Below are 72089 nucleotides of genomic sequence, written 5' to 3'. Positions count from 1 at the left end.
GATACTCATTTGGATTTTCTTCCACCCGTCCACAAAACACGAGAATGTCAGCCATGCTTGGAAGATGGAAAAGAGAGAGGCAAGATGAGGCTTATCTATGGACAAACAATAGAAAGAGGAACCTATTCTTCCATCTCATCTCATTAATTTCGATGAGTTATCAAAGGATTTAAACAAATATAAGATCTCTCAAGTACTTATAGGTGCAGACTTGCTATAACAATACTCCTTACCACCTGGTGAAGTGAGCTTCACACCCATGCCAGCAGCCTTGGTCGAAGGTTTGTAAGCTCCATCAAATTGAAGGATCCAAGATGTCATCACACCAAGACTAAAATTCAAACATCCCAAGTTTCTCGGTAGTCCAAGATAGGTAGAAGAAGAGGGTGGGGAGAATTCAACACTTGAGCCAAACGTTCAGCACCAAATAAACTTGCAATCCTTTATTGATAGTTTATCTTTAGACCAAAAAGAATTACAACTTGAAGCTCGAAATCAGGCATAAAAGGTTGATTAGGTACAAATGGATTCCTTGGTCGAAACATTACCAACCATAGATGAGGCTTAGAAACATTTGTAGTGAGATTGAGAATAAACCATTCAAGATGAGCTTATCCACAGGAATTAACAAGCAGATGCGCCAAATCTCTCCCTAAGCTTGGGGAGCATCCCACCCTCTGATGAAGGACACTCTTTTAATTACCTCCAAAGCAGCAAGTAGCTCGATCACCGCACAATGAGTAGAATTAAAATCAAAGTTCTCCCAGTGTATCAATAGTTCTTCACCTTGAACCAACCACAGTGTATCATCCCACCCGTCGTCTCCTTGAACAATGCACTGGACAATCAGCCGTTGAAGGTCGACATGAAGATCAAAAAAGAGATCTCGCCAATTGGTAACCGTAATGAGCGGAGGACCAGGCACCAAATCCTTAAACTCGTCGAGAAGTGACATAAATATCCACCCTCCTCGTGTGGCGTGCGTTCGTGAAGTGGACTTGGAAAAGTTCCGAATTGACAATCTAGCAGGAGATGTGAATAGAGCACATGAAATGAAGTACTTTTTCTTTTTATAGCAAGAGTAAACTCCCCACGGTTAGAGACTTACAGTTCCCGAGATTTCAATATATAAATAAAAATCATTACATTTTCATCACTTCCAACTTGTTGGCCCAATGATAAGTCTCCCTTTTGTGAAGGGGGAGATCTTGGGTTCAAATCCTACTCTTTAATAAAAAGAGAGGAGAGGAGAGGAGAAGGAGAAGAGAAAGAGATAGAGAAGGAGAAGGAGAAGGAGAGAAGAGAGAGGGGGGGCGTAGGATCTGCTATTACAGTTTTGTAAAAACTCACAAAAACTGTCCGCGACCAGAAGACGTAGGAGCCCTAAAAACTGTCGTGCGGTTAAGTGCGGTTAAACACAGTAGACGTGCGAAGTGAGAAAACTGTCCGCGACCAGAAGACGCAGGAGCCCAAAAAACTATCGCACGGGTGAACACAGTAGACGCGTGAATCGAATGCATGCGCAGGAACTCAGAAGGAGCACAGATGTTACAGTTCTGCAGATGCGATCAGTATGAGCAGAAGATTTGCCAACTAGAATACACGTAGGAACCGTGAGCAGAAAGTAGGCAAACTAAAAGTGCAGAAGCAGGGAGGTTTTGCAACTGTAGGGACAGGGAAGGTACACAGTTTAGAGGTGCAAAAGTAGAGAACTGTGCACGAAAGAGGCTACAGAGCCGCACCCAATCATAGGAGTAACAGGTTTTACACCACTAGCCATGGAGATTTCGATCCCAGCAACCACACCATTTCTATTAATCGGAAAAGAAATCAGGACCAGAGGCTAGAGGGTATGGGTCCTCTTACGTGGAAGGGTGGCACATGGTCATGCCCTGCCACCTCAACCTTGGGCCCTATGCACACCATATTTTATTATCCTATTGCCACACATACAAACACACACACATATTAATGCCTTTTTCCTTAGACAATTTTATCCATAACACCACCTCCAAGCTCTTGGGTTGCATCTTTAATATATTTCGAGACTAATAAACTTAGCATCCTTCATTCAACATAGCCGAATTAGCGAGCAATATGTATGAAGACATCTTCTCTTCAAAGGAATGCTTCTTGTGGTTATCTTCAAATGGGAAGGTCTCCATATGATTCAACCCTCTAGCTTGCATGTTCCAATGTACCACCTACTGGTGGATCCTTTTTTACCAACACAGGTTTATGAGGAGGTTGTTCTTTCTCAACTGATTTTGATGCATGCTCCTTAGGTTGGATAACCTTCAACACACCTTCAACTTGCACTGCCTCTTTTTTACCTCTATGATGAACAATATTCCACCATCATCCTCGCATTAACTTTAACATGCTTTTCCATCACCAAGCAAATCCAAAGTCTAGTTTGCATCTATTGTCCAGCTAGAGACGCTTTTTCATCCTATAGAGCCAACCATTCCTTAATCTCCAAATTAATAGACTGGCTTTGCTCTTCTGACTGATGCTACTAATAGTTCTCATGAATGATACATGTGGCACACTACCATGTCATTTGTGCCACCTTGTGCCATGTCAGCATATCATCATCATCAGTGGCCACACAGTTCCACATCATCAATCCACGTAAGCCCCACATCAACCTTGCTAGGTCACCAAATCCACATCATCACTCTGTCTTACCCCTGCCACATTAGTAAGACACGTGGCAATATGCCACATTAGCACCTTGTTTAGTGCCACATCATTGGAGACATGTCAAGTGCCACATCATCAGTTGGTACCATGCCATGTCATCACTATAGTGCTAAGTCAGCATGCCATGTCATCACAATGCCACCTAAGCAAATAGGGCCACACGGGCACATTGTTGTAACCTACATGTGACCCACATAACCCAAGATTAGCGGACTCAGATTATCCCTCCTCTGTTTCCAGTCAAAGATGAGACAAACATTTGATTTCCTTTTGCTGAAGCTGGTACTCTTTTCCTTGATTATGCAAGGTACTTCTCCCTCCACAAGATGTGTTAGAGCAGTTTACCCCATGACAACAGAGCAGAGCAGGTGCTCTAAATTTTTGGGGATGGTCACTGATCATTGGAATCTTTTGTCTCTAGATAGCTATTCCTCCTCATAGGAGAAATTTTTGTTCAACATGGACCATTTTGTAAAAATCTTATGAATATAATATAACATCAACTTCTTTTGCCCAAAAAAAACAACAAATTTCAAATGCCCATAGCTTTTGTTCTAGGTAGAATGTGGAGGTGATCTTCAAAAAAAAAAAATCGCCAAATCATGCTCTATGTGATGAGCACCCCAGATCTACATTTTGACTTATGAACAGGTAAAAAACATCCAATCCTCATCAAGGGAACCACCTCCTTATCGCACACATAGGCAGGGTAGGGTGTGACTGGTGTATTGTGAAATACTACACGGAAAGAATCTTCAGCATAGAATAGCACATAGACAATCTTAAAAGGACCGACCCTCATGATATCACATCCATCTTTACAAGCGAGGGTTAGAGACACGGCGCTGCATGAGGTTGTTCATCAAGGCAAACAAGAATGCCATGACAAATGTCAACAGTTGGAGAGCTTGCACATCACCTTCAGCTTCTTCCAGTTCTTGTAGTCACCATGCTATTTCTTCAAGGGGTGTGCGGTCTAGCATCCTTCTTTTGAGCAATGTCCTTGAGGACCTTTCTGATGATCTTCCGAAGTCGGTAAACTCGTATCAAGTATGCTCAACACTTAGTTTCATGATGACCACAACCTTTGCATTCCTTACAAATGATCACCCTCCTTTGTGGCTTGTAGCTTTGTTGGGGTGGTGCTTCCAATAGCGTCATGCGTGATTGAAGTACAAGCTTCACGTGCCAAGAAATCAGCAACTAGATTTCGAATTCGAGGGATATGCTGAATTTTTACCTCTTCAAATTGGTTGTAAAGTTCCAATGCTTGTTGATATCGTGGAACCAAGCCTTTGCTCTGCACCTTCCACCTTCCACTAACTTGTTCACACACTAGTTGAGAATCTCCTTGAACCTCAAGTTGCTTGATGTGATGTTCTTATGCCTTTTGTAGCCCAAAAATGAGCACCGAGTACTCAGCTTGATTAGCCATCAATAGGTATATCACATTCATATTCCAAAATCTCTTGCAACTCTTTGAATCATGGGAACTTGGCCTCTAAAGAATAGGTACAAATCCCTGTTATAAAGCTTTGAAGTTGGCGCTTGACCCTATCGAATCCCACATGGAACAGTATGCATCTATGCCAAGCCTTGGACTTAGATTCACGATTGTGGCTAGCTGTAACATCTACCAAGCTTGCTCTTTAGAAACATTTGAAAAACACTCACCAAAGCTTCTGGCGACAACTTCAACATATGGGGGCAATTTTCCCTAGTCAACAATAGAGATTCCACATACAAAGGCATTTAATGGGGAATGGTTCTTTACTTGAATTTGATTGGTTGGGCAATGGGTGCCCAAGCTTGGACCTTGCCTGCCCAAGAAATATCTTGTGATGAGCAAGAGGTAGCAACTAACTCAGCTTTTCAAATCACCCCAATTTTGGTTTTGTTAAAAGGGGGGTGCGCCCATCCACCCCTCTTGATTAGCTCCACCCATCAATGATGGGCAGACAACCTTTGTTGTGTAAAGGGCCTAACATTTGCTTAGAGTTCTATTAATTGTCATTTGCTCAGAGTTCTATCAATCGTCATTTCTTAATTCTTATATACCATGATATCCCACACTAATATCATAATCACATTATTTATCACATTAAGCCAAACACCAGTATGTCCCCTATGAATGAAAAGTCAAAAACAATCATTTAGCTCTCTCTCTCCTATTGAAAATTAGCTTAATTAACCTAAGCTAGGATACCTCCCTCATAATGAGCCGAATTAACTATTAGTATGGCCCCCCCTTACAGTTAGACCCACCCAAAAAAACAAAATCAACCCCCACCCCTCATCGCTACCCTCTCTCTGCCCTCTCCCTCCTCTCCCCAGCCCTACCCCTACCCTTGGCATCACCCACCATCTCGCTCTCTCCTCATGCTCTTCGACTCCACTCACCCTCCATCTTGCTTTTGTACTTGTTTTAGTAGTCGTGCAAATTCTGGTGCTAGTCTTGTTGAGCGAGTCACTGCCTTTAGTTGTAACTTGTACCCTTGTTCATTATTGATGCTTTGCTCCTCCTACGCTTTTAGGATTCCTTCCACCAGGACTTTAGGATTCCTTCCACCAGGACTTTAGTGATGTAAACAATGAGTCATGTGTACACTAATTCTACTCACTTTTGGTTACTGCAGATTTTGATTGAGTAGATTGCATATTTTGATTTCAACCATCATGGCAACTCTATCCTATAATATGCTTTTGATTTGATTGCACAAATTGTACGTTAACTGCACATCTCAATCTTAAGTGAGAAACTTTCTTATTGTGTACTCTTAGATTGTAGTGTAGCCCCACATGTGAGGCTTAGATTCATTTGAGGACAACTCTCATTGCAATAAGCTGCTACAATCAATGCATATTTTAAGCCCATTGCTGGAGTGTAGGCTCAAGCAATAATATTTTCAAATTTCTACTATTTGCAAATTGCTATCGGGAGTGACAGTGCTTACTCCATTCCTATGGGCTCTTCTCCCACAGCATGATCTCAATAGAAAACTGGAGATCCTCAGTAGTCCCACAATGTTGAATACTCTTGATCAAGAAATGCTTCTTTCCAGCCTCGATAGTCTCTTTGCCCTCCCAGCCCCCCTTGCCATCTCCCCCCTTCTCTCTCATTCTTCCCCTTTCTGCCTCCTTCTCTTCCATTCTCCCCTACACCCTTGCTTCCCCACGTGCCCATCCTCCCCTCCTTCCCTACTACCTTCCCTCCCCTTAGAACTACTTCTCTCAATGATCATGGAAGGCGATGGCCTCTCTCCATTAGTTAATGTTAAGTGATGGTTTAGTTATTAAGCTAAGTGCCAAGTATTACACTTAGCTTACCTTGGATTAATGTGAATTTTCAAGTTATAGATTGAATAGGTTTTTTATCATAGCATTTTTCTATGCAAAAATAGAAAAATGTTGACTTTGGTATTATGCTCATCTAGAATTTTACAAGAAAGTGTACCCATCATTTATATGACTAGACCATTCAAGATTTGGCCAATTTGCCAAAGCAAGCCCTAAATATGCCAAATGTTCACCAATATAAACTTGCATGTCCTCAAGTGCAACAATGTGCACGACATATTAGGAGCCTTAAGATGGCCAAGAACAGGTATGACTCTATGAGACTTTCTAATGGACAATCGATCGGCTAATGGGGGATAGCTAGGGTGGTAGACATTGAACCCCAAATTACAACTGAAGGACTAACCAGCTTGAAGGTTGAAGGCAGAAGCGGGAATAACTGTCACACCAAAAAGCCATGGCAAGAAGACACAAGGCGAGAGACATGGGATACGGAGATGATTCTTCATCATTCAGAGCATTCCTTGGGAGTCAGATGCATTCACAAATAGGGGTGTGTGGAGTGGTAGCAAGAGTCTCAAGAGAGGAGCTCTCCATCTATGGCGTCGGTGCTCTGGATATTATCATTGATAAAGGTGGCAGAAAGAGCAGTCTCAAGAGCCGAAGTCTTGACATCATCATGGACAACGGTGGCAGAAGGACGGCTCAACACTCGTTGAAGATTGTGATGAGAAGCATAAGGTTTCAAGGAACTAAGCAGGGATGAGAAGAGACCATGTAAGGAGATGCAGATACACAAAGAACTCGATTATTGTATTGCATGAGGCAGTTACATCTTATAGAAGAAGGAGTGGTTATGATCGGTTATGAAGGGTGAGTTTACACCCGGAAGTGTATGTGAAGGTGAGTGAAGACATTAGTCTTATCTATATCCTAACACTCCCCAGTAAGACTAAACGTCTGAACGAGTAATGAAGCATGTGAGTGCACATGTGCTCAAGATTTGGTTGATAACATTTATGATTACAACTATCTAGCCAGGGTCTAGCATGGTGTGGAGCATAAATATTACAATTAATTTAAATTTCATTAAAGCTCTTTTCTTTTGAGCTACTGTGAGAATGAGCTTCACTCGAACTTGAACCTGATCATTGCTCCCCCGCAAATGAGAGAGGAGCGAAAACTTGATAGTATAATCATCAATGTGGACTCGAAGCCAAACCACCAAGAACTCCATAAGTGCAGGAGCAGCTGCTGCAAAAGCTCTAGCGATGTCTACATGATCATCTGCATAATATATTGAGGGCATGGAGGTATTCACATGCATAAGGCAAGTTGCAGCTTGAACTGTGTTATCACAGCATATCTTCTCATATGTATGCAAAGGAGTTGCAAAGAAAACTGCCATCTTCAGGAAACATTTATGTCATGTAGGAAGCAGTTTTGTTTGTGACAAAGAAATTGTCAAAATTTTCACTGTTGAAGGGAGATCTGCTTATCACGGGAACTCCGTTCAAAGGAGAGTTGCCAAAAATGTCGGAGCAATCCATCAAGGCCGAGAGCATTGCCATCAGATCCGTCGAAGGAGAGAATGTCTTTGCTATTGGAAACACTTGCAGTGGAAATTTGATCCAATAAGCCTTCGATGGACTTACTTTACACTCGTCCAACAAGGTCGATCCACCAAGATTATGGCTGTCATTTTGCAGACTGGCCCATGAGGGTTGATCCCAGGATATTTGTCGAGCAAGAAATTATTGTATCCGTTGTCTGTCGAGCAAGGGAGGAGCAACTCAACAGGAGAAGACAGCTTGACCGATAGCATGGAGGCAGAACTTAAGGCCAATAATAGACCATCGAACATGATAATTTTCCACACAAGCAGGAAGTGGTCGACAGCCAGAGTGCCTGTGTCATTGGAGAGGCTACTTAAGTTGTTGAAAGCAGCATATGCAATTCCGAAATAGTTGGGGAGGGAATTGCCTTGACAGGTGGTGAAGGCAGCGCATGTCTGAAGTATTTCATGAGCTAGGTCACCAGCCAGGAAAAGATCATCTGGTGTATGCCCAAAATAGCTAGATGCAAGAAAGTGAGCCTGTGGAGAGAGACGTCGTGGTCTTTGGAGGATGCTATGACGGGAAGTGCATGGCTGGCATGGGGTGCAAGTGCAGGCAGGCTGTCGAAGGATGTGCCTTGCAGAATTGTGTTGCCTCCAAAGGCTTGCTATAGAGGCAATTCAGCAAGAATGTCCATCTTGGCAGGCTGAAAGGGCGATGGAAGTAAAGAAGGAAGGCTACAGAGGTGGTTGAAGCAAGACCTATATGAAACGTCGTGCAGCAGGGAGGGCTAGAAAACTTACACCGGGGACTCGCATGAACAAGTAGTGAGTTACGTGTGAAAGAGCGCAGTGCATCAGTGAGGGAGGGTATAGCCAGAAGCCTGTCAGGAACAACAGGAGAGATGGGCTAGGCATAGGCCTAAGGAAAGGCTACCGAATGACCATCAAATGGGTCGCTTTCATGGGAAGGAACCTCGAATTGGGATGTACATGTCTCAAATGGCCTGCATAATTGTGCGAGGGACATAGAGGCGTGAAGCTTGGAAGTAGCAGGATTAGTGTAGAATTGGGCAGCAGCGGTCCGGGTTGGAGAGGTCCAAGAATCTGGGACGTCAACGTCGACAGTCATTTGCGCTAGAGCAAGCTGCGGAGAAGCTTCATGCATGGCTTGAGAGGCTCTAAAATCTGGCACTGTTGATTCAGTCAGGGGCCGTGTGCTTGCTTCAGGCACAGGATGTTCTTCAATGTCCCGAGACAGAGATGCGATGAAATTCGCGACAATGTAGTAATTTTGCTAGTGCTCATCAAGAGTGGCACCTAAATCAAAATCAAAGGCAGTTTGTGGAAGGGTGGGGGTTGCCACAGGGAGGATCTTTTGTTGGACATCTAATACCATGTGAGAAGCATAAGGCTTCAAGGAACTAAGCAGGAACGACATGACGAGAAGAGACCATGCAAGGAGACGCAGATACACAAAGAACTCGATTATTGTATTGCATGAGGCAGTTACATCTTATAGAAGAAGGAGTGGTTATGATCGGTTATGAAGGGTGAGTTTACACTCGGAAGTGTATGTGAAGGTGAGTGAAGACATTAGTCTTATCTATATCACATTCTTGCGAAAGTTATAATACTACTTGATGAAGGAGAGGCCTTCCTCCAATCCCTACATCGAGTCTTCTCCCACCAAAGTCTCCGTCCAGTCTTCTCCAAGCTTGTCGATCAATAATTTATTCGGCAGGCGATAGATCAATCACATATTCATGCCAATCACGTAATGCAAAGACGACAAAGTCAAATTGCTAATGATGTATATACTAGTAATGAATGTAAAGCCTCGAAGATTCATATCTAATCCTTCAGTCTTGATATCCCAACCCACAAGAAAACCCACAAAGCCAAGAATGTGGGCCTGGACACACAGGCTCACAACCATGTAATGCATGCGCGTGCAAGCGCACACACACAAGACTACACCAATAGCCAGTAGCACATACAACTAAGGGTGAGGAGGGGAGGGGGGAGGAGTTGAGGTTAAGGAGAGGGAAGAGGGGTTGCAAGGCTAAATGCTAATTAAGGCTAGGTAGATGGGATAAGAAGAAATGAGCACACACAAAGTCAAAGGGTCGTAGTTGTTGCTTGAAACACTTCTTCTGTCGACAAACTTGTTACGCGGGAAGACCGCTCCTGCGAGCCCTCCTCCTCCTCGCCATCGTGACTACCTCCCCTTGATTCCCTCTTCCGCCCGTTGCCTCGCCATCGCCTCTTCTCTCCCCCCCCACCCCCCACTCCTTGCACGTCTGTCTCTCCCTCTCTGTCGCCTACCTCCTGCTCGAGCTCGCACAAGCTGTCCTCTCCCTCCCATTCAGAGCTTCGCCACGCTCAAAGTCTGCCCATTCAACTCGTCGCTACCGCCGCCTGCCCGTACCTCAGGTGTCTCCCCGTCCAGCTGCTCGAAGCTTCACCCAGTTGCTCGAAGATCCCTGCTCGCTGCAGATCGTGTGGCAGCCCGCCTGTTGCCTCAAAGACCTCTCCCCCTGGCTTAGCCTTGTTCGGTTGAAGGAGTCGCCCCTGTGTGTGCCTCGTTCCCTCATCCACCCCAGGCTCCACCTCTCTTCTATCTCTCCATCTCGGTGGTAGCCTCTTCCTTCTTTGGAGTTCTCGCAGTTTGACTTTGCGGTATGGCAGCTCCCTGCCCAGAACCGGAGGCCCAGCCAGACCCCCCCTCTCCATTAGCCTACCGCGTGATTTTGACAGAGCAGCAGTCATCCCTGGTGAAACAGGCTGCCAATGACTTTGCCCACACTTCCGTTTATGGCAGAGTCATTGGGCACTCTCCCTCTAGGGCAGCCATCAGGGATTGGCTACAATCCACCCTTGTGCTAGAGGATAGCCACATTGAGGAGGTGGCCCTTATGGGAAGGGGCATCTTCTGGCTCAAGCTCTCCACTGCGAGAGCTGCGAGCAACCTGATTGCTTGTTCCCCCACATCAGTGGATGGGAAGATCATCATGATAGTCCCTTGGTACCGAGGCTTCAGCACAGCGGACTTTGATGCTCATTTCCACATACCTCGCCACCCAGTGATGCTAGTATTTCTAGGCCTTGCTGCTGAGTTGCGGCCGATAGTCAGGGACCTAGGTGCCCACTTTGGTTGGGTGATGCATGACACTTTTATCGACGCGGTTGCTACAGCAGGAGCTCCCAGAGTCCGCGTGGCTATGGTAGATCCTGCATCCCTCCCTGTAGAGATCGAGGTTGTGATAGATGCTAGCATCATTACTCAGAGCATGGTGGTCACAGGACAACCAGGTTAGTGCCTGCGTTGTCATGGTTTTGGGCACCTGGCTGCTGCTTGCCCGCGCTTCTCCAGCCCCTCTAGGCCCCCCCCGCCCCCTCCCCTGCAGCCCCCTCTCCCCCCCCTCTAGGCAGCCACGCCAGACAGAGCAGAGGTAGCAGGAGTCCGATCCAGAGGTGGTTGGTGGCTGGACCGAGGTCAGAAGGAAAAGGGGAAAGAATAAGAAGAACTCTGACAAAGGCAAGGAGGTAGAGGGTACCCAGCCTGTAGCAGTGCCTCAGGGACCTGACAGGCAGTCGCCCCAAGGTCTAGGGAGTGCTTCTTCTTCATTTGCTACCTGCCCCCCGTAGCATCAGGTCCCCCATCCTCCCTGTCCCCAGCCCCCCCTCCCCTAGCCCCAGCCCGTGCCCCAGACACAGTCCCCTCCTTCCGCCCCCCAGCCTCAGCCCCTGCCTCTTCCCCTTCAGCCCCAGCCCCAGCCCCAGCCCCTCTCAGCTCTCCCACAGCGTCATCTTCACAGGTGTTATCTCAGCCGCGTGCAGCTCCTACTCCCCCACCTTCACCCCCCCAGCTAGACGCTTCAGTGGAGTCAGTGTGTCCTACCCCGCAGCTTCCTCCCCCCCCCTCCCCCCTGGTAGGGTACCCTGAGACACTTCACCACCCCAGGAGCAGCCTTCCTTGTCTGCTAGCCCGGCCCCCTCAGTTGCAGATTCTGGCAGGCCTCAGCTCCAGGAGAGAGAGCTCCCACGTGACTTCTACAGGTCTGGACCCTGGGATTACTTGGATGTGGCCAACCTCGGGACCTTCCTAGCGTGCCTTGACATCAGTACCTTCTTGCTCCGCAAAGCGACGGATGGGAAGATCGCAGCCTTGGCCCCGAGGGATGGGCCTAGCTTTGCCTTCACTTTTCTCAGTGATGGCACCGACAGTTGGACAGACGACTCAGTCTGGGAGGCTCTCAGGGAGCAGACACACGCTCAGATTAGCTCCTGGATAGGCCCGATGGGTGGACAGCTTCTCGAGACCCAGTGGTCCGAAGGTGACATGCGCCTATGGTGGCGATGCATCGCCAATCGTTTCAGGTTGATTGTGATCCTCAGGTCCCCTCTGCCTTAGCACCTCCCACAGGATGTCCGAGTCTGGACAGCACAGAAACTTCGCGCCTTCTATGGGATGACAGCCTCAGAGATCTCGAGCTGGCTCGAGAAAGCATTTATCCATAGCACCAAAGGCCTCACACCTTTGCTCAGAGTTTTGAAGAACGGGCAGGATGACCCCGCTTCCCGCTCAAAACCCTCACAGAAGCGTCTGCGCCTTCATTCCGAATAGCCACCCTCTTCATCGACCTCGACCGTGAGCAGACAATTGTTCGCAGCCTACCAGTCTATGCCATGAGCTTACACATCGTTTCCTGGAATGTGAACGGGTTTCATTCTTCTGGCACCCGTGGTCCTAGGAAGCTTATCTTGAGACTGGAACTTCAACCGGTGGTGATTGGTCACTTGGATATGCTCCTTCTCCAGGAGCATAAGCTTTTAGTGGCTCATACCAGTAGTTGCGGGAAGATCCTCCCTGGGCACTCTCACACTTACTGGGAGCCCTCGATCGGTGAGCAGGGGAGGAGTGGCGGTGTCTGCACGTCCGTCTACGAGTCGATTGCCCAAGGGGTTTTTGACCATGGAATGTTGATCCTAGGCCGTGCGCTGTGGGTTGGCCTAGAGTTGGAGGGCTCCAGAATAGGAGTCCTCAACATTTATGCACCCACAGATCTCCGACGTAGAGCCACCTTTTGGAGGACACTTACAGAGCTTCTCCCAGACATGGATTCGTGGATTGTTGGAGGGGACTTCAACAATCTCGAGACCATGGAGGACCAGCAGGGCAAAGGACCAGAGTTTACAGGCATAGCTCAGGCAAAGCAGTCCGCGTGGGACTCCTTTCTCTTTGCGATAGGAGGGAGGGACAGCTGGAGAGACCCTACCTTCCGTCGATGGCAAGGGAGCTTGGACTTCTCGTGGGGTTTCCACAGGGAAGGGGGCAGACTCCTGGAGAGATTGGACAGATTTTATGTCAGTGATTGGGCCATCGGCAGAGGTGGTCAGGTGGGTGTAGTGCCAAGGACGATGCTCTCTGACCATGCGCCAGTGCTCTTGACACTAGACTCGGCAGCTTAGTCCCTTGCCCGCCGTTCGTGCAGGATTCCTGATTCCATCTTTTCCAGGGAGGAGGTGCGCAGTCGTATCGGTAGCCTTTGGGACAGAGATTGGGGCGAGTGCGAGGATTTGGCAGAGGCTGTGGCTCAGGCTCTACAAGAGTCCAACCAGATTTGCCAGCTAGCAGCCCTTTAGGTTCGTCAGGAGTGGTGGGGCAGAGAGAGAGCTCTTCATAGGGACCTCGCCTCCATTCAGCGGCTCCAACAGGTAGCTCCGGGTTCGGAGGAGCTTCGTATCCAGGCCCTTCGAGCCAGAGCCCTTCTTGAGTAGACTCTCCAGCGACGTTCGGAGTTTTCTTATCACGCCTCCCTCTCTTACTGGGCTAGGAAGGGAGACAGGATGAGCAGAGAGTTCTTCAGGAATCATGGTCAGAGAGCAGTAGGAGACCAGATCCAGAGTCTTAGGACAACGAAGGGTCATATCACTACCGACTAGGAGGAGGTCATGGGGTTGGCTACCGACTTCTACAGGACTCTCTTCCAGCAGGAGCAGCTTGCCCCCCGCACCAGACGTTCCTGTGAGGAGGTGTGGAGGCACACTCCAGCCCTTATTCAGCCCAGCATGCAGGCGACGCTGATGGCCCTGTTCACCACCGTTGAGATGCAGGGGGCCTTGATGGCTATCGATGGGCAGAAATGCCCTGGTGAGGATGGGCTCTCTAGAGCTTTCTTCACTTCTTTCTGGGATCAGATCCATCAGCCCCTTCTTGTAGCTCTCCAGAAGATTTTTAGCAGCGGCCAGATGCCAGAGAGCCTCTCTTCGGGATTGATTTGCCTCATCCCAAAAGGGGGAGATCAGCAGGAGATCCGTCAGTGGCGCCCGATCACTCTCCTCACCACCGCCTACAAAATCCTTACCAAAATGATCAGCGCCAGAGTTGGACCACTACTTCCAGAGGCGACGGAGTGGGCTCAGCACAGCAGGCTTCATTTAGCCATCCTACTTCTCGACTTTGAGAAGGCTTACGATCGAGTGGACTGGTCCTTCCTGGAGGGTACTCTGGAGAGACTTGGATTCCCAGTGGGCTGGATTCAGGGCATCTTAGCATTATACAGGACAACTTCCAGTAGGGTCATCATCGGCGACAGGATGGGAGAGCGATTTCATTTGAAGAGATCAGTGTGTCAGGGTTGCCCACTTGCTCCTTACTTGTTTCTCTTCTTCGCCAAGACGATGACGCACTATCTTCGAGCTAGGACGACAGGGATTTGGGATGTTCGCCTTCCCATCAGGGAGGACTAGGAGTATGCAAACGACACGGCGCTGTATGTACAAGATGATGAGATGACACTGGAGAGGGTGAGGCTGGCCTTAGAGGTCTTCTGTTCGGTAGCCGGTGCGAAAATCAACTGGAACAAATCAGTTGGTTTTCTCACAGACCCGGGGGCCTGCTCACAGTGGGGGAGGTTTTTGGGTTTCAGATGGATCCCGCGGGGGCAGACTACTAGATACCTTGGTTTTCAGGTTGGCCTGGACATTACGCCAGCTCAGTAGTTTCTCCCAGTGCTAGATTCCATACGACGGAAGCTGGCTTTTTGGAGCACTACTAAGCTCTCTCTTGCAGGTCGAGCCCTTGTGGTCAATCAGGTTCTCCTGGCCACGGCCTGGTATGTGGCCTCTTGTTGGTGCTTCTCACAGTCTTGCATGGCACAGCTCAGGAGGATGGTTCGGAACTTCTTGTGGTCCGGAGGGGATGGTCTCAGAGATACCAGAGCCAGGGTAGCCTGGCAGGCAGTCATTCTCCCGCATGCGGAGGGAGGCTTAGGAGTCATTGATCCAGAGCTCTAGAGTCAGGCCCTGTTGGGCAAGTTAGTTATCCGCAGTTTGACCCTGAGAGGGCAAACGTGGAAGCTGCTACTTCAGTAGGGGATCAGTTCTTGCACCCCGCACCGAGGAGGAGAGTGGCTACCGTCCCTCAGGTGGATCTTTACCTCTGCACTGCTTACTCGCCCCCACTCCCCACTCATTCGTAGCCTGCTCACTGTTTGGAGGCGACTTCGTCTCAGCCTCATCCAGTCGCCTCCTAGCAGTCAGGAGGAGATCGACCATCAGCTGCTCATCTGGAACGGTCAGGTCAGAGATGTCTTAGGCCTTCAGCTGGGGGAGAGGTCGCATATCTCATGGGATGGCTGGATGCGTGGGCCCGCTCGGTCCCTTCGAGTTTGGAGGGACACTTACAGGCACTTGGAGACAGCTACTCTTGCAGTCACAGCAGGGGGGGTTCGTGGTGCTCAGGCGAGGCACACAAAGATAGATGGAGCGATTCCTACCCGTTGGTTGGAATTACCAGAGATTCAGATCCTCATGCTTGGTGATGCCCGCTGGCTTGGACAACTCACCCCCCGTGGCATCCCACTGGTTGTCGCAGGTTGGCTAGCTGACACCTCTATCTCCTTCTTCACCGTTTTGGGTGACGGCCGACTCAGGAGAGAGGGTGCGCTCATTGACCCCCTTCTCCCATGGTAGAGGGTTCATGTTGTAGGCCTCTTGGGGAAGCTTTGGCAGGTCGATCCTAGAGTAGAGTAGGATCAGTTGTAGTTGTGGTGTCTCTGGCTTTGGGAGGGGTGGGCCCTTTCAGAGCTTGACTGGGACCTAAGAGAGTGGAGATGGCTAGAGGTTGTGGCAGACCAGGGGCCGACCCCTTTCTTCGCATATAGTGTGAAGCTCGGCAGGAGCGTTCTCGGGAGGATGCAGAGCAGACCGCCCACCTAGCGGCCTAGATGGTATGCTCAGGGTATTTCTAGGCTATTTCTTCAGGCCTTCTGGAAGGCCTTGTGGGAGAGTTGGCAGCCGCGAAAGATTTCCTACTTCCTTTGGCTACTCGCCCACAAGGGACTTCCAGTGGGGAGCTGGTTGCAGCAATTTGGTCAGGAGGGACTCTGATAGATTTGTCATGAGGACGAGGAGTCACCAAAACACTACCTGTGGAGCTGCACTCGCGCCCAGGAAGTGTGGAGGTGGGCTTTTGGGATCCTCACTCATGCAGAGCTGGAGCTAGGTTTGATCACTTGGGGCGCATTCTGCTGGTGTAGTACCATACCTGGCTATCACCAGATGTTCGAGGCAGGCCCGCAGGACCCTATGTTCCTCATCACCCAGGGGACTTGGGGACCGCTTGAGGGCATCCCGCAGCATTTGGCAGAGGTGGACACAGGATCTCAGGTGAGGCAGCCGGTTTGGGAGATTATTGGTAGCATCATTGGATGGCACATTTGGACCTCGCGCTGCGCGCAGATCCTCGGAGGTACCTCACCCTCGACTGCCCAGATCATGGCCGACATCTGGAGCGATATTATCCACACGCTCAGAGGTCAATGGGACCAGATCCAGGGGGACTCCCGGGCCGGCCAGGAGAAGCATAGACGTTTCCTTCGAGATTGGGATACGCAGGGCCTCTTCTCCGAGCATACATCTCAGGGCCTTCAGTGGCGCTACTCACCGCCTCTCTGGCTATTTACTCACACCCGACTGATCTCTCCGTGAGAGAGAACTTTTGATTCCTCTTAGGGCTGCGTCCGATTTGTGAATGCAGCCCCGTCAGCTGCAAAACTGACCCCATGTATTCTTGTTTCTTGAAGTAATATAATTAGCACTGTTTTTTTCAAAAAAAAAAACACTTCTTCTGTCACCCCTCACATTGATATGACTACTCTGAGACTGAGGCCAGGTTCAGACTAGGCCGCCGGACATGGGTGCTCTCAAGAGAATGCAAGACATGTCCACCGATGTGGTAGTTCACACCACCTAGTAGACAATATTTATAAAAAGTAAGTAGCTTTCATTACAAGCAATGTTGATTGGCTTAGTGGAAAAGCTCTCAGGTTTGGGCCCCTCAATGAGGGTTCAATTCCCCACTCATAGACTTTCATGCCATTTTTTTTCCCCTACCCACAAGATGGGCGACCTTCACCCCACGGACAACCTCTCCTTCTTCAAACGTCTAGGCCCGTGATTGAGATTGGTCCACGGGTGATGGCGCCCCTGCATTTTGGATTGTGGAGCATGTCTGCTGACTTAGTTTGAACTCGGCCTGAGATTCACTAGTGACTACTGAGTTTCACATATCTCTAGTTTGACCAATGACTATATCCAAATCTTGAGGCCAGAGCTGCGCCCGTCGAGTGCCTCCCAAGCTTGCAAAAAAAATTATGGCACATTGCCACACACCGAGGCACATTCAATGCATGATTTTTGTAGCCCGCCTAACCTTGGGCAGCCAAGACCCCCCGCCCAAGCGCTTGGGTGGGGAGTTTCTTCAAAACACAAAATAAATTTAATACAACATGTGCGGCTCAAACTCACGACATGCTACCACACATTAGAAATGTCTACCACCGACCCATTGTTTTGGTGGTGTGTATTCAATAGTGCCCACCAGCAACCAATTTATTTTGGCCTAGGCAAGTATGAAGCCAGTGTGTAACTTACTTGATTGTAAATCTTTTATTTTTCTTTAGTCCCAGACTTTCTCTCTCATCACTTATCCCCTCTCATACCTCTTGGCACAATCCCATAAGGTGGCTTTGTGCAAGTTTCTATTGATTGCTTCCTATATAGCATTAGACTTTTGATATTCACTACTTTCTCAATATGCCTTTTTGTCCTCTCTCCATATTATGTTTCCTAATTCTTTAGATATCAAGATCCCATGCTAGTATTAGAATCCCGTCAACTACCACATCTAAGCCAAGCACCATTTATATGACACAACCATTCAAAAAAGGCCAAGTCGATTCTTATGTAACCCTAAACATGCCAAAGCTTCACCAATGCAAACTTGCATGTCCTCAATCGCAACAATGTGCATGATATCTAAAGGGCTTTAGGAAGAGCAAGAGCAGTCATGAGAATTAGTCCTCATGGTGGACAATCAATCGGCTAATGGGGTGGTAGCTAGAGTGGTAGATGTCGATCCCCAAAAGTGGAGATGTTCAACAATAGACCAAACTTAAGGGCAAATGAAAGGACTGAACGAAGGACAAAACCAAAGCACCAAACTAGAACCAAAGGACGAGCCAAAATGAAGGCTACGATCAACAATCGAAGGCCGAAGCAGGAGTGGCAATAAATATCACACCAAAAAATTGTTGGAGGTTAGGGCAAGAAGACGTAAGGCAAGAGGCATGGTCTAAGGAGGATACAACATGATTCTTCATCATGCAAAACATATTTTGGGAGTCAAATGCATTCACGATAAGAGTTCCAAAGCGGTTGCAAGAGTCTCAAGAGAAGAGCTCTCTAATTTATGGGTGTGTAGGATGCAAGTGTAAACCCATTGTATTCTCCTTGACATACACAAAATGCAAACGGCCACCGATTGAATCATTGATGTGTCTCTTTTGCTTCGATCTCCTTTGAACTTATGCTATGTAAATAATGAGTCAGACTAGGATGTTTATAGATGAGTAAGAGTGATAGAAGATTGAGGAGTGTGACAGAGTGTGAGGCGAGCGAAGTTGCAAGCTCATTCCAATATAATATCATGATCTTGTGTAATCTTGTAAGTGTAAGCACATCTGGTATAGGTATATGTCATATCCTTTAAAGCTTAGGACTATTGATATCTGAGCAAGAGGAATGAGGGAGCAAGCAAGCAGATGAACGGACTCCAATGTGTTAATCAAGGAGGACTAAGCATATAGGAGTCCTTAATGACTGAGGAAGGTGAAATCCTTTTTTTTTGGCAATTTTGGGACAAACCTACTAGGGATCATCATTACTGTGGATGTGCCAATACAAGAGAATGTTGAAACTTAGGATGGAAGTTCACAAAATGGCAAGTGAAGATAGGATGCTAAACCCTTATGTATTAAGGTATGATGCTATAGAGGATGCTAGACCCGTATGTATTAAGGTATGATGTTATAGAGGATGATTGCATTGACATGGAAGATACTATTGAGTCTATGGATCCTATCAATGCAAGATATAAATGTGCACATGCTGAAAATGATGGATCAATACAAGATGAGTCTAGGTTTGTGGATGCCATAGGTCATGATGAGTCTAGGTTTCTAGGTATCATAGGTCATGGTAATTCTCTTAGAAATTCAAGTTTTGAATAACTCACAAGCTAGCAAGGAGCAGATTACCTATCTCAACTAAAGAAGACTGAGGATTCTACATCAAGCTCCTCATAACAAGTTTGTCTATAGTTGATGTTCCATGGCTTGTGTAGGAGGAGGATTACCAGAATTCGAGCGACTGCGTTCGAGCAAGGCGACAGTTCGAGCAAGGAATTTCATAAAATGACATTCTAGTGTGATGTTTTATGTTCAAAAAGTAGCATGCATTGCTTACTTTTATGGTTGTTGTACTACCCATGATATTGTGTGAGTAATCAATTGTCTTATAGACAAACAACAATTTCTGAAAATGTTTTTTTCAAGGGTCAACGACAGAGGGGTTGGAGAAAGGGTCAAAGTATGTGTTTTTCTTGTCCAATTTCCATTTTCTACTACAAAGTTCAAGGGGAAGACATTACTATTTCACTTTCGTACGTAGATGATTTGATTATGACTGGAAGCAAGTATAGCTTCATCAAAAAGCCAAAACAAGACTTATCTGTAGAGTTCGACATGAAAGATCTTGGACTTGTGCACTATTGTCTTGGAATTGAGTTCTAGAGAGATTCAGATAGCACATTAATGAGTCAGCTCAAGTATGTTTTCAAGGCAAAAAAATAATGGGAGGAGGATTCTCCCTAGAGGCCGCGATATCGCAGCCTCTTGGGAGGCTCCTCTTGCCAATTTAATTTGGGCCATAACTTAGTCAATCGCAATTTTATTTGGGCCATAACTTAGTCAATCGGACTCCAAATATGGTCATGTTTGTAGTCAAAACGATCGGAATGATATGAATGAATACATTTATCATGTTAAAGTGTCAAAATTCTAGATATTTAGAAAGTTTATACTTATCTTTGTTTCATGAGAGCTGGACCTTATCAAACTCTATATTTAATTATGACCATGGATTTTTCTCATTTAGAGTTTGGGTCCTTGGTTTCCTCCCTCCATCCTAGAGGTGTATACATGGTCAAGGACATATGAAGGTGATCCATATTTAGTTAGCATCATCATGGTCATAAGGTGATCAATAATTTATTAGTTCCATAGTTTAAACATTTTATTCATGTGATCATTTTGTGTACAAAATGGATCAAATCATGTCAGTAGCATAAAAATCGATGAGCTACAAATAGCTATTTGTGAGGGATTTTGTTAGGAGGAGCTTTTATATCATCGGTAGGACTATTGTTGCCATGTATGTAACTCCATAAAATAAAGAAACCCCTTCAACTCACATACTACCTTACATAATTCTGAGTGATCACTTCAAGGTGTAGACATTGTAGCATTTCCCCTTTTGTATCTATTGAATGATTGCTAACTTGCATGTATTTATTATTATCGAATAATAGGTTTTCTCTTTGTATGTTGCCAAGAATTTTCCCTTTGGTATTTATTTAATGATTGCTGACTTGCATGGATTTATGAGATCCAATAGTAAGTTTAATCTTTGTAAGTTGCCAAGAATCATACAAAAGATAATTAAGAACAATCTGTAATAGTATCATGTAGATTCAACCATTTTTAGTAAAAATTTATTGCTCCTATAGGTTTAGACAAAGTTCCTCATAAGCATCGCTTGAACTTTGGGCTCGCTTGAATGCAGTCGCTCGATGTTTTGACTTACCCGTGTAGGAGAAACTACTCTAATACTTTTCTATAGCCATGTTCCCTAGAGGAATACCTCAAGAATGATGGAGGCAACTAGCATTGAAGGCCTTGTAGTACACCCTAATGGGAGGGAAACTATACAAACAAGGAGAAGACAGAGTACTCCACAACTAGAAATGCCCCATGAATGAGCAATGGTTCTTATGAAAGGACATAGCAGCCTAGGTAGTCTTAGTAGTGGCCACTTTGGCATCAAATTAACAGCCAGAGAGGTCTTACAAGTCAAGTTGATAGCTGGGAAGATCCTACAAGTCAAGCTATGGTGGAGCACTCCTTTTCAATATGCCCAAAGGGTTAGAAGAGGGCATAGTAATAGATGTATATTTGTTAAAGAGCAAGAATACCCTTTTCATAGGACCACATGGTCCTAAAACCAAGCTTACCATGGGAAGAATTCCAAAGATGGAAAATAGACTACAAGGTACCTTTTAAAAGTAGCTTGTGTTCATCTAGGACAAGTACATTATTGTGGCCACAAACTATGCTGCTATGTGTGCAAAAGTCAAGGTGTTGAGGGGCAACTCGCCTCAGAGCATGGCAAAGTTCATTTATGAAAACATCAATTCAGCTTACAGTGATGACCAAGGCACATATTTCATGAACCAAGTGCTCAACATTCTAGTGAAAGTCTTCATTATAATACACCAAGTTGCAACAACATATACTAACCATGTTGTAATGGACAGACCAATCCGACAAACAAAGTGTCAAAGTCTATCCTCACAAATACCATGAATGCAAATCACAAGAATTGGTACTTTAAGCTTAATGCAACCCTTTGGGCATACAAGACAACCTACAAGGTCATGACAACACTCACCCCCTTCTGCATGGCCTATGGCTTGGAGGCAATTTACCTTTGGAATTTTGAGTTCCAAGTTTAAAGGTCATTGATAAGCATCATCAACTTCACCAATTGCAAGCTTGATGAGCTCCAAGGCTCAACAAGTGATCCAAAGAAGACAAAAATCTTGGCATAAATGCTACATCAATCGAAGAAGCCCAACCAAAAAATCAGTTGGAATGGTCGGTACAAACTAGTGGAGGTTTGTACAAACTAGTAGAGGTTTTCATCAATGGCATAGTATAGCTGTCCCCATTTCCCTCAAAATATTTTTAACTCCTCTTTCTCAAGTTTGGTGTCATTTTTTACTAGTAGATTGTGTTCTTCCTCCTCTTTGCTCTCCACCTCAAAGTTATGATGTTAATTCCTTGCAGGGCTGGCATTGGAGCAAGCTATGTCCTGCATTGGTCATCTCTTAAAATTTTTGATAGTCCACTTACTTTTCCTTTGTCCGCAAGGATGGGTTCCTTCCCCTTCTACTATGATCTTTTCTCCCACTGTGGGTGCCACTAAAGTTGTCACTAAGGTTGAGCCTGAGGAAGAAAGTTTATTAACTTGTCCATCACAAAATTTTAAGAACCACAAATTCAAAATCACTACCATCATTAGGCACAAGAATATATTTTCTAGCTTTGGCATAGACTTTTTGAAAAAGTAATAACACATTTCAACAAAGAAAAAAACAATATGTATTCAATGCACAAAATTTAAAAATCAGTAAGTTTTACATTCATAGCACTTGAAAATATATTTAATCTATTCAAACAAAGAATGAATGGCCAAGGTACAAGGAGGCTTCCATTTATTGAGCCTTGTTACTTCCTTTCCATTCAATGTAAAGAAAAATTCTAAATCATCAAAGATGATAGCAACACATTCTCTAATACGATTCAAGCTCCAACTATTTGTAACCTCAAGATGTTGCATTTCACCATTTGGCATATGCATATCTATCTCTATTGTGTCCATTACATCACAATCCATAGGAATCCATGTGCCATAATTATTTTTTCAATGTTTATAAGCATATCTCATTGAACAAATTCCTTGCAAAACTTCATACCTTGTTATCATTAAGGTTTCCTTACTAACTACACATCCCAAATGTTCTTCCTTATAAAAGCCTTCTTTGACATCCCACATTGGGAATAGGAGATTATCAAGAAATTCCTCTCCTAAGTCTTTGCATACCCATATGGTCTTTGTTTTCTGAATGAATATTGATTCGAAACAATGGAAGAAATGGATAAATACAATGGAAGCAATGGATAAATACTACAATTTAGGGCATGAACCAACCCACACCCATACATTTTGAACCAAAAGTAAATTTCAATGATGGCTAACCATCTTCTTCATGAATGCATCAATAGTGAATAAATAAGGAAGAGTCCATTCTACACAATCAAAGTTAGAAAGAGGTGGAAACCAGAGGCTCCTATATGCACCTTCTTCTCAAGGTACTTGGAAGCATGCAATATAGTCCTAAATCCTAGACTTGGTTAAGGAGATTAGAGTGCACTCTAAGAGCATTAACTCCGCAATGTCAAGCTAAAAAGCTTGAAATTCTTTGTGAGACTCTCCAAGGGTTGGCTTTTGACTTTAGAACAAAATATGTCTACACAATAACCAAGTAATGATAATCAAGATGTCAAAAAGCCACTCTCTCTCTCTCTCTCTCTCTCTCTCTCTCTCTCTCTCTCTCTCTCTCCCCCCCCCCCCTGCATCCCCCCCAACACACACATGCACACCACCCCTACTCTCTCTCCCTCACACACCCTCTTACTCTTTCTCCTCCACACACACATCAATATGCCTTCCTCTCACACACACACACACATATGCACTCAAGGGATGGAAGGGAAAAGATAGAGGGGGTGGCAGAAAAAAGGGAGGGGATGGTAGCTAATGGAAGCATCTAGCACAAGGGAGGGTAGGGCTTGCATGGGAGTGGGGGGAAGAAAAATGGCTACAAGGGTAGGGGAAGTAAAGAGAAGGGGACTGATAGAAGAGGAGGGAGAGAGAGAGAGAGAGAGAGAGAGAGAGAGAGAGAGAGAGAGAGAGAGAGAGAGAGAGAGAGCGAGGGGGGGAGGGGGGAGGGAGGGAGGGATGGGGATAGGGAGGGGGAGGGGGACAAGGACAGGGACACACATAGAGAGAGAGAGAGAGAGAGAGAGAGAGAGAGAGAGAGAGAGAGAGAGAGAGAGAGAGAGAGATTTGGGCACCCATTCATCCGTATAGGTGAGGTTCTATTTAGTCCTCTCATATTTTTTCACTCATGATTGCACATTTCAATAAGACCCCTCAATCATGAGTCGAGTTCTAACTACCATCGACTTCTTCCTCACGTGCTTTCATATTGCAATCCGTGGGTTTTATTTTGTCATTGAGTTTCACTATGTGAATCTTCTTGCTACACATTTGGTGAATTCATTCTGGCACTCCTTTGTGGCTCTTTCACATGGCTTTTACTTTAAAGGACTTATGGCAATATCACTCTTTTATTGTGTGATTTTTCAACCTTAGGAGATAAGACCTTCAAAGGGCTCCTTCCAAATTTTTTAATATTTCCATGAATGGATGCGTGACCATTTATACTCCTTGGTTGCCTACTTTTTACACTACCATGTGTCATCTTACTCCTGTTTGCTGCACTATCGAGTGCTTGCTACACATCACCCTTTGCCATGCAATCTATGTAATCTTTTTGCCATGTGCTGCTGCATTTATTTGTCCCCCGTCACTAGTATGTTCAGTCATACTATTGAGGTCGTGAGCTTCTACAATTTTTGTTCTAGTATAGCTCAATGTTGCTACTTGTTATGGCTCCTACCCAATCAGCAACCTCTTTCAAGGTTCATGCCTTGGGTCATCCTAGCTAGGTGTGGACTACACAATTCCACCTAGGCACATGCAATTTTCTTATCTAACCATGCTTGCAACACATGTACACGCTACCAATCTTCTTACAACTGTTCTGCCCCATGCTTCCTTGGTGTCAAGGATATGGTCTACTCCTTGCTGCCTTTTTCTTAGCCACAATTTGATTTGGCTACTATTTCCACATCTCTATGTAGCTATTTATTGCTGCATGCGATTTCTTGCAACATGTCTAGCCGTTTAGAGTCTACGCTTTTACACTGCCTTTGCTGCAACTCTCTATTGAGGGCTATTGAGTTGTTTTTTACTTTTCCTTCCACCGCAAGTTGTGGTCATTGATTGGTCCATCTCGCTTTCTTCGCCAGCTACACCACTTTGCCCCCTTGCCACATTGCTCAGCAAGCTAAATTCTTGGAACTTTGGTGTAGCGAAAACATTACTCTTGAAAAAACTTTTGCAAGTGTAGATACTTGACCTAATTATTTGAGAATATATGTCTCTCTAGCATCTCACACATTCCATATGAACTTTGTACTAGATATGAAATCCATAAAACGTGTTTACACAAGATATAGTGAAGAATCCAAAGCATAGAGATTATGTGATCCAATTGAGAGAAAGTCTATTCTTTCCAGATATGGGTTCATTGGTGAGACAACCTCATACTTTGATCAACCTACTTGTTTCAGTACCATCATCATCAATATTGGTCATTCGAAAAATTACTTTATTAACACATTTAGAAATTATTTAGTCCACTATGATTATACAAAGTAAAGGAAAGAAAAACAATGTGATATGCAACAACCACAATTCTCACTGACATTCTAAAGTCTTTGAATTCACAACTAATAAGATCAACAAGAGAAAAGAAAGAGCCACAAAGATGGATATACAAAAGCATCTTTTCTTTCATGGTCAAAGTCATGAAGATAGATGAACATACTATGTTCAAAAAAGTAATGCAAGATCTTGAATGGCAATATGCAATGGACAAGGATTACAATGCCTCATGAACATTTATACAGGTTTACTAATTGAAAAGAAGCTTATTGGTTCAAACTAGGTATACAAAGTCAAACTCTAACGCAGACCAAGCAATTGACAAATATAAAGCCACATTGGTTGCAAAAGGATATGATCAAGAATATGGAATGAATTATAAAAGAGAACTTCGTGCTAGTTGTAAAGATGACCATTGTTAGAATGGTAGTCTCCCTCGCTTTGTATTTTGATTGGCCTATCCATCAAATGGTTAACAATGCTTTTATTAAAGGAATCATTGTCAATAGTATGGAAAACAATTCTCTTTATAGGTTGAAATGGGCACTAGTGCTTGGAACACAAGAATTCACAATCATTTTCTTACAACCCTTAGACTTAAAATCTAACACTTTATTTCAAAACATGACAATAGATATTGTTATTATTGTATTTGATGTTGATGACCTAGTTATCCCCATTTCTACTTGATGTCTTATTTACCAAGTCAAAAGTTAGCTCACATTTGAGTTTAACATGAAGGATATGGGAGAACTCCATTATTTTCTTAGCATGGAAATATGGAGGGATAATAATGCCATCATTCTCACACCACGAAAATAAAACCAAAAGTTTCTTCAACAATTTTTGTGGCATGACTGCAAGCCACTCCCAACTCCTATGGAAAGCAATATCAAAGTGTTAATACAAGACAAGTCTCATGACATAAATCCCCATTAGTACCAATGACTTATTGGTACTTCATCTACGGCAAGGTTTTCAATAATACATTGATGTTTTTCACTATCCAACACCAAAACAAGTTACAAATAACTTCACAAATCCACTTTCCCTCAACAAGTTCTCATAATTTTGACAATAGATTGCAACACATCTTGAAGTCTGCTACTACTTGGGATCTTACTAGATTAGTGAGCATCGTTACCTCATGTCTTCAGTCGAAATGGTTGTCATATCAATTCCCTAGTCATGCTAGACCGTAGCCTTCTTTAACTATGGCCTCCCAAGTAGAAGGAGATAAGTATATTTTTCTTCCATGGCTAGTATGGTGAGACTAACTATACAATATAGTCCACCAATGCATATATTTTCAAGCATTCTCTTGGGATCCACTAGTCCTTGATCTTCCATCTTAGTGCAAAATGGGGAAGTTTTGAACTACTTCAATCGTAATCTCTTCATAGTCTTTGAAAATTATATTTTTCCTTAAAGCTCCATCTACAATAAATCCTCAAGTTATGGTGTTAGTGATCTTTATAAATATGACTAGTACATCTTCATCTACTAACAGAGTTTGGGTGATAGGAAAGGTGGCCAAACTATCAACCATGCTGGTCAGCGTTGATTGCAGTAGCTATTTGAATTGTTAACTAAAAAGTCTCAACATTGGAGGGTGAGCTACTGCAATAGTTGCTCAATATTTATACTAACCTTGAAGTCTCTACTTTCTTCCCAATATTTCTTTACCGTTGCATTCTTTCTTATGTCTTAATCATTCTCAAGCCCATCTCAATTTTGTACTAGCCTTGAAGTCTCTACTCTCTTCCCAATATTTCTTAACCATTGCATTCTTCTTATGCCTTCATCATTCTCAAGCCCGTCTCAATGTTTATACTAACCTTGAGGTCTCTACTCTCTTCCCAACATTTCTTAACCATTGCATTCTTTCTTATGTCTTCATCATTCTCAAGCGCGTCTATATGTGGTTGTTCTGCTCAGCTCTATGGATACTACTTGCTGGATGTTTGGTCGAGGACCTTTCTTGATTGATTTGTCGATTTTTCAATGTTTCCTTTGGCTTATCTAGGGTTTCTCCATGCTCAATTCCATATCTAAGGCTTTCTTTTCTTAGCTCCTTTTGACAACCTTAGCAGTAGCATCTATCATCCCTTTCTAATAGGTGTGACAATCTCGATGGCTACCCTGAGGGTTTCTCTTGATATCTTAGGACATCGCTCTGCCAGAGGAATCTAAAGAAGAAGTTCACCTCCCATCCTTGACCTTTTTGTTGTGTACCCCTTTCCCTTGTAACCATACATCTTTGTTGAAGAGGAAATCACAGACAAATGCAAAGCGTTTGACAAAATCATCATCTATGTTTGGGAGCTTCAAGATAGAGACACTCAGCCTCACTGATTGTTACTGCTTTGTCCTTCCCATGGAAGTTCTTCATCTAATTTTATTGCTTCTATTGCCACCTCTGGGCCAAATTTTGCATTCCATTGGAGCTCAAAAAATTTGTTGAGGCCCATGAGGTAGAACCATTTGATTGTTGTGATTGGTCATTGACAAATTGGAGGAGCATCAATCTCTGGCCCTTTTGGCTTTTTGGCCCTCTTCTTCTTCACAGTGTTGGTCTTTCACCCTTATCAGTGGCTTTGTGCTTGGGTTGGCTTCTTGAACCCAGTAGCTCACAAAGCCATTACACAGCCTCTTAACAACCATGTTCACATGGTTTAATCATGTAGCTTGCTACTCAATCTCTTGATGAGTGCTCTCATCCTAAGCACAAAATCCTATCCTTACTCATTATTTTCATGCTTTAGATCACAAAGCCTTATCCTCACATCCTCCTCATTGATCTCCCCTCATCTACTTCTAGTCCCAATTTTATCTAATCAATGACTCATTGAACAATCTTCAAGCAACTTTATGCAAGGAAAATGGAAAATAGTTCATATATTCCTCCTTCACACCCCATAGAAGGTTTAGATGTCACTAAGAGGACCCTCCTCTTCTAGCTCAAGAAAATCCACCAAACTTCCTATAAACCTTGACGATGGCCTCATCTTCACTCACCTCTCTTGGCTCATAGCAAAAATTATAGGTTGGATTTGGCCTACTTGAATAATAGAGCTTCAACTCGCACCTACTTTTACCTAGGCATGATGCTCAAGTCCTCACACTCATCCTCTACCTAGTGGATTTGGCCTACTTGAATAATAGGGCTTCGACTCGCATCTATGTTTACCTAGGCACAAATCTCAAGTTCTCACCCTCATCCTCCTCTATCTAATGGTGGCTAGGTTTGTTCTGCATGGCATCTACACCTTGGACTTCCTAGTAGGTATGTCTATTCCACATGTTATCTACACCTTGGAATCCCCCTTGTACAAAAGTCCACTCGGCCTCCTAAGCTCTTTTAAGGGCTCGCTCAGTCATGCTTGACTTTTTCGATGTTCTAATGACTTAAACGGTCTTATCAAGATTCCTCTGACTTCATTAGACTACTTCATTAGACTTGACCTTTTTAGAATCAAATCGCTCAGAGTCTCAACAAGGCTATTTTGATGTCACAAGCTTGTAGAAGAAAGACTTTCCTAGGATAGAAAGTTCACTCAACATGCACTACACAAGCTTAACTTCTATAAATGACTAAGAGAACACACAGTGAACTAGATTGAGAATATATTATAGCAATAAAATAGTGATCCTAAGAAAAAACCATTCATTGTAGGGTTTTAACAAGGTCAATATCATTGTAGCTAGTGCACCTGAGAAAAAACATTCATTGTAGGATTTTAACAAGGTGAATAATCATTATTGCATCAAAAATCCTACTCCATGCACCTCAAGGAGAGGTTTAGGTAGGCTAGGATAGGGTAGGCAGGAACAAGTGACCAAGAGAGGCACTGGAAGTGAGGGGAAGGTGTGCTAGAGAAGCTAGGGTGGAGAGGTTTATTTCAACATGGTGTCTTAGTGCCTTGTTGTGGGCCTACAACACATGCTAAAGAAGATACTCTAGCTGCTCTCAAGAAAGTGCCATCATAATAAGATCGACTACATTCTCTAATGTTGAATAAAGAATCATCTCCATCATGCTACAAAGAGTCGCTTGTCCTTTGCACTCTTCCTTTTTCTTTGCAAGAGTAGAATCAGACTCCTTTGCATTGGGTGCTTGCTTCTTCCAACTATCCTTGGCATAATTCCCAATCATCTAGCACTTCACGTGCTTCTTGTCCTCTTTGATGTTTCTTTGAAGCGAAATCTCGTGGGATTTCCACCCTTGGTTTTGTTCTTTGAGATCCCTTGGGCCACCAACGTAGCTCCATTCCCCACTTCATACAATTTCTACCTTATATCTTCTTGAATCAACATGGAACTCACTTCCTCAAAGGTCATTAGTTTATTCCTCTCATCAAGAGAGTATCGTGATGAACCGCTCGGAAGTACAAGGAATTCGATTCTGTAACATTATTGCTAACTGTTGAGAATCCACCTTCTAGCATTATTTCTGGCTGTTAATGTGGTCTATATAGATAGAGGGGACTTGAGAGGATTTATGAAGAATGTTGGCAAAGAACCTTTTCCTCACCGAGCACCACCTTCTATAGTTTCTTCGCTATGAGTTGAGGAGCTTTACCTTGAGTGAATTGTTCATTATGTCAAACTTGCTTGTTTCCGTGAAGTTCAAACCTTCAAAGCTGCAAGCAATGATGCCAACATACCTGAAAAGTATCTTACATTCCACATAGATCTCCAAGATAGTAGAAAAGAGAAGAGAGGAGTTGGCTCTGACAAGCTAGCTGAATTAAGTGCTAGGAGAACACCTTGGTTTCTGCCACCATGTAGAAAAATACCTAGTAGCATAGAGCATGCACCACACAAGTCCAACTTCTACAAATGACTGAGAGAACACATAGTAAACTAAACTAGGGATAGAAGATAGGGTTCCTAACAGGTGAAGGAACTCAGTGCACCTCAAGGAGAGGTTTAGGTAGGGTAGGGTAGGCAGTAATAAGCGATGAGACGCGCTTGAAGTGAGGGCAAGTATGTGGGAGATGCTGGGGTGGGAGAGGTTTATATAAGGGCTAGAAGAGCCTCCAAGATGGTCAACTACTTGTCCATGATATTGGTCAATCAATAGACTAGCTAGCTCGCTAGCCAACTAGTACAAAGTCATTTCTCAAATGGTGGGAGTAGAGGGAGCTATTTTGTAGCTAATACTACACCTAGAAAAAGCTCAATATCCCTAATAATCAATCCAAAAAGGATCCTTGCCCTCCCAAGTGCCACCTGCCCCCCAAAACAGGTCTTGCGATTCAGAGCCTGTGTGAACACTCCTTAGGAGTTTGTATGTGATATCAATGTTTGGTCAAAGATAGTCTTACGGTTTTATAAGATAAACCTATAAAAGTGTTTTACTTAAGGGTTCATTACCATTCCAAGAATACATCCATCAAATGTTGTGCACATCTCTCTCTCATCCTTCGTTTGCATATCATCAATACACTAAATCTACTAGAGCATCAATAGGTTTCTCCAAAGCTAGTGGACCGTTGGTAACATAGCTTGGAAGCAATAACTTAACATTTTAAGACATCTGATAGAGAACTTTCAATCACCACCACACCATTTTTTGCCATTTTAGGTTTGATCGAAAGCTGACACCGTCATCTTTGTTATCACACACCTCAACTATTGCTTAGATCAATAAAAACAGGTTTGCATTGCTTGAGAAATCTCGATTTTCTAACTTTTGACCTAAACACGCATCAATACCATTCATGGCCATGACTTTTAGTTGATTTCAAGTGTCACCTTTGTTTTAGCGGTATCCTCTCATGCTCAAAGGGCCGATATTGTTGGATGGGAGCTCTACAATTCAAGATTTAGGGTTTTCTATTGGATCGCCAAGTAACCAAAATCCTCTTTCTTGGTTTTGATATTGGAAGAGAGTGCAAATGTTCTAATACGATTCACAATGGCAACGCTTGTGAGAGGGCCCTCAAATTTGAATTGAGATGCCATATTCTTCCACTTAAAGGTAGGTGTTAAAACTTCTTCTTATCGTTTCTCATGAAGATGTCTATAGTGTGCTTAAATAGCTTCTTCCACTAATTTTGCCAAGAATGAGGGACCATGTGAACTTGTTCAATTAAGCTATGGTAGAAGGTCCATTTATTTATCATGCTTCATTAAGATACACTATGTAAGCCAATTATTCCTTATTTTTCACTTTAGATGAAATGAATCTCAACTGAAGGGTTTCTAATATTGATGGGTTTTGCATACCTAGACTCAATTAAGGTATGCAACAATTATCCATCAAAAGATGGGTACATGGAAAGCAAGAGAGATAAGCTGACGATTATGCCAAGGAAGGAGGGGGGAGAGGGATGGATATATTCTTAGAGTGGTAATGAAACCCTCAAGTACAATGCTTTTATAGGTTTGGGTTACAAAATCCCTAAACCTATCGTTGACTAAACCCTAAAGTCACACAAACTCTTGAAGAGTGTTCACATTGAGACTCCAAATTCCAACAAATTGAGAGAATCTTCAATAGCTATGGTGATTTGGGCTCAAGATTGCAATCGTGCGATATGAGAAAGCACAAAGATGCCAACAATTACACAACAAGGTGGGAGTTTATTCATGCCAAAATCCCACCTTCTCAAGCTAAGGCTCAGAGGATATATGAGTCTATAGATTGTGTGCCCGTGTAAATATTAACACATGCAAGAATCTTTTTTGTTTCCAAGCATACTCACCCATGTTCCATTAGATTGTATCTTCATCAAAGAATTCATAGTTTGCACAAAGAATCTTTTTAAATTTTTCCAAATATAGGCTCCATCAAAGCACGCCTCTCATCACAAACCACACTATCCTCTAATCTTCTCTTAAAAGGCTCAAAAAATCAATAACAATATCACTTGCAAGTCTCTCTGCACTTGGCACCTTCAACTAATTTGACCTAAGTTAGTCTTAGGTTCACTTGGACAATCACATCATGATCTATAACCAATAGGACCCTAAAACTAAGTTTTTCTAGTATGTTATCTTTCATTTCACAATATTTCAAGTATGTAGGAAGGACTATGCTTTGTTTACCTAGAGCTGCTTGCAAGTCAACTAGGTCTTTCCATTTACCAAGAGTTGATATTATTAGGTTTGTCAATTTGTTCTCTTTCATTTTTTGCACTTTCAAAACTCGAGCGCCATTCCTCCCCAACAAGGATGAGCAAAGTGGGAGACCAACAATTATATCACCCTGCATTATTGATGGTTTTCGTTTTGGTTCTTAGTTAATGGTTATGAACAGGTTAAAAAAGGTTTACAATTGAATAAGCGCTTCTTTTTTTTACTCAAAAGTCTAAATCCTACAAATGTACAAAGCTATTCCTTTCAAACCATGCCCCATAAGCTTTTCAAAGTCTCAAAGCAAAATGCCATTACCTAATTTGCTTATACACCACCGCTCTTGTAGCAATAGACCCTTTAAAAGTTCGTATGTCTAAAAAGGCGAACTGGTCAAGACCTTCTTACACAAAGATAAACTTACCGCCAAACTTTTAAATCACCAATTGTTCCTTGAATTTCCTAATGTCACTATTTAGAGCAAAATACACTATGCTTTAATTTTAACGAGAATCATCTATAAACATTATTAGGTTTGGCTTAGAAATTAATTTTCACTTATACAATGCAAAGCAATACTTCTTCTTTACAACTCATATGTAAGGATTACAATGTTTGTCAACAACCTGCACATATAGGAACATACCTTATAAATGAGGGAAACCCATGCCTTCTATCAACACTTAGATATCCTAAAGGATGAAGAGAGACAGGTAATAGCAGACTCAATACTCAGACTTCAAAATTTGAGAGACGAGTGAGCTTACTAATTGTCATGCTTCAAAAGCTTTCAAACAATGTAACGGATCTCTGTCCAATGTCTCCAGAGAGCGGCTTCGCCCGCGGGGTATTGTATTTATATATAATTAACACCACTATAATTTCAATAGGTTCACACTATAACTTATTAAGAATATTTGTAGATGTAGACCTAGTGACTTATCATGCTTCTGAGCTTTTCTTCAGTTTAATTTCAACATTAAAGTTGTCCCCAACAACTTTACCTTCGTTTCAATGAGACATTTGAAAAAAACTTACTCCTGTCGTGTTGTTTTCTACTATCGGGATACTTATATACATATTGTATAGCAACATCACTAACAATTTCAATACTTTCACACTATAACCTATTAGGAATATTTGTAGAAGCTGACCTAGTGACTTATCATGCTTCTGAGCTCCTTCAGTTTAATTTCAACCTTAAATGTTGTCATCCCAACAACTTTCCCTTCGTTTCAGTGAGACATTTTAAAAAAACTTACTACTCGCGTTGTGTTATTGTCTACTATCATAAAGAAAGAGAGGCCTTGAGTCCCCCAATTAAGACGTGTTAGTTGAAGAACAGACGTCACTTTATTAATATGCATATATCAGAATCAGAAACAAACATGATAAACATAGAAGAGACACAAACTTGACAAAGTAGAACATGTACATAATACCTCATGTAATCATGTAAGAGCCCATAAAACAGCAGCTAGCTTGAGGAGGTTTTCTTTCTGAATGGATTACTGCATAACAGTTACGCATTATTTGCAAGGGAATCAATGATGATTTGGTATCCCTCAGGTACCGGGCCTTGAACTCGAACAGCCTCAGCTAGTTGAGGCATATCCGTATTTACATCAAGAAACTTGGCAAGAAGTAAGAGCAAATGGAAATCTGAAATACGCTTCACAAAAGGCAGATGCTTAGAATGATCAAGGTGCGCCTTCACAGCTCTCAAAGTCGGTGGTGAAACGCGGTTTTCAATTGGGAAAGTACAAGAGAGGCAACCCTGCAACAAGTTATGTTAATTGTCAATTCCGTCACATGCTGGAAAACACTGGAAATAGTCTCTAAATTTGTACACTCCTATTAAAACATTAGAGAAAGCGAAGCACAGCTATAACATTGAGAACAATGTCAATGTGACATAGAATCAATGGGAGTCCTGCACATTGGATAACATTAACTAATCAACAACCAACCCGTGTCCAAGGCATCAATGGTGCTCTTGCACAGATCAGCATGACAAACTGTTAATTGGAAAAATGATCCTTACCTCCTTGCTTCAACAAGCTGCTAGCTCTCCCGCCTTCTCTCTAGGCTTTCTGCCCCGCTCATTCAGCTTCCCTCCCCTCCATCTTCCCTCCTCTTTGCTTGCTCAACCCGTGAGCAGTCCCATGAGTAGTAAGCTTTTGCTCTTCCTTCCCCTTTACTAGCCCTCCCACTCCCATCGGGTCTAGTGGAGGGCGTCTTATGGCACACACATGTCCCTGGGCCTCTTTTACCCTTCATGGGTCATGTTCTTCACCCATACCAGCTTCGGCTGTTCCGGGTTGACAGCCCTTTCTCCTTGCCCCTTCCCTTTGGGTTCCCCTGTTCGTCGCCCGTACAGCAGCCAAACAGCTGGATGGCTTTTCGCCCCGCTCTTCAGGCTGTTTCGGGCTGACATCTCTTTCTCCTTGCCCTTCTCCTTGGGTTTCCTGACAGTGTGGCCCCTGCACCCCCCCCCCGCCCCCCCTTTTTTCTCTCTTTCCCTTCCCCTTCCCTTTTTCCCCCTTTCTTTTCTCATCCCTTTCCCCTTCTTTCTTTCTCCCTTCCCTTCCCTTTTTCCCCCTTTATTTTCTCATCCCTTCCACCTTCCTTTCCCACCTTTCTTTTTCATCCCTTTCCTCCTTTGCCCCCCCCTCCCTCCCTCCCCTCCCTTCCCTTTCTTGTGGAGCAAGTGATTCGCATCTCAGCATCCTCGTGGTGTATAAGGTAACCTCCAGGACTAGCTAGAGGAGCTCACATGGCAACATCCTCAACTCCCACCTCATATCACATTATGCTTTACAAGAGAACAAGAAGCAAGTTGAGCATGCATTACAGGAGCCCAATAATGGAGCAATCATTGGGCAACTAGTGGGCCATCCCCCCAATAGAGGGCGAGTCCTAGAATGGGTGCAGCGGAGCCTCACTTTGGAACAAAGGGACGAGACGAGAGTTGAAAGCATGCGGGATTGAGAAGGGTGGAAGCATAACTGATTATAATCAACTAAAGCCTTATGTAGGCTTTAGAAAGGTGTAGCACACCTCATTGCTTACATTATCTCCAGCTACATAACTATCTGCATCACATATGTTCTTACCCATGTCTATCCCACTATCACTCTCATCCAATCACTATTTCACACCTCACCACACTCACAACATCACTCTACAATGCTTAGCACATTTTATTCCCACATTACTTACTAATATATAAGAGGTGAAGCTGTCACTTGGTGGCACATGGTACACAGAGCACTATAATGCAGTTCTAGAGATAGCTCAATTTGACTCTTGCCAAGGATATCCAAGCTCGATTCTTGCCACCCCAATACATGGACCGTCATGCCGAATTCTTTGAGCTGGTACAAGGGGGCCACCACTCAGTCAACCACTTGTGAATCACTTCGTGCAAGTGGCTATTCAGTTAAAAATTTCAGCCAAGGACAAGCTTAGTGAATTTCTTCATGGCCTCTGGTCTGACATTCATGGTATGTCCAGCTTCAGACCAGTGACATACAACAATGCTTATGAGCTCGCTCAAAATTTTGAGCTAATGAGCAAGGTCACATACCCAAAGGCCCTCTCGAAGAAGGCCTGAGCTGCTGCTCCTCCCCGCTCCCTTGCTGCCCCCTCTCGTCCAGCCCCTCCCTCAGCCCCCTCCCTTGCTGCCCCCTCCTTCAGCCCCTCCCTCTGCATCAGCCGCTCCCCCTCCCCCGCCCTCAGCCTCTCCCCTCCTCCCCCTTCTCTCCCTCTCAGCCCGCCCCCTCACCTCTCAGCCCTGCTCCCCCTCCCCCGCTCCCTCTCAGCCCAGCCCCCTCACCTTCAGCCCTGCTCCCGCTCCCTCTCAGCCCGCCCCCTCACCTCTCAGCCCGCTCCCCTCTCCCCCGCCTCTACCCTTCCCCCTGCCTCCTCCCTCCCCCTACCTTCTTCCGCCTCTACACCCCCCCCGCCTCTACCCCTTCCCCTCCCTCGCCTCTACCCTTCCCCCCGCCTCTACACCCCTCCCCTCTACCCGCTCCCTCCCCCCACCTCTACCCCCTGTCTCTGCTTCCCTCTCCTCTACCTCCTCCCCTCTCCCGTCAGCTGCCCCCTCCCCTCTCAGCCCACTTCCCCTTCCTCACTCCCCCGCTCACTCTACCCTGCTCCCTCCCCCTGCTTCTACCTCAATCCTCCTACCCCGCTCCCTACCCCTACCTTTTTTCCTTCTTCCTGTCTTCTCCCTCTTCCTTCTCCCGCAGCATTTTTTTGGAGCGGAAGGAGCCCCAAAAATGTCAGAGTCGGCCTCCTCACCTCGATTGGCGATGGATATTCCGTCAACCAATCCTACTCCACCACCACCGGCCGCAAAAACTATTACTTTTTCTAAAGACGAGTTGCAGTAGCTCAAGAAGGACGTAGAGATTGAATGCTCTACCACGTTGCTAGCACGCATCTTCAGGTCTCACCCTTCCAGATCCCAAGCCAGAGACTGGATGCTTGCGGCTCTCCCCCCATACCTCACTCCACGATTGTTAGATGTTCGTCTTCTAGGACGAGGTTTTTTCCAGGTTTTTTTTGACACTCCAAAGGCTGCGAGCACTGTGCTCAAAGCTGAGTTTTTACACTTGGGACACAGAAAGATCTTCTTTGACGCCTTTAATATTGGTTTCGACCCAGTGGAGGCAGATAAGGAAATCTTTTCGCTCTTCATCAAATTTCCCGGGCTTCCCCAGGTTTACCATCGACTTCTTTCTGTTATTGGGGAGCATTTTGTGCGGTTGCTAAGATCCCACCCCTCCCTAGGTTGCCATTGATTGCAACAGAGGCTACCAAGGCTGATGGGGTACCTAGAGTTAGGGTCCTCTGTAAGGATCCTAACCTCACGTTGGACCATGTTATGATCCAACGCCCGGATGGTTCCTTTTTTCGCCAGAGAGTAGAGATTACAAGCAGGCAGGACTAGTGCACGATATGCAGGACCATTGGACACTTTGTCCTAGGAAGAAGAAAAGGCCCAAGAAGCCCTCTGGTACAGCTACCGCCCCGCGGCCTCAACAAGGGGGTGATAAAAGTCCAGCACCTGCTCCTCGGCCTCGACAAGGGGGTGGTACAGGTCCTGCACCTGCTCCTCGACCTCCGCATGGCGGTCCTCCTGAGGATGGTGGTTTAGCAGATCCAACACCTGCTCCTCAACCTCCACATGGCGGTCCTCCTCAGGATGGTGGTTTAGCTCCTACTCGCCAGAGTGCTCCCCCACGGAGCGCTCCTTTGATACCGCCACCTTCTACCTCACTTGCCTCACGACTTTCTACCTCAGGGGCACCCGACACATTCCAATGGGTTCCGATTCGTGTACAGATCCCTCCTGTTCACCACGAGGGTACACTAGTGGACTCTGCTTCACCTCGGGCTGTCTCTCCAGTCTCACCTTTCACAATCCAAGACGCTGAAGCTTCACCCTCCTCCCCTAGAACCAATGGTACCAGGCACTCTTCTTGAGGCAATACAGGTCTCCACGGCTAGACACAGAGCATCAAGAGCAGTCCTCGCTTCCTCCCTTGGATAAGGGGAAGGGGATGGTTTACACTATTGATCCTCTTCCCTCAGAAAGAATCCTTCGCACTCCGGCGTCTAGCTTGCTTCACAGGAACTCATTTTCAGCCTTGGCAGATGCTTCAGATTTCCCAGAGGAGGAGTTTGTGCCCTCTACTTTTGGTAAACCAGTGATTAGGTTTCCTGTTGACAGGGCTTCTTCTTCATGCAGCAGGGTTCTTTCCCCTGTTGATTTTCCGCCACTTGGTTCCATTTCTCGCTCCTCGAGCAGGAGGTCTTCCCCTATTGAGAGGTTTGTTTCCGCCACTAGGTCAGGTAAGGTGTTTCACTCTACTTCCTCCCGTCGATGAGGATTATTAGTTGGAACATGCAGGGCCTAGGTGAGTCCCACATCGCCGCCGTAGGTATTGCTTGATCAGAGAGCAAAGTATGCCTTTCATGCACGAGAGTCCTTCTGGATTCAGATGGGTGGCAGAGTCCATATACACTTTTTCTCTACTCTTGGCACTAGACATAGTAGAGAGAGTATATCCTAGCTTATTGACTCACATGGGGTTTTACAGACAGATCCAGATGATGTCTTGCGCATAGCTTCAGATTGTTATGCCGCCCTTCTTATTGCTAATCCTGAGAAACGGGATAGAGAGAATGCTAGACAGGTTATTTGGCAGAGCATCCCTTTGTTGGTGAAATCGGATATGCATGTTTTCCTTAATGCACCTTTCACCAACACAGAGTTCAGGACTGCACTTTCAGCCCTTCACAAGGACAAGTACCCAGGTTCGGATGGCCTTACTCCTCCTTTTTTCATTGCATTTTGGGATATGATTGGAGACTACATTACTTCAGCCCTACAAGGATTTGGGACTCTGGTGAGATGCCCGGGTCGCTTACAAAGGGTCTCATCCACCTTATTCCGAAAGGAGGTTGCAGAAATCTAGTGTCCCAATGGAGGCCTATCACACTTCTGGGGACTTGTTACAAGATTCTAGCCAAGGCAATCAGCCTCCGATTGCAGCCCCTTCTCCTAGATCTTATTCATGACACTCAGACGGGATTTGTGCATGGCAAAAGCATTTTTTATAACATTTCTGGGTGAAATCCCTCCTCGTAAAAGACAGCAGAGACACTATCATTTCTCTCCCTCTCTCAACAGAGACACCAGGGCCCAGGACAACAATCGGGCTGGACCCCCCCGAATGATTTTATTACTTAAAGGAAGAAGGAATACATGAGTTCAGCGTGGAAGCTGTTCATACAAATCCAAAACGTGAATGAATCATTACATGAGCTCTAAGGCTCCCCTTCTTGGAAACAAGCCACTTGTCAATTTCTACATTACTTTCCTAATTACATGCCACTAAGGGCAACTCTGGAGTCTTCAAATCACTTGGTCACGCGAACCGCCTACTAGACTCTTGTTAGGCTCCCGTAGCGCTTAGGAAAATAACTCTTCCTAGTACCTGCAACAATTACCGCAGTTAACCCTCTTGATAATAAACCAAGTCTCCCCGACCGAAGTCAGGTTTACTTGACCAGAGTCAAGTATCTTTGACCGTAGTCAATTCTCTAACCATTAAAAGAACTCTTTGACCATAATTAACACATATGAAAACTCTTTAATTATGATCAAATAAATGGTCCACTGTACTTTGACTTAGGATATTTACATTGTGGTGACATCCCCTCCAGAATAGACTGGTCATTCTGGGATCTTGATCACTGACAATCAACTTAGGCATACCATGGTATTTAAAGATTTGTGCCATGAAAAGCTTAGCCATATGATCTGCCTTTATGGTTTTGCGAACCGGAATGAAATGAGCTTGCTTGTTGAATCTATCAATGATACTCCAAATCCCATCATTCCCTGACTTTGATCTTGGCAAATCAAAAATGAAGTCCATTGTAATACTTTCCCACGGTACCTGAGGCACGAGAAGAGGCATAAGTAGGCCAGGTGCCTTCCGTCTATCATACTTCACTTTCTGACACGTAAGGCATTCAGTAACAAACTGATGTATATCTTTTCGCATTCTTGGCCAAAAGAAATACCTCTCTAGTGCTAGAGTTATTGCTGTAATTCCTCTATGTCCAGCATAGGGAGGTGCATGGCATTCCTCTAAAATCTTTTTCCTCATCTCTTGGGTGATGCATAGGCAGTCATCTTTCATTATATACCCATCTTTCAAGGAATAGTGGCTGGTGGACTTCCCCTCTTGCATTTGCTGTAAAATCTCGCCAAAATCTGCATCATTAGCATATTGCTCTCTCATGCCTTCCACGTCTTGATGATAGGCAATAGTTACATTATTCACCTAGGGTCTTCGGGACAAGGCATCTGCCACTCTGTTCCGAATTCATGGGGTATGGACAATTTGAAAATGATACATTGACAGCATACTTGCCCATTTCATATGCTTCTCGGAAAGTTTTGTCGAATCAAAAAATATCTCAGACTTTGGTGATCTGTTTTAACAGTAAAATCTGCACCCAAAAGATAATGCTTCCATGTGTTCACAGCATGAACTACAGCCAACAATTCTTTTTCATAGATTCCCATATATCTTTCAGCATCACGCAATCTTCGGCTCTCGTATGCTACTACATGTCCATTCTTATGTAATGCAGCCCCAACACACTCTCAACAAGCATCGCAATCAACATCAAAAGGTTGATAAAGATCCAGGACTACAAGAATAGGCTCTGTAGTCAACTTCTCCTTGAGTGTATTGAATGCTTTCTTCTGTGATATTCCCCATGTAAAGGCTGCATTTTTCTTAGTAAGGTCATGTAATGGAGCTGCGATATCAGCAAAATGAGGACCCATCTGTATCCCATTTTTGGATATTATATGCCCCAGATAATGGATCTCTTCCAAAAAGAATTCACTTTTCTTGCTATTGGCAAAAAGCTAATGATTTCGATGTTCTTGGAATACCAAAGCAAGATGTTCCCTGTGCTCTTCTTCTGTCTTTGAAAAGACTAGGATATCATCAAAGAAAGTACCCGTAAAATGCCTGTACTTTCGGAAGATGCGATCCATCATTCTATTGAATGTGGCTGGAGCATTTGTCAACCCAAAAGGCATCACTAAGTATTCATACAACCCAAATATAGTGCGAAAAGCTATCTTATGCACATCTTGTGGTTGTATTCTGACTTAATGATAGCCACTCTTCAAGTCTATCCTCCTGAAAACTGTTGCTCCTCTGAGCTAGTCAAGCACATCGTCTATGCGTGGTATCGCAAATCTATTTTTGATGGTCATCTTATTCAATGCACGATAATCAATGCACATTCGAAAAGAACCATCTTTCTTCTGTACTAGAAATACTAGTGAGCAAAAAGGAGACGAGCTGGGCTGAACAAAGGACAGCAAGTCCTGCACCAGGGCATAATCTCCTCTCTCTGAGTCGCACTGACTCTATAAGGTGGTCTATTTGGTGGCTCACTACCAGGCATTAACTCTATCTGATGATCCTCTGGTCTCTCTAGGGGTAACTCCCCAGGCAAAGCATTGGAAAAGCAATCTTTAAAATTACAAGAAACTGAAATTTATCTTTGTCTGCATCATTCATTTCAGCATGCATATCATTCTCTTTTTCTTTTACAAAAACCATATACGCAGAAATTGCAGACTTTATTGCTTTACCACATGTAACATCAGATACAATGGGGATAGTCTCCCCTTTATTCCTGGCAACTAAGCGCTGGTTTTTCCCCCTATGGATAAAACTCAGCACCCTCTCAAGGTATTCTATTGTTATTTCCTTTCGATGGAACCACCGTGTACCAAGTACAACATCATGCTGCTTAAGAAGAAGTCCTCTTGATCTACATAGCTCTGCACATGGACACGAAGCTTTCCAATCAAAGGAGTAACTGTTAGAAATAACCCAACAGAGCGTACACGCAGCGGAAATAATGCCCAGGAGCTCACACAGTGTGCGGTGTGGGTGTGGAATCACAAACTTCTTTACTTATGTGCATTCAATAGGTGTGCAGACTCATTAATAGACAATGAACCAAACTAGATAGAGAAACCACCATATAATATATTTCCATCCACAACTATGGACACAATACAAGAGAGAGAGATCCAGAGTCCCACCAATGGTGTGGTCCTCTGATCTTACCACACAGTCCTTCGCCTATCTGCTGGCTATCTCTAGACTAGAGTCCGCGTGCTCCACCTCGAGCGTAAGTAAACTTTCTGTCTAGAATGATCCTCTCCACCTTGCTGTCTGGAAACCAGTCTAGGTGGGCAGCCTCCTGGCTAAGTCTGCAGCCTTGCTAGCACCTCTCTATCTTCCTGAATGTAGGTCCAGAGGGTGGCTACCTGCTGCTCCTTTCTGCTCTGGATCTGCTGCTGCAAGTGATGTGAAATGAGGCCTGAATGGCCCCCTTATATAGCCCTCAAGGGCCTGGCCAGCCAACCGACCCAGCAGCCCTAGAAAGGGCCAACTGCTGGTCGGTTCAGCCACCTGCCCCTGACCGACCCACAGCTCCCTATTTATCCCTATGATTATTGCCAGGGCATGGGCATCTCTTTCTTCCCAAGCTTCAAGCTCCTCTCTGTCTACTGCCATGAGTACCTTCCCTTTACTGTCCACCAAGTCTTCCGGCTTCGACTCCTCTCCCGTGGTCAGCTTCCACAACTTCCGAGCCACTAAATGACTCCGGATCTTCACTTTCCAGATCGGGTAATTAGTCCCGTCCAGGTTCCCAAACTCTCCAAAGTTAGGGATAGTGAAAGAGAGAAAACTGGAGGAGGAGGAAGGGATAGCAGGGGCTGAAGAGGCTGTAGATGGCGACATCTCTGCTGTATATACCACACAGCAAAGTCAACCAAACTCAAATTCAGTAAACCAGAACTTTGAACGCACCTGACTGAACCTGAGTCACCCTCCTTCTCGCAAGGGCACAATCCTCCAGTCGTGGAAGTCAATTCCCTAGAGCTTCTGAATCAGGGTCGTCCTTCAGCAAGGTCCCTGCCTTAAGGCTCCCACACCTGTGAGCCTCCTACTTGGGCTGTGATACCATGTTAGAAATGACCCAACAGAGGGTACACGCAGCGGAAATAATGCCCAGGAGCTCACACAGTGTGCGGTGTGGGTGTGGAATCACAAACTTCTTTACTTATGTGCATTCAATAGGTGTGCAGACTCATTAATAGACAATGAACCAAACTAGATAGAGAAACCACCATATAATATATTTCCGTCCACAACTATGGACACAATACAAGAGAGAGAGATCCAGAGTCCCACCAATGGTGTGGTCCTCTGATCTTACCACACAGTCCTTCTCCTATCTGCTGGCTATCTCTAGACTAGAGTCCGCGTGCTCCACCTCGAGCGTAAGTAAACTTTCTGTCTAGAATGATCCTCTCCACCTTGCTGTCTGGAAACCAGTCTAGGTGGGCAGCCTCCTGGCTAAGTCTGCAGCCCTGCTAGCACCTCTCTATCTTCCTGAATGTAGGTCCAAAGGGTGGCTACCTGCTGCTCCTTTCTGCTCTGGATCTGCTGCTGCAAGTGATGTGAAATGAGGCCTGAATGGCCCCCTTATATAGCCCTCAAGGGCCTGGCCAGCCAACCGACCCAGCAGCCCTAGACTGGTCGGTTCAGCCACCTGCCCCTGACCGACCCACAGCTCCCTATTTATGGGACTGTGGGCTGCCCTTTTGGGGCACACTTTACAAGGGCCCTTGGCCCATCTTTCAAGGGCAGATGCCCTATAAATACAGGGTCCAGCCCCCCCCAAAATCTACTGCAGACAGTGCGCCTCCTGTCTAGATCCATCGCAATCTGTCCCAGCCATGCTTCCGCACTTTTCTGTCCCTCTGTCCTGCACATAACAGTCCTAGATGTGCTGCCCACATGACAGCCATGATGCTGTCTATGTGGCAGCCCCTTTCTCTCTTTTTCTGTTGGGTACTGCCCTAGGTCTCCCTCCCCCATGCTCTCCTCATATGGGGGCTTACAGATGGGGAGGTGACCTTTCCAACAGTAACTTGCACTGGATTCCCTTGGAACATTTGATCAACATCAAGAGCTCTGCCTAGCTCTTCAGTTTTTATCCCTAATCTCAGGGCTAATTCTTCACAAATGAAATTGTATGTAGACCCTGGATCAAATAGGATTAATGCTTGCTGATCTCTTATCTTTCCCCATGATAGCAAAAGCTCTTTTTCCTTTGGGTCTGAGGTACTCCCCAAAACATCTAGGACTGCTCCCACCATTGCCTCAGTGGTACTTGTGGCTTTTTATTCTCCTTAGAACCTGAAGGCTTCTCAGGGCACTGGGCAGCTATATGCCCCTCTTTCCCACATTTAAAGCATTTCCCATCTCTGCGAAATTCAGCTATCTGTTCAGGAGTGAAAGGGATTTGCCTTTATATGACTTTGAAAACTGAGTACCCCTCGGCTTTTGAGGCTGAAACCCTTTCTTTTCAACCTTGGCATACTCTTTCTTTTCTGATTTTGAAAAATCAGTTTTCTTTCTTTCAGCACGTCCGGCATGCATTCTCTGATCCACACTTGTCAAGCTGTAGGATGGCTTAGTAAAATAACATTTCTTTTCTATTATGAAATATATTAGTACCGTGGATGAATCTTGTAACGGCACAAGACTAGCTACTGAAGCTGAATGCATAAGGTCTTGAATGATCTTTGCCCCCAAAGCATTTACTACTGCCTGAATTCTTGGACTGAGACTAGCTCTATACTTTCTCATTTGGGTTCCTTTGGAGATCTTTTTGAAAGGTGCAACCTGCAAATAAGCATCCCAAAACTTTTGGTTGTACACATCCTGCATCCATATGCAAACTATCCCAATCTTGAAGAACATGATCTCTAAACTATTTAGGCATAAACTGCTGGTAGAAGGCTTTCTTGACATCCTTCCACCTCTTTGGGGCTGACCCATCTGTGGTCTGTGCACTCCACCATGCACTGTAGGATCGATGAAATGAAAAGAGAGAGTGCAGGTTGCAAAGAGTCGATAGAGACTGCCGTCACGTCAACTACGATAGTGAAAAAAGGAGTACAAGGTACTTGTACCTAGACCTAGGACTAAGTGTCCTAGGTGTCACATAGGACTAAGTGTCCTATGTGGCCTAAAAGACACTAACACTACTACAAGTGCTTATATTTATGCCTACAAGGCACATACCATGGCCTATAGGACATCACTAACTACGATAGTGAAAAAAGGAGTACAAGGTACTTGTACCTAGACCTAGGACTAAGTGTCCTAGGTGTCACATAGGACTAAGTGTCCTAGGTGTCACATAGGACTAAGTGTCCTATGTGGCCTCAAAGACACTAACACTACAAGTGCCTATATTTATGCCTACAAGGCACATACCATGGCCTATAGGGCATCACTAGAACCACCAGGAGATGGCCTATGAACCCCCCTCCATGGGATGGGCTGAAGTACTCTGGAAACATCTCAGAATACCTAGTATTTTCTGGTCATGGTGGCACATGTTCATCCAAAAGGATATAGCCACCTATGAATGTACAAGGGATGTCAGATCATGTAACAAAGGGAACCAAGTGTAAAGCATGTCGAAAGACTTCGAACTTGGGACGAGGAAGTGCCTTTGTAAACATATTTGCTATGTTGTCCTTTGTGGAAAGATAGGACAACTCTATGTCTCTTGCTGACAACCGCTCCCGAACATAATGATAATGAACTTCAATATGCTTAGTACGCGCATGAAACACTGGGTTACGCGCAATGGCCAAAGCACTCTGGCTGTCAGTGTAGACAATAGTGGAGGATGCCTGGCGAATACCAAGATTTGTAAGTAACTGTCGAAGCCAAACACACTCTACTGTAGCGGTAAAAGCTGCCCTGTACTCAACCTCACAGCTAGATGTGGCAACTGTTGGTCGCTTCTTGCTGAGCCAAGAGATACATGAATTGCCAAGCAAAAAACAATTGCTAGTATGTGACACTCTGGTGTCGGAACATCCTGCCCAGTCACTATCCGTGTAAGCATGCATGGTAAGTGAACCCTGATCACCATAGAAGAGGGCTAAATCCTGAGTGCCTCTAAGATATCTAAAGACTCTCTTCACTGCCTACCAATGCTGTGAACTGGGCATGTGCATGAATCTGCTGAGCTGAGATACTGCATACTGTAAGTCACGTCTGGTGTGACATAAATAAATAAGGCATCCAACAGCTTGCTGATAAAGAGTGATATCACATGGTGGGCTCCCATCATGAGCTGAGAATTTGAAGCCAGGGTCCACTGCAGTAGAGATTGGCTTGCAATCCTCAAACTGAAAACGATCAAGGAGCTGTCTAATATACTTGGACTGAGACATCTGTTGAGACTGGCATCTCCAGGGTAGGCTGGCCGACCAGCTCCCACGCAGCAGGGCGGCCAGAGGGGGTAGGCTGGCCGACCAGCCCCTGGCCGACCAGCTGGTCGGCCCAGTTGGCTGACCGGCCAGGCTGGTCCGTCTAGGCCATCTGGCCGACCCCCCCTGGCCTTCCCTATAAAAAGGGTCTTCCCCCCTTCCTCATCTCCATCACTTCTTCCAGCAGCTCCTCAAGGCTCTTGTCTTCAGCCTGCTCCTGGCCATCCCCACCGGAGCCTCCCCTCAACTGTTCTGTTGGCTGCCCACGCTCCCTCAGCAGATCCCTCCTCTTCGGGGCTCCTGCCTCCTCGCTCCAAGCTTCTACAGTTCCCCTCGTTCCAAGGTTCCTGCCTCTTCGCCCAGGCTCCTTCAGCCTCCTCTTTTCTAGGCTCCTGCCTCCTCGGTTCAGGCTCCTCCCTGCCTCTTCGCTCCCAGGCCCCTGCCTCTTCGCTTCAGGCCTCTCCAGCCTCCGTGCTCTCAGGCTGCAGCCTCCTTGTGCCCCTTTCTTCTGCTTCAGTTCAGCCCCTTCTGCAGCCTCCTTGTGCCCCTTTCTTCTGCTTCAGTTCAGCCCCTTCTGCAGCCTCCTTGTGCCCCCTTTCCTCTGCTTCAGTTCAGCCCCTCCTGCAGCTCCTGTTTCTTATCCTGTTCAGGATACCTTGTATTTCAGTTGCTGCCCTGGTTTATGGGCTGAGTTACAGCAGATCTGTTTGTGGCACATCTTGTTACCTCTAGTGTTCTCTGTGTGGTTCTGTAGCTTCAGTTTGTTTGCATCTTCCGCTGCCATTTTAATAACATCATGATACCCCCCTCAACATGAGCAAACTGAATGCCCAAATAATAATGGAGCTGTCCCATGTCTGACATGTCAAAAATCTGCTGCAAATCAGCCTTGAAAGCTGCAATTTGCTGAGTAACTGGGCCCGTGATGAGCATATCATCCACATAAAATCAGCACTAAAAAATCAGATCCACTCCCACGGACATAAAGAGTGGGTTCTGTGGGACTATTCTGAAAACTAGGGATAGTAAGTGTGCATGAATTTTGGCACACCATGCCCTGGGTGCCTACTTCAAACCATAAAGGGCTTTTCTAAGCCGGCATACCTTATTTTCAAAATTAACAACCTCAAAGCCAAGAGGTTGTGTGACATATACTTCTTCCTACAGATCCCCATGAAGAAAAGCAGTCTTGATGTCAAGTTGGTGCACTTGCCAATGATGATGGGCTGCAATGGCAATGACACATCTGATGGTAGTAATCCTGGATGTGGGAGCAAATGTCTCCTCAAAATCAATGACTTGTTGTTGGGCATACCCTTTTGCAACAAGATGGACTTTGTATCGATCTATGCTGCAATCAGATTTCCTTTTTAATTTGTAGACCCACCGGGTACCAATAGCATGCTTGCCAGGAGGGAGATCTACTAATTCCCATGTGTCATTTTTGGCAATTGTAACTCAGCTCTCATTGCATCCATCCACTCTTTGCTGTCAAAAGCATCTTTATGGCACAAGGGCTCTTCATTGCAAGCTGTAGCAAGGAGTGCAAACTCAAGAAAGTGACCATGCATCTGTCTATTCCCTGATCTTGTCCGAGCAGCAAAAGGCTGATCTTGTTTGCTATCCCTCAATTTATCAAGAAGCCATCTGGGAATATGCCTTTGCTGTCTATTGACAGCTCTTTCTTCAATGACTGCATCATGAATAGTGGGATCATTTTGTGCTGGAAGAGAAACCTGCAAATCAGCATGGGGTAGTGGCTGATTATTGCTTGGTGGAGGGCCTGCAGGAGGCTCATGTTGCTGGTCAAAGTCCTCTTCTAAGGATGGCAGAGGTAACCAAGATTCAAAGGCATCAAACATGTCAACATCTGGCTTAGCTTTGCAGTCCACAAGAGGAGAAGCTGAATGTTCAGCAAAGATTACATCTCTACTGACAATAATCTTCCCAATATTTGGTTGATATAACCGATACCCTTTGCTCTCCTCGCTGTAACCAATAAATATGCATTTGATTGCCTTGTCATCAAGCTTATGTCTCAGCTGAGATGGTACATGAACATATGCAAGAGACCCAAAAACTCTCATGTGTGAAAGTGAAGGCTTCCTGCCTTTCCATGCTTCATAAGGTGTAACAGTCTTCAAAGCCCGTGTAGGTAATCTATTCAGAACATAGTTGGCACACATCACTGCATCAAGCCAAAATTTATTGGGCAAAGACTTGGCCTTAAGCATGCATCTGGCCATCTCCATTGTGGACCTGTTTTTCCTTCAGAAACAAGATTCTGCTGAGGAGTGTAAGGAGTAGTGCCTGAGTGAATAATGCCCCGTGAAGACAGAAATGCATCAAACTCCTTTGACATATACTCTCCCCCCCTATCTGTGTTGAGGGTGACAAGCTTGCATCCTGATTCATTCTCAACCATATTCAGCCACCTCTGAAAGCATGAGAAAACTTCAGATTTGGCTTTTAAAGGATATACCCAGCAATATCTTGTGAAATCATCAATGAGAGTCATGAAATATTTGTACCCTCCGATGGCATTTGTCCTCATTGGGCCACAGACATCACTGTGCACTAGATGCAATTTCCTTTGTGAGAATTTTGGACAATTCTTTTGAAAAGGAAACCGATGCATCTTACCCAAAAGACAACCCTCACACACATGTTTGGAAACTGTGTGAGTTTGAGGTACATCATTTGCCATCTGCTGTGATGTAGCTTTGCAAGAGCTCTATAATTGAGATGACCCATTCTCTCATGCCAAAGATGAGTTTCAGCAAGCTGTGAATCTGAAATAGCAAATGCTTCAATAGAAAGTGCAGCTGAGTGATGATCAAGGTGATAAATCCCCTTTTGCAAAGTGCCAGTGAGAACTATGGCATTGTCATCACGAAGATCATAAACTAGGCATCTGTAGCCATCAAAAATCACTCTGAAACCTAAAGTAGCAATTTCTGAAATTGAGATCAAGTTGACTTCAATTCCAAGCACAAAGAGAACATTTGTCAAAGTAACGGGATGACTTGAAATAGATGTGAGCTGCACATCTCCAATTCCTTTTACAGCATATGAAGCATTATTAGCACATGTGACAGTCCCCCCTCAAGGTGCATCAGCTAAAGAGTGAAACAACTGTCTGCAAGATGTGACATGCTTGGAAGCACCACTATCAAAGTACCAGGACTGAGCATCATTAGCAGTAAAGAGTGCATCAGCTTTGGAGGGATCAAATGAGCAATGGACAGCCCATGCCCAATCATCCTGAAGAGCATGTGCATGTGAAGCATCTGCTGACTCATGGGATTCAATTGCATGTGAGGCATTAACTGTCAATCCTGCTTCTTTTTCTTCGAAGCAATGCGCTTCCTGCATTTTGAAATGTCATGTCTAGGCTTGCGACAATAGTTGCATCTTTTTTTCTTTGACTTATCTGCTGTATTTTTAGATGCATGGGAGGAATTGCAGCTGCTATGCGCAGATTTTGGCTTGCCCATAGGCTTGGAAGCCTTGCCTCTTCCTGTCTGTTGTGAAGCAAATGCATGATCAGGAATAATGGCTTGTCTATTAGCTCAGCTTTGCTCTTCCTGCAAAAGCAAAGTAACTAGCTGATCAAAAGAATAGTGGTCTGGATTACCCATGGCCACTAATCAAAGGGTTGTAGCAAACCCTTGGTATGTATCTAGTAGTCCATTCAATGTGGTACTGACAAGCTGTGAATTTGGCACCACCTCATCAATGTTGGCAAGTTGTTCCATGAGATCCTTGACCTTTGTCAGGTATGCATCCATAGAGTCACCTTCATTCATACTGACTTCCTGTAATTGCCTTCTCAAATATGCAACACGTGCTTCATTGCGAATCTAATAGAGAGAAGCCAATTTATCCCAAGCATCCTTTGCTGTCCTGCAAGACCAGATGTGTGGAATAATGATTCTCTTGCATGATAAAGCAATACATGAATGTGCATTTGCATCTCTTGCATCCCATCTTGACTGTTCCTGAGTTGGAAGAGCAGCAGGGGTGCTAGAGGATGAGGCATCAGGAGGAGTACCCCCTGCAGAGGGACCAACAGTAGAGGCAACCACTGTAGCATTGACTGGCCTCAGATCAACCCCAGAAACAATATTCCACGAATGCTTTGCAACAAGAATATGTTTCATAAGATAAGACCACATCGGATAGTTGGTGCCATCCAACTTATCATCTTCACAAAGAACACCAAATAGATCTTGATTGTTCCCAGCCATAGCAAATGTGATACCCTGAAAGAGACCTGAAAACCCAAAAGCCTCAAGGCTATCACTGCAAAAAGCTGGCTGTCCAAAAATGACAGCAAATATCTGCAAATTTCCAACCCAAAACAAAGGGCAAATGCAGATCTGACCCAAATGTGACTATGGCAGGCAGCGTTCACTGCAAAAAACAGCAAATCTGGCAAAAGCCCCAAATTTAATGAGGACAAATAGGCCAAAAAGAGGGCAAAAGCAGAAAAGCCCCAAATTTTGCTGAAATTTTTGCAAATGTGACCCAATGTATGCGAATCTGACTCAATGTCCTATAGAAAAGGCTCAATGTCTGAAAATCTAACTCAATGTCCTGCAAATGTGACTCAATGTTAGCCTCAAGGCTTGAAGCTGCAAAAGTATGAGTTACTGTCCCAAACACCAGTTGAAATTGAGCTCCCAACACAAAAGCCCCAAATTTTGTTGACCTAAGTGATGGCGTGGCACAATGTGATAGTCTTGGACCAAATCCCGGAGCAAGTACAACGTACGACGCAGGTACTGAACAGACGTACAGAACAGTATGAAATCCAATGTACGGCTGTACGAATGCAGGATGTGCATCTGTACAGAAACACAATACGGGATAGATATGCTGACTGTACAAATGCAGATACGAAGAGCAATACGGAGCCTTGTACGGTAATGTACGAAATAGCTACACTATACGGACAGCTGCTGTGTAGGGTTGTACGATGCACATCGTAGGTACGATGTACGAAATAGTACGAAAGATATACGACAATTATGATGTACTAAACTCGGGTACGATACCTTCTATACGGCTGTACAAAAGGTGTATGGCGCAGTACTTTTATCGTACAGACGTCTAGTGTACGGAATCACCGGCACGGAGAAGAGCGTACGGCTGTAGCAAGTACTGGTTGTTCCGTACGGCGAGAGTCCTGATTGCAAGCTTGTTTGTCTGTACAGCCGTACGGACTGTACGGATGGAGAAGCAGGTAGACTGAAGGAAGCTTGTGCGAGTCAAGGAGTAGGAAACGAGTCAAAACGTGGCTCTGATACCACTGTAGGATCGATGAAATGAAAAGAGAGAGTGCAGGTTGCAAAGAGTCGATAGAGTCTGCCATCACATCAACTAGGATAGTGAAAAAAGGAATACAAGGTACTTGTACCTAGACCTAGGACTAAGTACCCTATGTGGCCTAAAAGGCACTAACACTACAAGTGCCTATATTTATGCCTATAAGGCACATACATCACTAGAACCACCAAGAGATGGCCTACATGCACTAGCTGTAGCTGTCAAGTGCAAACTGATCATTCTTAACTTGGAGGATTCTGAAAATGTTTATGTACCGAATGCAGCATCAAACTGCCTAATGAACTGCAATGCTTTGTCCGTACGACCATATTGTCCATTATAGGTCATAAACTTGACAGATTTACCTCTCTCTTTGAATTCCTTGGTCTTTCTGGAAGACTTACTCTTCCTAGACTTCTTGTGTTTCCTTCTTTTGCTGGATGGTTTATCTCATAAAGAAGAAGATACAAAAGTCGAGCTCGAGGTAGACGGTGAAGAACTGGGAGATTGGTGATGATGCCTCGATCTCTTCCTGCTATGAGACCGTCCCCTATGAGATCTCTCTGTCTCTGGCTGTACACGAGAGTGTGCCTCTGGCTTTGGCACATCATACGCTACATTAGGCATAGCTTCTGCTTGAAACAAATGCTAAGCTCTTGGATCCCTTCTGAGATTTTCCATCTCCTGCATACGAGTGCGTACCATCTGCTCATATTCTTGCTGATTTTGCTGCACACTTCTCTATCTTGGATGTGCATCCCTATCTTGTGAATCCCACTAGATAGGTGATTGAGCCATTTTCTTACAACTCATCTGAGATCTGCAAGTTTCTCACACACACTGTGTATGCAACTGATGCACGCAACCTTTGCTTTTCAAAGAGAAAAATTACCTCAACAAGAGGTGTCTTGCATTCACAATCTATGCCAATACCGGGCTGTCAACTCAAGGCATATATATACCCACAAGGTTGCCAAGGCATCAATAACTATATTGCCCCTTTTCTGGCTGTTGCAAAAAGCACTCAGAATGCATCTAACTCCCTTTTCCTAAGAACAAAGGCATGCATTTCTTTACTTGTGCAAATCTCTGATTTTTCTCTGATTTCTGCTTTTTCTGACAGTAAATACTCTCTCAGATAAGTGAAAACTGCTAGCAGAAACAGTCTGTCAACTGTCTTTTTTTTTTTCGGGACAGTAACTGAATGAAGTAACCGGCTGGTTACACTAACCAGACTGACTGGTTCTGGTCTGGTTGGTCTGTAACTAGACCTCTACCCAGATTAACTAGATTCTGAAGTAGCTGAACCAGACTGGAATCTGGCTAACTGAACCAGACTGAAATTCTGGTTAGCTGGACCAGTCTAGTCAACTGGACTAGACTCTAACTAGAGTCTAAGTGAGTGAGATTGAGTTCCCTTAACCAGATTGGTCTGGTTAGATCAAATTGGCTGGACCTTTAACCAAGGTCAACAAAACCATGGTTGACTAACTGTAGTTAATCTTGACAGGGGTTGCTCTGACCCAGGTCTGCCACCTGGCTGCCACGTGTCCTGCCATGTCATCACCCTGCATGTGCTGCCATGTCAGCATCCACACGTCTGCCACATCACCTGCCACGTGTCAGATTACACACGTGTACCACATCAGCACCTTGCAAGACCTCTGCCACGTGTCCTGTGCCACATCAGCAGGAGCCTAAGATTCCAAACCTTCTGGCTGGGAAAATATGCGCAGGCGACGGAATTCTCTAGAGCTTCGTGCATCGCACCTTCACGTCCGACAAGAAAAGAAAAAGAAACCTTCCGTCGAGCCACGGACCTGCACCCGCATAAGATATTTCGATATAGTCGAACAGCTGATCACCACTTGAAAGAAAGTCCGCTAAGGTGTTAGAAAAATATAACTTTGTGAGACTATAATATATCCAATCATACAAATTCAGATTTTTGTTGTTCTAAAGTCAGAATTTTAGCTGTTGGGGCTTCTGCACCTGCATAAGACATTTCGATATAGTTGAACAATTGATCACCACTTGGTCGAAAATTCAAAGTGGCCCCATCGGGCCCCGAGCCTCCTCTACACAGGCAGATCTGGCTTACTCTACACTAGGCCGGTTGGCGGGGGGGCGCACCATCCACAACAAGACGCTCACTCATGCCCTAACCTATCTATGTGACATCAGGAGATGCTGACCTCCAACAAGTTTGTCCCATCAAGCTTCCCTGCCTCTCCAAAATTTGGAATTCCCGTAGAGGCAGTGGTTGTGGAAACAATAACCGAAAGAACGGGAGCAGCACCACCACCAGAAGCCAAAGAACCACCTCCGGAAGTCCTTGTAGTCTTTATAGTCATAGCTTCTGAAAATCACACACACATGAACAGAAAACTTGCTGTAGCCAGCACACACCTTTCCTGTGAATCAGGTTCACCTTCGAACGTGGAGGGACTCCTTCCTTCAGAGTGAAAACAAGGGAGCTGATGTAGGCTCTGATCCCATGTCACAGAAACAAGATAAGAATCGCTCAAACCTCACACAGGGGAATAGTCACCAGTTACCTAGAGAAGATATTGAGCTCTGCTTGAGTTTCCATATGTAAAACTGGGCTGTTTGCCCTTCTTTTTGCAGTCAAATAAATGAGTACTGCCTCCATCTCACCAGAAAAGAAGGGGTCTTCATACTGAGTTTCTATCAACACTTCAGAGGATGATTGATCTCAACGATGTGAAACATCATGAAGCAGTACAACCGGCCAATTTATAAGTTGACAAAATGCCACTTCTTGTCTTTCAAAAGCTCAGAATCGTCAATGCCAGCATTTTGACGAGCTTCATTGCTTGGTAGAATACAACATTGTAAATCTGGTTATACAATTTGTAAGAAAGGCCTTGCAGATGTTTTGAACAAATGCGTCGGTCCTTATCAGATCATAGAGAAGCTGGAACACCTTATGTAGCCCAAGAGTGTTCACCTTCACAAAAGACCAATACATTCTTGTCATTGATTGATGAAGATGAATAGGATGATTGATGAGGATGAGCACAGATGGATGGGGTGGATGTGTTGTTCCTCATTCCTGTGTCCTGTCTGTCTTTGTAAAACTCCCGGTGATACTATGTAACTTTTGTTATCTGTATCCTGCTTTCTAGTTCCTTGCAGTATGAAGAAAGATCAATAAAAAAGGGCCACATCTCTCAAGGCTAACCACTGTGTCCAGGAATCTTTGCAGTATAGTCTCATGATATTTTTCATACGCATGCACCTTACTGCGAAAACAAAACCTTCACCCAAAATATTTCCAGGAGGGCGAAATGTCGCGTGCCCTAATTGATGGGGCCCAAAGAAACTTCTATGGTTCTTTTAATAAATTAGAGATGGAATAATGAAAATGGATGAAGCAGACCTCAGATAATATGTCTAGATGAATCCAAGAACGTTCCCAAACTCATCCTCTAAAAACACAACATAGTGCAGTTTCAATCTCACGAGAGTCACTCATAAGATTCCATCACGCATAGCAGGGACTAGCTACCATGACATCCCCACTGACATCATCAGCGCCCAACAGTGGGTGTAGACCATAATATAAAAGTATGCTCTCACACATACAAATCCACACACCCACACATACTTGAGCATCCATTTATACAAAGTCTTCGTACTGAGTTTCTGTCGGCACTCTTGAGGTGAAGGGCAAACTCAGCCATGACAAAGACTAGCACCAAAGGAGAAACTTCTATGCCATGACGAAGGCTAGCACTCACCCAAAATATTTCCAGGAGGGCGAAATGTCACGTGCCCTAATTGATGGGGCCCAAAGAAACTTCTATGGTTCTTTTAATAATTAGAGATGGAATCCTCAGATAAGGCTAAATTAGGGTTTGCAGGACTAGGCTATTGTACCTGCTGAAATGTAATGGTATATGACATATAGTCACAAATATTCTAGAAGCTGAAAGCTCGATGCAAGACAATTGTGCATTAGATGTCAAGGTCGCTTAATTTTCCCCAATTCGAATGGTTCACATAATTTCAAGGGAAAACAGAATGGATCGAATAGGCAACATAAAAGAATTAACAGTCGAGATTGAAAATTTCAAGCAAGCAAGCATTCAGAACAATATGAAACTAGGGTTTTACAAGGTGGAAACAAAAGGCAAGGAAAGAGGAGGACCTGATGATCCAGAATCTTCACCAGCACCAAAAAGAAATCATTGTCGACGTCCCTTGTGTCTTTTCCGAGGATAACAACATCCTTCTTCATGCGGGAAAGTTTTGGGTCCAAATCTGCACAATCCTCCAGAAACCAGCCTTCTTTCCAAAGCTTGACGCATTGATCGCTCAATTGAAAGGCTTCGAAATGGACATCTGCACTCCCTTCATCGTTAACTTCCAACTTCACAACAGCTGTAACCCATGCATCAAAGCCGCTGTCGGCCTGGAGTTCCGCAGCCTGCCGAATCTCTATATTCGATAGAGTATACCCTCTCTTATTTTGACCTATCGTTTGAGTGAATATAAATCCAACTTTGCGCATCCCTAATCCCATGGAAATCGCATCAACCTGTCTCTCCTCTTCGGGATCCCTCAAGAGGAGCAAACTGTCCTCCGTGCCCTGCTGTGGGGGCTCATAAATAAAATCCACAGAGACGTCATTTTGCTCATTCACTGAGCCATACATAAACCCGCCACGCTTCACAGCAAAAGCCAGGCTTTCGTTGACATAATGCTGGAAAGCATTGGCAGCGTCCCGATCGAACGAAACGGACCCGCAATGGGGCTTCTCCTGCCGCTCGATCCGCGTCTGCCGCGCGATGAGGTCGTCCATGGTCATCTTCTTCCCGAACACGCCAGCAGGGGTGACGGGCGGGCCTGCGACCACACGCTCCCCCTCGTAGAAGAGGAAGACGACAGAGCCATGGGTCAAGCCGAGGGAAGCGAGGGAGCGAGAGGGGTCAGAGAGGTCAGTGAAAGCGGAGGCAGCGGACGGGGATTTGGCGAGGAGGAGGTCCTGGTGGCGGGAGAGGATTTGGGAGGAGATGGGGACGTGAAGCTGGGAGGCAATGGCGGAGTGGAGGTGGGAGAGGGAGGAGGAGGGGTCAAGGGAGAGGCGTTCGAGGCCATCGCGGCTTCTGATACGAAGAAGCATGGCGATGGCGAGGGCGAGGGCAAGCAAGCTCGGCTATGGCGATCAGCAAGCTCGGCTATGGCGATCAAAGCTTCTGCTGCTGCTGCTGCTCCTGCTCCTGCTGCTGGTGTGCATGGTATAGACAACTTGAAAAAAAGATGGTACTTTAATGTATTCTGCAAGCAAGCCTCCTTATTATTACATGCTTTTCTTCTTTCTTCTTCTTCTCTTTCTTTGTATAATTTGTATAATAATAGCTAACTCTGGTGAAAACTAAAACCCTTTGCTTGAGCCAGCCCTAAGCCCTGTGCATGAGTGCCGAGTCTCGAGACTTTGAGCAACGCGCCCGAGATGCTGCGAGGGACAAGAGGACGATTCGGACAGTTCGCTCACTATCGCAATCGTCCTACCTAGACTCTCTTACCAAGCGCTTTGAGGGAGGCTTCTCAGAGCTTGACGACGAAACAGATAAAAGGCTCCTAGTTGCGGAGTCTGAGCAAGGGAAATAGCCCAGAAACCATGGTGCAAGGATGGAAAACGCCACTCGGTGGTCTGCAGGTTCGATCTTCCGGACGTCAAGCCGGAGCTCACTAGGTTGGCTAAAGGAGGCCTCTACCTTTTCTTTATCGGTAAGATCCCCTAGGGCTCTGCGGGACCTCGAAGAACTTATCTCCTTTGAGTTTGATATCCCTCTGCTGGGCTACTCAACCCGCTTTCTGGGTAAGGGTTTCTTCTTACTTCGCATGGCCTTTGAGTTGCTTCAGAATGAAATGGTTGACCAGTCCTTCAAGTTTGCTGGTACATCTGTTCTAGTTATCCCGTGGAGTCCTGAGTTCAGCGTCGATGAATTTCTGTTTCATGAGTGCCTAGTATGGATTGACTTTCCCAATCTCCCCTCGATGCTTGGTAGAGGCTGGCCGCCTCGTTGGGGAGAGTGCTCCTGGTACTTCCTCCAACGAAATCTATGGCGTATCTGCGGAGAGCATGGATCTTGTGGGATAGGAGCCAGAAGATGCCAGATTTTGTGCAGATTGAAATGTTTGGAGGAGTTCCCTTTGCGCAGCAAGTCCAGTTCAATGCCTTCCTAGATGCCTGCTATATCTGTAAGGAGACCTCGCACTTCGCAAGAAACTGCCCTCGTCGTGCTGAGTATGTCAAGCTGGATAACGAGTCCAAGACAATGGAGACGCATGCAGATGAAGATTCTTCTCCAAGCTGCCCCAGAAGGATCCTCCACTGAATACGAAGACGGGAGACCCCGCAATCCGGCCTCATCTGAGGAAGAAATTGTTTCGCAAGATGCTGAGCAGTGGAGGGTGGTTGGCTGTAAAGGTAAAGTCAAGAATGTCTCGGTGTGCGAGCACCCTCCCCAACCAAAACCCACTGCCCCGGATCCTAGACTCAAAGGAAACTCCCCCTTCAGGAACTCAGTGCAGCAAGAACAAGTAAGAACCCTAGTAGCTCGAGACTCCGAGAGAAGAAGACATGCTGGATGCTTATCACAAGAAACGGTTGCTGGATGAGTCGGAGGCGCGGATCAAACCCCGAAGCCTGACAGTGCTCCGGCGTCTCGTTCGTTGTCTAAAAAGATCAAAGATGCGGCTAGGGCAGCTGGTCAGGGTAAAGAGAACAGGTTCCACTTCCTCAGAGATGCCTACAAAGCTTTGGCAAACTAACGATGGTCGCCCACGAAGAGGGGGTGATCGGGCGAGACCCATTTCTTTACTGTCTTGGAACGTTCATGGAGAATGCAATCCGACCAAAAAGAAGGCATGCCTCTTGGTAATCAGGAAAGCCAATCCTGATATTTGTTTGGTCTAGGAGCTGAAATGTGGCCCGGCTAACCCATTCTGGTTTACGCTCAAGAATCTCGGCTTTGATCTTTTCATCAATTGTCCAATAAGGGGTCGTGGAGGTTGTACGATAGCAATCAAATCGACGATGGCGGCAAAAGAACTATCTCGACATGAAGAAGGCTGGTTTATTGCTACTAGGATCCAAATTGATTGTTTCTCCTTCAATGTTATATGCGTCTATGCCCTAAATGATGCAGGTGACAGATCTTCCTAGGTCATGTTAAAAGAAAAGATCAAGGGCAAGAATTAGCTCCTGGCGGGTGATGGATCTTTACAGAGACGGCTGATGATCGAATTAACAGCTCTTTGTCAACACCCCTCGCACATCTTGAGTCCTGGGAGGATCTTTCCCTCGAGTTGGGGCTTTTGGACTACCTGGACATAAACCGGACAGGACTTGCAGGCTTCTCCTAGTCGAATAGACGGAAGGGTGAAGAGTTCAAAGCTTGTAGGCTAGATCGAGTTTATGCTTCTGGGGGCGGCTGGTGGATGTGTGCTCCCATGCATGGTCAGTACCTGTCGATGACGACCTCGGTCTCAGACCACCTCCCAAAGTGATGGTCATTCAGTTCCCCCCTAAAGGCAAGTAGATCTCTTGACGTCCCGTTCCATCTCAACAATAAATGGCTGGAGTCTGAACAGTTCAGTAACACCATCAGACTTGCCTGGTCTCAGAACACAGACGACCCATGCTCCTGATGGGACCTTTGCATTAGAGTTGTGCTCCGGGTGCTAAAGAGTGGGCCAAGCAACATGTTGAGCGTAAATGGAGCTACAAGCAATTGATAGTGATCAAAGATGCCTTGATTGGCAGTCTTTAGCGACCCTCAAGACCCCATGGTTTCAACGCTGCATGCCGAACTGGGGCAGGAACTACAGCTCCGTGAGTTGGAAAGGGCCGAGGCAGCGTGGATACATAGTAGGCAAACTTGACTGAAGCTTGGGGATTGCCCATCGAGTCTGTTTTTCCAGTTGCTCCAAAGGAAGAGACAACAGGATAGAGTGGACAGAGTTGAAGGCCCAAATGGGGAATTAGTGACATAATACTGGCATATTGCCCAAGCCTTTCGGAACCATCTTAGCAATATTGTGGGTGCCCCGGCTGATTAGAATGAGGCTTAGAAAATGAATCTGTCAGAGACTCTCAACGCTTTGGAGCCTAGGGTATCGGAGACGCAAACGAACATGCTGGCAGCTGAGTTTTTGGAGAACGAGCTCTTTGAGGCCTTGAGGAAAATGAAGAAAGACAAAACTCTGAGATCCAATGGATTGACGATATAGTTCTTGATTGCTTTCTGGGATACCTTGGGCCCGCGGATCTGGTGGCTATGGCAAAGACATCTGTGTCCAAAGGTTTCCTCTCACAAGACGTTAATACGGGGCTATTGAAGTTATTTCCCAAAAGATCGAATTGGATCCTCCCCGGGGATTGGTGGCCAATCACCATGCTCAACATGTTCTATAAGGTAGTGGCTAAAGCCCTAGCACTCAGGATCAGATCCATGTGTAGCCAAGTTGTGGATAGTGAGCAAACATGATTTGTGAAAGGTAGAGATATTTTTGATAATATTCTGAATGTGAGCTCTGTGATTGACTATGCTTGTGCCATAAATCAGAACTGCATTCTCTTTGGGATTGACTTGGATAAGGCATATGATCGAATTCGTTGGGATTTCATAGAAGCTGTGTTGTTGGGTTCCGGAGATGCCTTTGTCAGGTTCAATACGTCAAGGATGCCCTTTAGCACCCCTCCTTTTTGCTCTAGCCTCGGTTCCCTTAATTCTTAAGATCAAACTTGCTGACCAGGCGGGTCGGTTGGAAAGCCTCCACCTTCCTTTGGGTTTACTACTGAGTATTCAGATGTTCACGGACGATCTACTAGCATTCTACAAGGAGAAAGCTGATTCAATCACTGCCCTGGAAGAGTGTTTACAAAGTTTTTGTTTTGTCTCTAGCCCCGCTGGGTTTGGGAATCTCGCAGTAGCAGAGATTTGATTGGTTTAGGGAGAAGCTTCTTTCGAAACTCAGAGTTTGGGGTGGACATTACCTGGGCTAGAATGCTCGTGTGTTGGTGGTGAAACATATTCTATCTGCTATGCTAACCTATGTTGCATCTGTTTGCCTCTTTCATGAGAGCCCTACGAACCTTTCTCTGGGCCGAGGATGGTGGCACCAAGCGGATGCATTACATCCCCTAGAATGCGCTTAACTCCCTAAGAGAAGAGGAAGACTAGGCATTCCTAATGCCTACCTAAAAAATGTGGCCCTTATTAGCAAATGGATCCCGAAGCTATTAGCGGAGGCCCACCCTGGGTGGAAATTTCCCATTGGTTCATTGAGATTGGATCTAGTTACAGAGTGGGAGTTTGGAGGGGCCTATTTTGGTACGAGAGAATCTTCTCAAACTTCCAAGTTCCCAGTCTCCATCCAAGGGTCTTCTCTACTAGAAACGGTGATGACCTTGAAGTTGGCGGTTTCTAAACTCTCCTAGAAAGCTCTTGGCAATCTCAAAGGCGATGCTGGTCTAGCCGAAACTCTATGGTGGAGTAAGGCTTTTGGATGGAAAGTTGCTAGCTTGGTTGTATTTACCATGCACCAGAAGCATGTTTAGGAAAGGTTTGCATCACTGGAAACAAATTTGCAACCCACACCAGGGCTAGTGGTGGCCTCTGGGTGACATTAGTTGCACCTTTTCTTGCACAGTGAGCGAGACCGTGCTATTGCACAGAATCTTAGGCCTACGTGCGGATGTTTGGCCACCTAACTGCATTCGAGCAGAACAGAGAAGAGCCCTCCACTGGTACCTGGGAAAGGTCCAGCTGAGAAAAATGTCAGTCGGTCTGATGTACAAATCCCTCCTTGAGGATGTGGATACTAAGGTGGACCTTAACAAGAAGTGGGGACTACAGCATTCCCGGTCCTGGTGGGACAAGCAACTAACTTATAGATGGAAAGACTGCCGTTTCGGGAAGTTCTCGTTTCTCTTGTGGAAGATCCTACAACAATGGCTCCCAGTATGGGCCAAGCTGGCTCGAAGGTTTGTGGTGAATTCGTCTTGCCCCTTTTGTGGGGACGCGCTTGAATCCCTACAACACCTAATATGGAGATGCCCTGTGTCTAGACTAGTGTGATTCGCAATTGAGAAGGCCATCAGAGACTCGAGTGCGATGGCGAGATTCCGGATGGGAACCAATTGGAAATTGGCTCTTTTAGGGGACACCACGGGGTTTTCCTTAACAGTTGCTGTTGTGCGGCCTCTAAAAGGGGTTGTGTGTTATGCGATCTGGATTTGTCGCAACTAGATGGTCTTTGGAAGCAAACCGACACTTGCTTGGAGAGACTCTATGGTCCTCATCTTGGTAAAAGCATTCCTCACTTATATCACCTTGACCAAAGTTTGCAAAGATTCGACGGTTCATGCGTGTATAGATGGTATCAGGGTGACACTGTTAGTGTAACTGGCCTCAGAATAGGTTAACTGTTTTCTGCTCTCTGAGCGTGGGCCTTGGGCACTGCCCTAGTGTAGGCCACAGTTTTGATAGGATCACCCCTTTTTGTTTGTACCCTTTTGTGACTAATAAGAGCACTCTTTGTGTGTGATGCCTAGCTGCTCAAAATAAAAATAAAAAATGTGGGATTAATCATATGCAACAAAAATTCAAGTTTTTATATTATTTATAATAATAATAATAATAATAATAATAGTTAAGGGTATCTCCACATAGGTGCGGCACCCTTTCAACAAGGTGCGAAAGATTTCAGGTCATGCACCACAGAGACTAGTGCTGTACCCGTGCTTTGCATGGGCATTAAATGCTCACCACATCTCTCTTCCCGAACCTCCAATCTCTCTTTTTCCTCTCTCCCCGAACCACCATCCTCTTGCCATGTCACAAGCTTCGGTAAACTTCTCCATAATATAGATAGAGAAACAGATAGAGAAAGAGAAGAGATAGAGAAGAGAAGAGAAGAGAAGAGAAGAGATTGAGATTTTGTATTATGCAGTCAAGAGAAGAAATCCCAATGAGAAGGGTTCAGACAAAGGTGGACAGGAGATTGAGATTGAGATTCAAGATATCGGGATAGAGAAGTTGTAGACTGTCCACACAACTGATGCAGATGATTGGATGTAGACCGTTCAAAGCTAGAAGGCTTCCATTTTGGATGGGCAGTGTGAGTCCATCAAAATTAGTTGGGCCCAAGCTCGCACCCAGGCGCTCAGACTGGCATTGCCACCTCCATTTTTCTATTGTGTGAACTAAAAGGGGGGGTGATTCCCTCACTTAGATGCGCGCACCTTCCTCATGAAAATAGGCCCAAAGAGTGCACATCTCGAGGCACTTCAAATCGATCCATGCACAAAATAGAGAGGTGCACTTAGATGCTAAATGACACCTACTTAAGAGTTGCAGATCGTGGCACCAGTGCACAACTCCATTTTGAACCATTGGCGCTCCAAGTTGGGCCCCACGTTGAATGTTGAAGGCGTACTCAAGTACCTCCCAATTGAGAGGTGTAGATCCTAGCACCAACACACCACTCCATTTCGATCGGCTATTGCCAGTCATCCTTCAAGTTTACTTACGCAGAGGGAGGGTACAGGGCTGCAGAACTGTACACGATCAAGTGATAATTTCATCATGGAGAGAACCCTATAAAAAATCATCTGCACAGTGTGCACCTCCAGCCTCACATTTTTGGGCTCGTGGGCACAGGCCCTAATTAGAAGCAGCCTTTGTTGAATGAGCATACAGCTGAGTTTAGACAACGGCGATAGCCATTGATGGGGATTTGTTGATACGGCTCATAAACACAAGCCAGCTATCCTCCCCAAGCAATGACCATCCTCCCTCAACCCAATAAAATTCATTGGCACATCAATGATCAGAATTGAACCCAAGCAATCCTAAATTGTGGGTTAGTGTGAGTGGATGGGTCGTGGGCCTTTTTTTTTGGGGGGGGGATGTATTCTTTTTTCTTTTGCATGAAAAGATAATTGATTAAAAAGAAAGGGTAAAATGAAAAAGAAATACAGTTGGCTTACTGGTGAGAGCCAAACTGTAGCAAAACATATACAATCCTGAAGTCTTTAGATCTGGTATAGTAGGAAAAAAAAATGCTAAGTATTCTAGCATGCACGAACTTGCAAAAATTTGACAGGATCCTAGAGCACTCGGAAACTAAGTTGTTTCTACAATAAGAGACTTGCTCCACCACCACAACCTATACAAGATTGCAAATACGAATTTGTGCTAACTAAGATTCCTACATTGCCAAGTAAGGCTCATTTCAAAGTGAGAGAGCAATATACCTGAGATTTTGTCATCTAGCTATGAATGTACTGCCACACAGCCCTAACTAGAATGCACCCCAATAGCAAATCATGCCATTACGTAGCAGGCAGAATGGCGAAATGGATTTCCATTTGGATAGCATATCCTCTGTAGAGACTTAACATAGCAGTAATTGCCAAAGCAAGAAGTTTAGGTGGTTGGAGGGTGTGGCCTTCCAAACTCTACGAAGTCGAATACTCTAGATCAATTGAGAATCTAGTGAAACGTGAAGGTGCCAAGATAATTGGAAACATTAGCAGACACCAAAATTTGGAAACCTTTTGGTGTCACCTATGCTAGAGGACGTCCACTATTGTTGCTCCTCCAATGCCAGTCTACAGGTTGTTGCAGAACTAGGCTAGTAGGCCACAAAGGCATCAAGCGCACAAGAGTAAGCAATGCTCCCAAGGAGAGAAAAGATAAAGCTCATCAATCCGTAGCACTTTCTCCATGCGAAATCCCATAAGGCTTCCCATTCTTAGCAATTCTCAAGGCGGCTTTGAGCATATTCTCAAGATGACCTCACAAAATGGTTGAGTGTTCACCATAAATCAAGAGCTACTTGTGGAAACCTCTCTTTCTCTTTGGCTTGGTGGCTTTAATATATTTAATTTCCTAAGTGAACGTGGGCACTATCTCCTAGTATAGGAGTAAAGTGGGCATTATCTAATCCAAAGGTAGTGTCATTGTCTCTCCTAAGTCCAAGTTCCGAGGGTGTTGGTTATCTACAGCCGTGTCATTGCTCATTGTAGCATAGGTGTTCACAAGTGTAGCATAGGTCCTTGGCTCGTATTCAGTGAGAGGTGTAGGCTAAAGCGCGGAAAGTAGATCTCATGTGTGCATGGGTGAGAAAGAGGGCTTGATCATAACAATGGATGGAGGCTCTCGCCTCCATGAGAGTTCAAGGGTTTAGAAAGGGGTTGCAAGGTTTAGAAGGGGTTTAAGGTTGAGAGAGATAACTAGGAGTTCCAGGGTTTAGAAAGGGCTACAGGGTTTAGCAAGAGTCCAACGTTGAGGAGAGGAGAGGCCGTCTCCTCCATGACTTCAAGGGGTAAAGGGTTGAGGAGGATCAAGGGAGTAAGGAGGAGGAGGAGGGGGGAGAAGTAGGAGGAGGAGGAGGAGGAGGAGGAGGAGGAGGAGGAGGAGGGAGGAGGAGGAGAAGAAGGGGGGAGGATGGGAGATTGCAAGGAGTATGCTATCAGATGATAGTGTTGAGGGAGCATGGACCCAAGGAGAAAAAGCACGTGAACACCAAAGTGCAATGAACACTGAACCCCAAAGAGTGGGAGCATCATTCCATTTAGAGAGATGTATACATGTTGGTCTCTACACGATTCGTAGGAACCGCAATGTGGGACCTCTTTTGTAGAAGACCTCTTGGCTAAGAGTCCCTCCACTTTTTGGGGGAACCTCTTGGGTCTCTACACTTTGTGGGGGAACCTCTTGAGTCCCCCCACATTGTGGGGGGACCTCTTGAGCCCCCCCACTTTGTGGGAGGACCTCTCAAGTCCTTCCACTTTTTGAGGGGACCTCAAAAAGTGTAGGCTTTTAGTCTTCTCGCTAGTTTTAGTATTTATCTCTCTAGATCATGATTTTGCAAGTATGATTGGATCTCCTCTAGAGAGGATTTTGGCTATCCTTCTCCTTTATATTCATCATACCATCTTTCAAGCTCAAGATATTACAAGCGAAGCTTTGCCGCTACTCTACACATATCTTCAATGCTCTAGAGTGTACTTCTAGCCCTTATTGCCATAGGGTTAACAAAAGAAGAACTACATTCCTAGGATTAATGGTTGAATGTTCACCATAACTTGAGAGCTACTCGTGGGAACATCTGTACATCTTTGGCCTAGTAGTTTTGATTCCTCAGTTAACGTGGGCACTACAGTGGTAAAGTGGGTGCTTTTGGATGCAAAGGTGAAAGCGCATGATTTTTTTAGTGCATTAGGCTATTAATTTTCTCAGATAACATGGGCACTATAGTGGTAAAGTGGGTGCTTTTGGATGCAAAGGAGAAAGCACATGATTTTTTAGTGCATTGAGCTATTAAAATATAATTTTAGCCTCAGTTTGGGATGCATAAGTCAAGTAACTTTGTAAAAAAAGTACACTTTGAGATTCACAAAGGAGAATCCAATTCTTTGCTATAGCAATATCTCTAAGGAAGAACTACTAACAAAAGCAACAGATTGGCTCCTATCTCCTTGAAATTCACTCCCTCACTATTTTCATGCCTAACACCCAAAATGAGAGCTTCTTTGTAGTTGACGAGGAAGGCAAAATTCTCTCCACAGACTTAGAGCATTCAATTGCCCCATATGGGAATGAGTTCTTTGAAGATATTTGTGAAAGGGCATGTGTAAGTTTTTAATTAATGTGGTAAAGGCAGCTAAAAGGACATGACAAGTAGTTTCATCGATGAGCACTCCCAAGAGTTGCCCTAGGAAAGATAGCAATGCTATAGCTCAACTTCTTTGATGGCAATGTGAGAGTAGCCACTCTAAATCCTTTATGAGAATAAACTCTTATATTGTACATAAATCATTAGTGTGAGAATAATGAAATAGAGTAAAAGTTGCAAATTATTACATTTTTTGCAACATATCAAGCCACAACATGTATCCAATTCTAGGAAATAAAGGCAAAAAAATCACATGCATTGAAAGTTGAACATTGCTGATAGGCCTTTCAAATATGAAAGCAAGGTATAGAAAAATATTAGCACAAGTTTCAAATTTGATAGTCACTACATCATTCATTGCCTATCAAAGTCTATCAAATTAATGAATTTTACATTTTCCCCCCAATTAGGGGTAACTATTTGCCCTCTCAAGGGTATTTTGTGCATAACAATTATTGGGTCTTTGAGATTTAAAAATTCATAATGTCTTTACACGATTGTCAAATTAAATCATTAGGGGTCTTTCATCAAACAGATATACCATCAATTATAAAGAGTCAAGTCCAAGAACATCATCTTCATGTTCAAGGGAAGGGTGAATTTCAAATTGAATGGCATATGGCAGGTGACCTGAAGACACTGAAATGTATGTTCAATTTAAGCAAAGGGGGTAACTCAAAGTAGATAAAAATTTCAAAGCAGTTCCATCCTGAAATGTTCACATTTGTACATTGCATGCATTATGTGGGATCATTGAGAAACTAGTTTTCCTATATATTAGATTTGCATGGAAACTTCACCCCGAGAGCATAAGAAAAGAGGCACTGCAATCATTAGAATCAGTGCTATCAAAAATTGGTCTCCATGGAGGAGATGTATATATTACAAAGGATCTTAACAAGTCTAGAAATGGAAAAGATGTCCCTATCAAGCCATCTATTGGTGGAGTAAAGGCTAGAAGATTTTTGTCTCATCTAGGGGAAAAAAAAATGGTAGTAAAACAACATATGTATCAAGGATAAAGTATAACTTGTGGAGAAAAGTACACAATGCTATCAAAGATCATTAGGCAGACGGATTGGCAAGAGATGTCAAGGAAAAGTGTGCAAATCCTTAGATAAGCTCTTTGTTTTTTGTGACCAAGCTACTTGGAGCAAGAATGATCAAAACATTTGAAGAAGCGATAAAGACTTTTGGAAAGGCAATGAAAGAGGCTTGGACAACATGTAACATCACTCACTGCATGGTAAGAACAATATCTTGTTTTTGTGCATGTATTTTTTTAAAGCAAACAAAATGATTTTTATGTATTTCTAATGCCCACTTGCCTATGTATCAAAACAACATATAATCTATAATCGCCTTCCTTTATTTGTAAAAAAATACGGATGCCTTACAATTTGGTCCACAGAGGGAATGGAGAAATCACACTACATGGCACCGAATGCATTCTTTAGACATACACAAAATTTTGGAGGAAAACAGAAAGCCAATAGTTTAAAAGAAGTCTTTCAGTGGTTCTATTGACGAATACTACAAAGGCTTCAAGCCAAGAACAAAGTCAATACATCACCGGTTAAACTAGCTTTTAGATTGGCTCAAAAGGAAAGAAGGCGGCGGATTTTGGAGAACTTAAATGCAGCACAGAGACATGCTTAGTGGAGGCACTCAAAGATATTTGTAAACCACAAATGGGTAGATAGAAGCTACATGCTAATTTTTTCCCTCAATAGTTGTCATTTAATGTAACAAAAATTTTTTATTACAATGAAGAATGACTTGGATGTCGTGCATAAGAAGATGGCACTTATTGTGTCATTGTATGCAACCATTGAAATATTTGAAATGTAATACATATATTTCTATTTCAAAATGTACGTTGTTTTTGTCACGAATACACATAAACATAACTAAGACATTCTTAAATGAGAGTGTTCTCACAATTCAACTCTACTTCCATCTTGTAAATTATACAATGCCATACAGGCTATTTCTCCAATCGTTTGCCAACTTTTCTTGGAATCCTTCTTATGAATTTGATTGGAGACCTTTTTTTCTTGAGCTGAGGAGCAACCGAACTCTTCTCATCTTGTGCAAGAGTTTTTGTTGTCGCACTTTGTTCTTCATTTGTTTTGTCGGGCAGGGCCACCAAAGGAGGCTCTTGATTCCGTATGAGCTTATGCTTTCCATAACCCTCCAAGGTGAGGGGATTCTTTACACCACAAGATAGTGCCAAGGTAGTATATGTCAAAAAGTAACCAGCTCTTGAGGCTCTCTTGAACCTTGCTTTCTAGCATAACACCCAAAAATAATTAAAAACAAACTGCTTCTCTATCAGAATGATCTTATCTGTTTGCCATGATATAGGATGACCACCCGAAACTTTTGACAAACACTTGAAAAAATAAGTAATAGTAGCTCCATTGTTACTAAGCAATTTGTGAAAAATCAATATCTTTACAGTAGACAAGTCTTTAATGTGAAAGGGTTGATAGTTTACTAAGCCTAGGAATTCTCCTTCAAGCTGCCCTTAGGAGGAATGTGTGATCTTCAACGAACAACTGCCAAATGCAAAACACACTCATATTAAAAAACAGACCATTAAATTGCATATCTAAAGTCCAAATTCAAGAAAGGTAGGTGCTTTACCTCAATATTCTCATCTTTCTGGAGCACATCATCATTAAACAAGGAGATACCCATCTCCTCCTTCCCCTTGGAGCTTTGACTAATATCCAAGCTTGCTGTGAGCTTCATTCATGCTTCCATTTCCTGGAAGATTGTCTCATCCACATCTTCATACATTTTGGCTTGCTCAAAATAAATGGACAATTCTTATGAAGGATTGAACTTGTCCTCTAGCTCTAACAAAGGATTATCATCATCAATCTTTACTTCCTTGTTGACCTTGCAAGATTGAGCAATAAGGGCAATTGCATAATCCTCTCTCAAATTGAATAGGCACTGTAAGTCATACAACAGGACATAATCTTTTCCCTCAATGTTGAAAGAGGGAAGAATGGGCACAATGAGGTCGAAGCTTTTAGCCTCAATGTCATCCACTAGGACAACATCTCTTAATGTCTCATTTTTTAGAGCCACTAGATCCAATGCTGCAACTGCAAGCTCCTCCTCTTTCGCGTCGATCTTTTCTTCTGGTCTATCTGACTTTTCTTCTGTTTCCTCTTCCTCCACTATCCTTTGTGTCCTCAACTGACCCATCAACATAGTGTATGTACATTACAAATGCAAGTGACTCTTCAAGTATCCTGCAATTGCCCTTGTGTATAGTGTAGATTCCCTTGTTGCAGTCTTCAAAACTATCAAATAATTTGTGCATTTGATGCCTGATCCTATCATTTCTGTGAATGTCCTTGATATGTACAAAGGTTTTATTATTGTTGACAACTTTAGATCCTTCAACTATCAACTTGTTAAAGGATTCATACACACCTCCAAGAAAATCCTTGTGCTCTGCCAGAAGAGAATGCAAATCCATCTCCTTATTGAACATCTCATGGTATTTGTGATATTGCATTTGACATTCAGACTTTTGTAAAAATTCAAAAAAGCTACAGTTGGGGTGACTTCTTTTCCTCCTCCTCCTTTCCCTTAACAACTGGGCAGGCCACCTCATGAGGATTGAGGCACAATAGATATCACGTCGCCTGACACATTGGAGTAGATGAGCTTTCCTTTCACGTGGGATGGATGAGGTGATTAGATCCTTTCAAGGAGGAGATCACACTTTTGCATAGGGGCTTCTCTCTAAGGGGAAGTCACCCATCCCCATCAACGATTTGGGTGTCCGGCACACTGTGCAACCTTGCTCTACAATGTCCTGAGACAAGCACTATCGGAATGTCTTCCCTACTCATGGCCACCACATTCATCTTGTTTACTGCATAGAATGTGCGGGCTACATTGCATCAACTCCACAACCAAAAAGACCAGGACCATGAGGGGCTGTGGTGGATGGAGTACTATGCACACAAGCAAGAGGCCTTGGCCCCAATCTTAGCACACTAGGCTAATTCTTAAGCTAAGTATGGTCATAAGTAGTAGTTGGTGAGTCATAAGTCATGTGGGAGTTAGTAACTATTCCAGCATGTTCATTCTTGATGTTCTTGGAAGGCAGGTTACATGTGCCAACAAGTTTCCTAAGACATCACAGAGGTTGGAGATATTCCCATTATATTGGCCAATGGCAAGGCAAAAATACATATGTGATGCGTGGTATATTCTAGATTTGAGAAAGAATCTTAATTCTATTCCAGCCATTGCTCATGACCAATGTATGTTGGTGAAGTTCTCAAGATGTTCAATGCAGAATAAAAGATCCAAAAAAGGGTTATGAGGTGGTTGCGACCGACACACATGAAAGGGGTCTTTACAAGCTTAATGCAAAACCTTTATCCCTGCATGCTTTGGCTATCTCAGAGTCTTCAATAATTGCACTTTGACATGCTCAGTTTGGTCATGTCCATCATAGAAGTTTGGCATATTCGTTCAATCATAACATGGTTGAGGGGATGCTTAAATTACAGTAGCCTGTTTTAGATTTTATGAAGGATGTGTGCTTGGAAAGTTGCTTTGGCTACCTTTTCCCAAAGATTGCTCGGTGAGAGCTACACAAAGGTTGCAACTTGGCACAATGATGTTTGTGGTCCTACAAGCATTTTCACCCATAGCGGTGTAACATATTTTGTTTCAATTCACATGTATCTTTCTCATGAAAGAAAAATCTAAGGTGTTTCATCAGTTTCTTGAATTCAAGGCTTGGGTTGAGAATCAAACTAGTTTCCATATCAAAGCACTGAAAAGTGATAAAGGGGCAAGAGTATATGTCTAGTGCTATAATATTTTAAGAAACATGGGATCAAGCATCAAATGTTAGTGCGTCACACTCCACAACAAAATGGGGTTGCAGAGAGAAGGATAGTTTACTTATGGAGATAAGAATTTGTTATAAACAAATATTCCCTATGTTAACATCCACGGAGTATAGTCGCCGAATGCAGGGTAATCAGTGATTAGAGGTGATTAGGCTTCAGGATTTACTTCATTGGTTGCAGCCATGGAAGGAGTATAGAACAAGCTCAGGGAGTTTGAGCCCCAAATACCCCAAGGTCAAAGATTGCAAGCAATGGGCACAGGTTGCAAGCTCTAGCTGCAAGCTGCGGTTAAGTGTCTCGTAGGAGTTGAGCCGCAAGTAGCCCAAGATCAGCCTCGCCACTCTAGGTTTTGAGCCTCGCATAGGGGTTTTGAGCCCCAAATAGCTTAGGCCTTGGAGGCGCATCTAAAGGAGTTGGTTAATGTTTGATGCTCACTAGTTGATTGGGTAACATTTGATGCTCTAAAGGAGTTGAGGGTCTTCACATGGCATAATTGACATGCAGACAAAACTTGAAGGGCGGCTGGTCTAGGTAGTAACTACTTCTCCAAAAGTGCTTGGTGGATTAAACCCCTATTGTGTGGTAGAGTGATTTTGAAGTGTGTTTCATTAGACAACTTTTCCCTTTTGGTTATTTTCTATCTTGCTACGTCTCCCGATACCTTGAGAGGCCCTATCCCTTAGAAGTTTAATGTTTCTTCCTTAGGGTAGAAGGAATTTGATAATGACATTTATAATTCTTGGCTTGAGGTATCTTGTAAACATGCCTATCTAATGCATAGATGGAATGCATGCATGCAGGAAGCAAT

General features: G+C 44.5%; 1 protein-coding gene across 1 annotated transcript; it reads right to left on the bottom strand.

Moving 5' to 3' along the window:
- Nucleotides 1-33734: 33734 nt before the first annotated feature.
- On the bottom strand, nt 33735-56945 carry LOC147896288 (NPL4-like protein A). The gene is made up of 2 exons (XM_087383156.1): nt 55840-56945; nt 33735-34181 (listed from the first exon to the last, which is right to left on the bottom strand). Exons 1-2 carry the CDS (start codon nt 56812-56814, stop codon nt 33927-33929), a joined length of 1230 nt encoding a protein of 409 aa, XP_087239282.1. The 5' UTR covers nt 56815-56945; the 3' UTR covers nt 33735-33926.
- Between the last annotated feature and the right edge of the window lie 15144 nt (nt 56946-72089).

The sequence above is a fragment of the Dipteris shenzhenensis genome, chromosome 12 (genome assembly GCF_047967505.1).
Source record: "Dipteris shenzhenensis isolate YYH24624 ecotype China chromosome 12, Dip_SZ_1.0, whole genome shotgun sequence".
Classification (NCBI taxonomy): domain Eukaryota; kingdom Viridiplantae; phylum Streptophyta; class Polypodiopsida; order Gleicheniales; family Dipteridaceae; genus Dipteris; species Dipteris shenzhenensis.
Note: the sequence above shows the minus strand (reverse complement) of the source record. Positions and strands in the feature narration are given on the sequence as shown.

Excerpts from the sequence above, each read along its gene's own strand:
- LOC147896288 (XM_087383156.1), bottom strand. The coding sequence starts at position 56,814 with ATGCTTCTTCGTATCAGAAGCCGCGATGGCCTCGAACGCCTCTCCCTT. Across the intron at positions 34,182-55,839 it reads TGAAGATTCTGGATCATCAG|GGTTGCCTCTCTTGTACTTT; the intron begins GTCCTCCTCTTT and ends AACTTGTTGCAG.